This window comes from Heteronotia binoei, chromosome 1 (assembly GCF_032191835.1).
Source record: "Heteronotia binoei isolate CCM8104 ecotype False Entrance Well chromosome 1, APGP_CSIRO_Hbin_v1, whole genome shotgun sequence".
In the NCBI taxonomy this organism is placed as follows: Eukaryota; Metazoa; Chordata; class Lepidosauria; order Squamata; family Gekkonidae; genus Heteronotia; species Heteronotia binoei.
Window position 1 is genome coordinate 1,673,977 of NC_083223.1, and position 72,089 is coordinate 1,746,065.

The following is a 72,089-nucleotide window of genomic DNA, read 5'->3' on the forward strand; positions in this document are numbered from 1 at the left end:
GACCCGTGCTGAGCAAGAATCGTTTTGGAAGCTCGTGTCTAGAGACAAATTTCCCAACTTGAGAAGATGCAGTGAAGCTGTACGCTCCTGTTTCAGAGGTTAACGGTTTCATGATTTTTACTGATAGCAGCTGCAGTTTCCTTAATGTCCATATCTGCTTTGAATGGGTTTGACAAGTACCTCACCTTTCATTGCTCTTGCCCCATCAGTAGTGATGGAAATAAGTTTATGCAGTGGAAGATTACACTTTATCACAAAAGAATGGAAAGAGCTGAATATTTCCTGACCGGTAGTTCTCCCTTTTAAAGAAATCATTCCAAGTAGTTCTTCTTTAACACTGAAGTCTTCAAAAACCATCTGGATAAAGACTAGTAATTGGGCTATATCTCTTGTGTCTGTAGATTCATCCAGTTGCAGTGAGAAAGCAACAAAAACTGAAACATCCTCCAACCATTGTTCAGTTGTGTCTCCGCACATCTTTTCTATTCGTCGCACGACGGTGTTTCTTGACAATTGTACATCTTGAACAGCAGCTATGATCTCTTTCTTATTCTTAAATCATTCAAAAAGATTGTCTGCTGCTTCAAGAAAACAATCTTTTACAAATTCTCCTTCATTGAAAGGTTTGCATTTCTTTGTGATCAGGTTGCTGACCTTGAAGGATGCCATGGTTGCATTGACCGAATGTCACCTTGGCTTTGCCATCAACTGTTGCTGTGCAGCCAACTTAGATTTAAGTTCTTTGAGCTTCAGTTTACGAATTTCACTTTTGGGTGGAAAATCAGCATCAAACTTATTGCTATGCAGAGCCTTATAATGACGCTCCAGATTACCCTTTTCGGGCAAGGATAGAGCGGTGTTACAAAGCAGACAACAACACTTGTCTTTCACCATGATGAAGAAGTAGTCCATTTCCCATTCATCATGAAAGTGGTAGGTTTTGCTCTTCTTTGGAACACTCATCTTTGTTATACTGGGGTGGCTGGGGTGCTAGGTTAACACTGGCTGAATCTGGTCCAAAACTGTCACTGTCCCAAAGTATTAAACATCAACAGGAACTAAAGACCTCTAGATGATGCCAAAACCATACATGCAGTTCTAAAAGTAAAAATAAGAATTCATCATACTGGCACCAATAATCAAATACCACCACACCAAACAATTATATATATATAAAACCTGTTCAGCAAACCATGAGACCAAGTGGGGCTGGTAATCTACCTCTGACCCCTCTGCGATCTACTGGGAGATCACGATCTACCTGTTGGTAGAACATAAGAACATAGGAGAAGCCATGTTGGATCAGGCCAATGGCCCATCCAGTCCAACAATCTGTGTCATACAATGGCCAAAACCCAGGGGCCATCAGGTGGTCCACCAGTGGGGCCAGAACTCCAGAAGCCCTCCCTCCGTAGTCCCCCAAGAACCAAGAATACAGAGCATCACTGCCCCAGACATAAGAAAAGCCATGTTGGATCAGGCCAATGGTTCATCCAGTCCAACACCCTGTGTCACACGGTGGCAAAAAAACCTGGTGCCATCAGGAGGTCCACCAGTCGGGCTAGGACTGATAAGTCCCCTCACCCCTCTGTGGTTGCCAGGGTTACTTGGCAACTCTCAGTTCAGCAAAAGGAGAAGAAAAGGGGACCAACAGGGAAGGACAGGCTCCACACACACCGTTGTGCATGCACACAAACATATACACAATTTCATTGTAGATAATGAATGTAATTCTTGTGTCAATGTATTTCAGTGGTCTCCTAGAGCCAAGTTATTCTGAGCACTGTTCTTTGCAGCAAATATCGTGTTGCTGCTTTCTCTTCTGTTTCGGTGATGCAGCTGAAAAGGCAATTTCAGACCTGAATAAAAATAAATGTTTAACTCAGGAATACGTTTGAGTTAATCATCACTGAGCCCCAGCCAGCACGCAGAGTCTTCTCTCACACAGCTGAACTTGAACCAAGAAGGAACTTTTAAATAGGAGGGGAGAGAAAATCAAAAGTTTGTCGCCTCCGCCGGTGTTGTGCATGTCTGGGAGCTGAGTAGGGATAGAATTCTTCCGTGCTCGGAACTGAAAAGTGTGAAATTGAAACCCTTCCAATTCAGATGTGGAATATTACTGTGGATGAGAATGGATGGGTGCTACTAGGGTTCTCTTATGTTGAAAAGCAAAAAAAAATGACATATTTCCTGACTTGACTACTTCACACAACTGTTCATGGTGACAAATCTGAGTTGCCCTTTTTGGGCAAACTTATTGAGAGGGCAGTGGCGTTGCAGCTACAGAGTTTCCTGGAGGATGCTTCTATCCTCGACCCCTACCAGTCTGGCTTCCGCCCGGGCCATGGGACGGAGACGGTGCTGGTCGCCCTGGTGGATGACCTTCAGCGGCATCTGGATCAAGGCGGCTCGGCGGTGCTGATGTTGTTGGACCTATCGGCAGCGTTCGATACGGTCGACCATCGGCTTCTGGCGCGCCGCCTTGCCGACGCTGGGATTCAGGGGCTGGCCTTGCAATGGCTTTCCTCTTTCCTTGATGGTCGGGGACAAAGGGTGGCGATTGGGGAGGAACTGTCCCAGAGACACACGCTTGACTGCGGCGTGCCTCAAGGGGCGGTACTTTCCCCGATGTTATTCAACATCTATATGCGCCCCCTTGCCCAGATTGCCCGAAGGTATGGGCTGGGTTGTCATCAATATGCGGATGACACCCAGCTCTATCTGCTTATGGACGGCCGGCCCGCCTGCGTCCCAGAAAATCTGGACCGGGCGTTACAGGCAGTGGCTAGGTGGCTTAGGCTGAGCGGGTTGAAGCTGAACCCAGCGAAGACAGAGGTCCTTTGCTTGGGTCGCTGCGGCCCGGGAAGGGAAATCCCCCTGCCAGTTTTTGACGGCGCGCCGCTGACAGCGTCGGGCAGGGTCAAGAGCCTGGGGGTGCTATTGGAGCCTTCTCTGACGATGGAGGCTCAAATAGCAGCCACTGCCAAGTCCGCTTTTTTTCATCTTAGGCGGGCGAGACAGTTGGCCCCCTTCCTGGAGCGCGACGACCTAGCAACAGTGATTCATGCTACGGTCACCTCGAGGTTGGACTACTGTAATGCCCTCTACATGGGGCTACCCTTGTGCCGGACCCGGAAACTGCAGTTGGTGCAGAACGCTGCTGCCCGGCTGCTATTAGGGCTCCCAAGATGGGAGCACATTCGGCCGGGGCTCCGGGATCTGCACTGGCTGCCAGTAACATTCCGAGTCCAGTACAAGGTGTTGGTCATTACCTTTAAAGCCCTGTATGGCCTAGGACCTGCCTACCTTAGGGACCGTCTCTCCCCACACGTTCCCCAGAGAGTACTACGTTCCGGCTCACAAAATCTGCTGGTAGTCCCTGGGCCAAAGGAGGCCCGCCTAAAATCCACCAGGGATCAGGCCTTCTCAACAGCGGCACCTTACTGGTGGAACCAGCTGCCGGAGGAGGTGCGGGCCCTGTGGGACCTAGGGCAGTTCTGCAGGGCCTGCAAGACAGCCCTCTTCCGGCAGGCCTATAACACCTAACTGATACTTGGATGGAACATCTTTGGATGGAACAAAATGCTCTTATAGACCGCTGGCTTTATTTTATCTTGTTTTATTAACTATGCTTTTATTGTATCTGTAAATGTTTTAAATGGAACTGTATGAATCATTATGTTGTGAGCCGCCCTGAGACACTTCGGTGAGAAGGGCGGGATATAAGTCCATTAAATAAATAAATAAATAAATAAATAAATAAATAAATTAAATACCCCCTCCTCTTTAAGAACATAAGAATGTAAGTGACCGGGTTTTCGGGTCGGGGTTATGGGAGGGGCTGGGAGGTGACTCTAGGATGCTGCTGGGTTGAGAAGTCACACCTCAGGTCGAGTCAGTGGAGGGCGGGGGTGGAATTCTAGCAGGAGCTCCTCTGCATATTAGGCCACACACCCCCTGATGTAGCCAACCCTCCAAGAGTTTACAAGCTTCTTTTTTGTAAGCTCTTGGAGGATTGGCTACATCAGAGCAGTGTGGTCTAATACTCAAAGGAACTCCTGCTAGAATTCCACCCCCGGCTTTCATCTCTAAACAGTTTACCCTTCTCCCCTTTGTAATCCAAATAACTATGGGTCCACAATTAATAAGCACACCATGACAGAAAACATACATCAAAAAATTCGTTCCACTTTCCATTTTTATTGCATTTAGAATATTATTTTTTCCAGGGTGTGTTACGGGAGGAAAAAGCAAATTTTGACACATTGGTCCCCAAAAGGAAAATTTGCCGTGACAGTAAATACATTCACTAGAATCAAGTAAGTGCAGATACTGTTTGCAGGAAACAGTGCAGAAGAAAATTAATATAAGCTGCACTGGGGATACTTTTGTTGAAGCAATCACGTTCTGTGTTTGGTTCCAAAAAGGCAAATCTGTCATAGACACTTCCCTCAGGGAAAGAACGGGGTGAACAGTGTGCTTAGCTTCTCAGAAACAATTTCACAGAACCTCCAAAATCTCTGCTGAGGAACCTCACCCAAACCAGCCTCCCATCCAGAGAACCGGAAAACTCATCCAGAGAACATTTTTCGCCATCGGATCTGTGTTCTCTCTTGATGTACGTGGCAGATGTCATCGATGTTGAGAAGTGCTCCCTCCTCAGCAGGATGGTCACCACAAAGTGCCTGCAGAGCTTCCAGCTTTAATACCATCCAGCTTTTCACGGAAGACCTGTTCCATGGGCAACCTGTGGGGCTGAGACCTGCTGCTTTTAAGGGGGTAGACAGGAGCTCACCCCACCCATAGCAAGGAATTCTAGGCCACTGTAGTTATTTATTGCATCTGACTGGGTTCTTGTGGCCTGAGCTTGAGATAGGCACTCCTTGCAAATCAGGATCCTGAAGCCTGGAAGAACTGGCCAATCAGGATGCTAGCCATGTAACAACTTGTAACAAAGAGATGCAAAGAAGGATTCTGGAGTGAGCCAATAGGAGTAACTGTCGCTGACTAAAGGGGTTGTGTTTAACTCAGCCACAGTGTATATATTGAGTGAGTTGCCTGGGTTGTTTGTGACTGTTCTTGCAATAAGGTGTTCTTGGTTGATTCAGAACTGGCTGAATTCACTGTATTTCAACTGTGATGAGACTTGGGTATACAATCTGAGAAATTCTTCATCCATCTGTGACTCCAAAACCACTGATTTCAAGGAGTTTGAACTAGTGTGACTGCATGGGATTGCACCAATTTGGGCTGCCAAAACTCCAGGTGGTGCCCGGAGATCACTCAGAATTACATCACAACTGATCTCTAGTTCCCCTGAAGAAAATGGCTGCTCTGGAGAGTGGGCTTTATTGGCATTGTACCCTGCTGAGGCCCCTCCCCTCCCCAAACCCCGCCCTTCTCAGGCTCCGCCCCCAAATCTTTCTTAATTTTCCAATTCTGTGCACCATCAGATACAGTCTTTTCTCCTCCCGAGGCCGTTACTGCCTGATTATTTCCCTACCAGGGTAGTGTGATGTTAAGGGTGTTGGAGCAGGAGTGGTGTCCAATCCTCATTTTGCAGTGGAAGTTTGCTGGGTGACCTTGAACCAGACAGTCGCTCTAACCTACTTCGCAGGAGGAGAGGGGAAGGTAGTAGTCTATTTTGGGGGCCCCAAAATAAGTAAGTGGATGACTGTTTTCTGCATATTAAGAAGTTACCTAAGAGAATCTGAGAAAGAGAGAAAGAGAGAGAAAAACCGTCACAGTGCTACCCTAAACAGAGTTACCTCCTTCTAAACCTGTTGTTTAGAAGAGCGTTGTTTAGAAGAGTGTAACTTCCTTGGGAGTTTAGAAGAGTGTTCCTTGGGAGGACAGCTATGATGAACCTGGTCAGTATAGTAAAAAGTAGAGACATCACCCTGCCAACAAAAGTTCATATAGTCAAAGCGATGGTAATGTATGGCTGTAAGAGCTGGACCATAAGGAAGGCCGAGCGCAGAAGAATAGATGCTTTTGAGCTGTGGTGCTGGAGAAGAATCTTGAGAGTCGCTTGGACTGCAAGAAGACCAAATCAGTCAGTCCTAAGGGAAATCAACCCAGACTGTTCCCTGGAAGGACAGATGCTGAAGCTGAAACTCAAATACTTTGGCCACCCAATGAGAAGGGAGCACTCACTGGAGAAGACTCTTGAGAGCCCCTTGCACTGCATTGGGCCACTCATTTGGCCACCAAATGAGAAGGGAGCACTCCCTGGAGAAGACTCCTGAGAGCCCCTTGCACTGCAAGAAGATAAAATCAGTCAGTCCTAAGGGAAATCAACCCTGACTGTTCCCTGAAGGTCAGATGCTGAAGCTGAAGCTCAAATCCTTTGGCCACCCAATAAGAAGGGAGCACTCCCTGGAGAAGATCCTGATGCTGGGAAAGACAGAAGGCAAAAGAAGAAGGGGACGGCAAAGGATGAGATGGCTGGACAGTGTTACTGATGCAACAAACACGAATTTGAGCAGACTTCAGAGGATGGTGGAAGACAGGAGGGTCTGGCGTGACTTTGTCCATGGGGTCACAAAGAATCGGACTCGACTGTGCGACTGAACAACAAAAAACTTCCAACGTGATTTGATTTGATTTATATCCTGCCGTCCCCACCGAAGCAGGTTCAGGGCGGCTCACAATATAAAAATACAAAAACAACCAGTTAAAATCAATACATATTATAAATTACGCATTCAGTAGTTAAAACAATCAGAGTAATTTGGTGCTAATCTCTTTGATCTTATATGTTTTTAGTGGCGACAGTATTTCCTCAGTTTCCCTACGAGACAGGCTCAACATCAATTGAAAGCCAACTGGAAGAGAGCAGTCTTGCAGGCCTTGCAGAACTGAGCAAGATTCCGCAAGGTAGTTTCTCTGGTAGTTGGTTCCACCAGTAGGATGCCGCAATCGAGAAGGCCCTCTCCCTAGTGGTCTTTAATTTGGCCTCCCTCAGCCTGGGAATCACTAATAGATTTTGAGAACCAAATCGAAATACTCTCTGGGGAACATGTGGGGAGAGACAGTCCCTAAGGTAGGTAGGTCCTAGGCCATACAGGGCTTTAAAGGTAATAATCAGCACCATGTTCCGAATCCGGTATACTATTGGCAGCCAGTGCAGTTCCCACGCTCCCGGCTGTATGTGCTCCCACCTGGGAAGCCCCAATAGCAGCCTGGCCGCCACGTTCTGCACTAGCTGTAGTTTCTGGGTTCGACACAGGGGCAGCCCCAAGTAGAGGGCATTACAGTAGTCCAACCTCAAGGTGACCGTTGCATGGATCACCGTTGCCAGGTCGCTGCGCTCTAAGAAGGGGACCAGCTGCCTCACCTGCCTATGATGGGAAAACACGGATATAGCAGTGGCTGCTATCTGGACCTCCATTGTCAAGGCAGGCTCCAGCAGCACCCTCAAGCTTCTGACCTTGTGCGCCATTGTCAGTGGCGCACCGTCAACTGCTGGTAAGGGGATTTCCCTGCCCAGACAACCGTGACTCAGAAGCTAAGCAGGGCTGGCCATTATTAGTATTTGGATGGGAGGCCACCAAAAAAGTCCAGGGCCGCTGTGCAGAAGCAGCCAATTAGGACTGGGTATCAACTGCAAAAATGAAGGCCGTTTTCCCACTGATCTTACTCCGGAGCGACGTCCCTCTTCACCGCGCAGCGTCTGCGCGGATTTCCCACCAACTGCTGCGCACAACCAGGAAGTGCCGCGGCTTTTGCGTTGCAGATGTAAACTGCTAAAAACCAGTTTACATCTGCGACGCAAAAGCCGCGGCTCTTCCTGGTTGTGCGCAGCAGTTGGTGGGAAATCCGCGCAGATGCTGCGCGGTGAAGAGGGACGTCGCTCCAGAGTAAGGTCAGTGGGAAAACGGCCAACGTTTTTCGGTTTGTGGCCAAACCACAAACCGAATCATGAATTGAACTGGGGGGTTCGTTCTTGAACTGAACCAGCTCACGGTCCTGCAAACCATTGAAAGGGATCACAGAAAGCCTGATAAACAGCAGAGGAACAGGAGGCAGACTGCTCCCCTGCCTTTCAGCAGTTTTTGTAGTTTTCTGCTCTGTCCACGAACCACCACAAACAGCCACAAACTGCTTTTAAAAGACCTGTCACGAATTTCAGGTCTTGAACTGCAAAAAGCGCAACATTTGTGATGAATTTTGCTCTGTGGTTCGGTTTGTGCCCATCCTACAGACAATGGCACACCACCTCTGAACATCTCTCGCCTTGAAAATCCTATGGAGTGAGTCATCCTAATCCAGCCGCCACTTGATGTTGAACAAACAATTGCAAGACTGTTGCTAAAGTAATCAGAAGTTCCATAGTGCTTTTATTCCGGCTTAATCTTTCCTTAGGGAGCCCTGTGGCGCAGACTGGTAAAGCTGCAGTACTGCAGTCCAAGCTCTGCCCATGACCTGAGTTTGATCCCAGCAGAAGCTGGCTTTGGGTAGCTGGCTCAAGGTTGACTCAGCCTTCCAACCTTCTGAAGTCAGTAAAATGAGTACCCAGCTTGCTGAGGGGAAAGCTTGGATGACTGGGGAAGGCAATGGGAAACCACTCTGTACAAAGGGGTGGGGCACCACATTTTAAGAAGGATATAGACAAGCTAGAACGGGTCCAGAGGAGGGCAAAGAAGATGGTGAGGGGTCTGGAGACCGTCCTATGAGGAAAGGTTGAAGGAGCTGGGGATGTTTAGCCTGGAGAGGAGGTGGCTGAGAGGTGATAGGATCACCATCTTCAAGTACCTGAAAGGCTGTCATCTAGAGGAGGGTGTGGAATTGTTTTCTGTGGCCCCAGAAAGTAGGACCAGAACCAGTGGGTTGAAATTAAATCAAAAGAGTTTCTGGCTCAACATTAGAAAGAACCTCCTGACTGTTAGAGCAGTTCCTCAGTGGAACAGGCTTTCTTGGGAGGTGGTGGGCTCTCCTTCCTTGGAGGTTTTTAAACAGAGGCTAGATGGCCATTTGATAGCAATGAAGATCCTGTGAATTTAGGGGGAGGTATGTGAGTTTCCTGCACTGTGCAGGGGGTTGAACTAGATGACCCTGGAGGTCCCTTCCAACTCTAAGATTCTATAATTCTATGAAAGTCTGCCAAGAAAATATCAAAATGTAACATCACTCCATGGGTCAGTAATGACTTGGTGCTTGCACAGAGGACTACCTTTACTTTGTAAACCATTCCTTGATATTCCAAGTGTAATGTTCAAATCACGGTTGTTGGGATCGAATCAATAAGAATCAATGTTATTGTGGGGGGGGGGGAGGAGGGGTTGGTTGTTTTACTTTTAAACATAAGCAGCAAACATTTTTTGCAATTTTTTTGCTAATGAATGCCATCGCTGTGGAAATGAAAGCAAAGCTGCAAACAAGCTGTGACAAATGGGATTTTTATTGCTCGTGGCAAAGTCTAGGGAATAATTACCAGGCCCATGGAGATCTCGTGATTACGGCATCTGCATATGTAATGGATGGGCCCAACCCCCCCCCCCCCCCCAGGGAGAGCACCAGAACCTTCACTGCAGGGCAAATTTATGTTGTCAGCCCCACCCTTCGAACTGCGGCCGAACAGATGTGGGAAAATATTTTGTGAAATGTTAGACGTGTGAAACCTCCATTGCTTAATGCAGGGCTAGGGACGCGCTTGGCCTTCCTTGGTTTCATGGTGTCCAGTCGCCCAGACTTGCCAGTGTTACGTTCTGATATCACGTCGAGACTTGATTTTATGGAGACGCTTCTGTCCTGTGTGCATTTCCCAGTGCTGTGTCGATGGTGATGTCTATTGCAACGGAAAGAGAGAGAGAGAGGGAGGGAGGGAGGAAAACAAAAGCAGTTCACAAGCAAGTGAAAAGTCTTGCTGCATTCTTCACAAAGGTGTCTTGGAAAGTGGTGTCTGTCACTGCAACAATGACAACTGGGCAGCTTCTGCCAAGGGCTGCTTTTAGCACCTGCCTTTTGCATCACACACCAGAGGGCTGATGGCAACTGGTTGTTACTGTTTCTAGATCTCATTTCATATTTCCTTTTTGCCCATTTCTCTGCACATTCTCACATTTCAGTGCCACGAATGTGCCCAATGGAGACTATGCGAATTTACAACTTGGATCATATAAAATAGTTTCACGTGGACGAGACCACCTCTGCCCCAGATTTAGGCTTATCAAGAGCCCCCACCCAGCCCCGCCTCTGCTCTCACTTTCCACTGCCACCGAAGTTTGCAGCAGAAGAAAAAAAGGGAATGGCTTCAGACTTGGAAATGACATCACTTTGTGGTTACACTTATCAGATTACACTCTAGGAATCCCCCTAGTTTTTATGGTTTTTACCATAAATAGTTGGGGGTTTCCTAGAGTGTCGTCTGGAAGTGCCATCACTTTTGGGTTAGACATGATCTCCCATAAGCTCCACCCCAGAAACCTCCCAGCGTAGTGGGCAGAGACCTGGAAACCCTATGTGGGGCACACTTGCTGTTCTGCCAGCACATCTCTTGCTCAAAGATGGAAGCCCCAACCCAAAGACTCTCGAGTGGACCTGGAACTTGTTCATAGGATCCAACCGTATATCATGTTCCCCTGAAGCTGTCTTACACTGAATTAGACCTTTGGTCCATCAAGTTCAGAATTGTCTACTCTGGTAGTGGCTCTCCACAGTCTCAGGCTGAGGTCTTTCCTGTCACCTACTGCCTCGTCCTTAAAAAACAAACAAACCTGGAGATGCCAGGTGTTGAACCAGGGACTTTCTGCATGTCAGGCAGGGTCTCTACCGTGAGTGCCCCAAGACTTGACTGCTCTCTCTCTCTCTCTCTCTCACTCTCTCTTTCTCTCCTCACCCCCTCTGTCTTTTGCAGCACTGTACCAACAGAACTCCTCCTCTAGCACCCTAGCGAAATATAATCAGAACTCTATGTACCTCCCTGACACCATTTCTTCAGGAGACCATTTTGGCATCTGAATGACTCCACAGGAATGTCTGTCCAGTGGATTGTTTTTATCCTGTGTCTTCTCCAAGGAGCCCAAGGTGGCTTACATGGTTCTCCTGCCCACATTTTATCCCCTTTTAAAGCCATCCATACCTGTGGCTGTCACTACATCAACTCGCAGGCAATTTTACAGTTTTGTGTCTCATTGAATAAAGTCCTTGTGTGGCAAGGCCTAGGTCTCCAGTGAGCTGCCATGAGAGAGAAGGGGCTTAAATCCAGGTCCTCACAGCCCAGCTTGACACTAACCACATATTGAAAGGGCTACAACCACCACAGGCTGGACTCGAATTGCTTAGGGTTATTCATTCTGGGAAATGCCTGGAGATTTGGGGACTGAGTTTGGGGTGGAGCCAGGGAGCTGGGATCCCATAGAGCAGGGGTGGCCAACAGTTGCTCTCCAGATGTTTTTTTGCCTGCAACTCCCACCAACCCCAGCCAGCATGGCCAATGGCTGGGGCTGATGGGAGTTGTAGGCAAAAAACATCTGGAGAGCTACCGTTGGCCACCCCTGGTATAGGTGATGCAGTCAGCAGGCGAGCTGCAGCATTCTGCACCTGCTGCAGTTTCCGGACCAGTTTCAAGGGCAAGCCAGTGTAGAGCGAGTTAAAGTAATCTAGTCTGGAAGTGACCATTGCAAATGAGGTCCTACAAGTGATCATATACAGCAGGGGTGGCCAACGGTCACTCTCCAGATGTTTTTTGCCTACGACTCCCATCAGCCCCAGCCAGCATGGCCAATGGCTGGGGCTGATGGGAGTTGTAGGCAAAAAAAATCTGGAGAGCGACCGTTGGCCACCCCTGCCATAGAGTCCACCCTCCAAAGCTGCCATTTTCTTCCAAGGAACTGTGCTGAAGATTACTTGTAATTCCATGAGATCGCCAGTTCCCACCTGGGAGTTCAGGCTTGAAGCCTATGGTGGACTCATTTTTTGTTTATGTTCTTTATTTTGTTAGGGGATTTTGAAATTCAGTACAATTGAGCCCATGGCGTCCTTTTTAATTTCTCTCCATTTAGGGACAAAAAAAGCAACACGGAATGTTTCTTGTTCATAAGGAGACCAAGACGTTAAGAAAGTAATTTTTCTCTGCGTGTGCAGGAATTTGGCAAAATGAAAATTGTAGAACACCCCCCCCCCCAGACGTTTATAACCACGTTCCGTGGTGGCAAAAGAATTGAGGGGAAGTATGTGAGCCCTCTTCCTTCAGAAATATGATCTAAATTCCAACTAAATAAGGTACTTAAACATAACTGTGTTTGACTGTTCCCTTAATGAGCCTTGTTCACAGGCCCGGCAGGTTTAATTAGGTGCAAAGATCTTATCTGCTACATAACGCCGCCGAGAGAGCGGGCAAAAATTCGAGGCCGCTGAGACAAATCAAGGAACCTGAGCTGAGGGCTGAACTAGTTTGCGCAGCTTCGGATCATGGTATGCCTTTGAGCAATGGGGGACTTTAAAAGCCCTGGATTACAAGTCCATAAAAACACACACACGTGGTCATATGCAAGGTTCGAGTTGTCGAATAAGCCACAAAGGGAATGCTTACCATAACTTCCTGGGCACAAGTTGCCTTAATGATACAGCAGGCCCGGTGGAAACACAAGAAAAACATGTCAAACTCCATCTATTATTAGCTGTGCGAGCCTTACACTCCAGAACATGAGGACCGCCAGCCGTTAAGTCTACCATTCCCTTTTTCCCTCTACATCTTTTAATTGCCTCTTGTACTGGGGCCGTGTACACCCTGAAGTGGAAGTTTTGTGTCTCTCATACTAAAGCAAACAGATTAAGGCTGTAAAGGAACAGTGCCAAATGGGGGGATCTTTCTCCTCGGGCAAAAGTTCAAGCAGCGCGCGCGTGATGCTTTGGTCAGGGTAGAGGAGTGCCAAGTGCGCTCCATGAATATTCATCCCAACGATTTGAGCCGGGTCTCCATGGCGGCCTCTGGCAACACTAACTCTTCCCCCTCCCCAGCCATGAAGCCTCTAAACGGACTTGGGTTGGGGAGGCTGGCTTGTCATTGCTTGTGAACTTCCACTAGCCAAGCAAAGGAGACTGTTTGTTTCCCCAAATTATTTTCGTCCTGAGAATGGCGAATGCAGACTGGATGGCAGCATCCCAAACCCACCAAATGCTCTGCCCTCCTCTCCAGCAATAACAAGACAATGAGAGACATCACTCAGCAACATGCACTGGCCCCCTTTGAGCCCGTGGTGAGCATGTGCCGTCATGGAGATATCGTGCTGGAGACTTTGTGTCCCAATGAATTTTTGCCTTGAGAAATTGATATTCATTATCTTTTGAAACTGTGGAATATCCTTCGTTGATAAAGGCCACTGAAACAGGTGTGGCAGAAGTCGACAACCTGTCCAGGGTATTCTGTTTTTATGAAGGGAAATTTTGCACTGTGCATGAATTGATTAAGAGATTCTTCACTGAAACAACTGCATTACTGAAACATCGTTAAGAAGAGCTCCATTGTTAGTCCTTTAAGAACAGGATACAGATGGACTTCTACAAGGACTTTAATTAGGGACTGTGCATTGTAAGCAGCCCTGCGGCACAGAGTGGCAAAGCTGCACTACTGCAGTCGAAGCTCTCTGCTCACGACCTGAGTTCTATCCTGGCGGAAGCTGGGTTCAGGTAGCCGGCTCAAGGTTGACTCAGCTTTCCATCCTTCTGAGGCCGGTAAAATGAGTACCCAGCTTGCTGGGGGGGAAGGGTAGATGGCTGGAGAAGGGAATGGCAAACCACCCCATAAAAAGTCTGCCGTGAAAACATCGTGATACGACATCACCTCAGAGTCAGAAACGATTGCTGCTTGCACTACCTTAAAAAAAAATAAAAATAAAAAATCGTATGTTACTTATTGTAATAGACTCCTCTCCAGCAAGACAAATCCCTAACTGGGTTCAACTGCTCTGAGCGAATTTTCACTCTATTTCAGAATGCTCAGTCCATTGCAGCGAAAAGATAGAATCCTCCAGCACCTTGGGAGTGGAAAGGGCTGTCAAGCTGCAGTTGACTTCTGGTGACTCCTCATGGGGCTTTAAAGGCAAGAGATGTGGTTCAGAGGTGGTTTGCCATAGCCTGCCTCTGTGTAGCAACCTTGGACTTCCTCAGTGGTCTTCCATGCAAGTACTAACTAGGTCCAACCCTTCTTAGCTTTCATGAGAACATAAGAGAAGCCATGTTGGATCAGGCCAATGGCCCATCCACTCCAACACTCTGTGTCACACAGTGGCCAACAAACCCCAGGTGCCATCAGGAGGTCCATCAGTGGGGCCAGGACACTAGAAGCCCTCCCACTGTTGCCTCCCCAGGCACCAAGAATATAGAGCATCACTGCTCCAGACATAAGGGCATAAGAGAAGCCATGTTGGAGCAGGCCAATGGCCCATCCAGTCCAACACTCTGTGTCACACAGTGGCCAACAAACCCCAGGTGCCATCAGGAGGTCCATCAGTGGGGCCAGGACACTAGAAGCCCTCCCACTGTTGCCTCCCCAGGCACCAAGAATATAGAGCATCACTGCTCCAGACATAAGGGCATAAGAGAAGCCATGTTGGAGCAGGCCAATGGCCCATCCAGTCCAACACTCTGTGTCACACAGTGGCCAAAAAACCCCAGGTGCCATCAGGAGGTCCATCAGTGGGGCCAGGACACCAGAAGTCCTCCCACTGTGCCCCCCCCCCCCAGCACCAAGAATACAGAGCATCACCGCCTCAGGCAGAGAGTTCCAACAATACGCGGTGTGGCTAATAGCCACTGATGGGCCTCTGCTCCATATGCTTATCCAGTCCCCTCTGATGAGCTGATGAGATGGGGCTGGCACCTTAAAGGCTAACAAATGCCTTACAGAAGAGGCAAGAGATTCTGAAGGCATTGATGATTCTCTGAGCAGCTTTCATCACCACTGGGAATGCAGAGGCAATTGTCATGGCAACGGAGCACAGAAATTTCCCACACAATTTCCTCCCCTGAGCCCCCACAGCCACCACCCCCTCCCATGCCACGGGGGAGCTTATTTGGGATTTTAGAAAGCCCTGTAATTGACATACTGCTATATTCAGGTCGGTCACCATGTGGTCTGAAGCAGTGGGACAAAGTCTAAGACCAACGAAGTTCAGTTCTGAAGAAGTGCACATCCACACAAAAACTTATATACAGAATTAAACTTTGTTGGTCTTGAAAGCGCCACTGGATTCAAACTTTGTTATACTACTATATTGTTATGGTGTTACAGTTATCTATCTACTAGTTCTTCTGAATTCACAGCTGTAATCTTTTTAGAAAGTAAGTCTCTAGCCTTTTTCTTTGTGGAGTTATTAGAGGAAAGGCATATCTCCACAACAAAAAAGTTCAGCAGCACAACAATTTACTTATTTTTTTTAAAAAAATGCCTTTTAAATGTTGTGGTGTGGTGGGAAAAGACCTTCAAGAGGACCTCCACAGACAGGGTCAGTGGCCAATTATGTGGTAAATGAATTTTAACATTGGGAAGAAGAAGGAGGAGGAAGTTGGATTTATATCTCACACTATACTCTGAATCTCAGAGTCTCAGAGCAGTCACAATCTCCTTTACTTCCCCTCCCCCCACAGCAGACACCCTGTGAGGTGGGTGGGGCTGAGAGAGTTCTTACAGCAGATGCCCTTTCAAGGACAACTCCTGTGAGAGCTATGGCTGACCCAAGGCCATTCCAGCAGCTGCAAGTGGAGGAGTGGGGAATCAAACCCAGTTTTCTCAGATAAGAGTCCTTGCACTTAACCACTACACCAAATTGGCTCTCAAGGTGATGCACACTGGGAGAAAAAAAATATTCCAATTTTAACTATAGGCTACTGTGGTCTGAATTTATAGAGACTGAGAGGGAAAAAGGTCTTGGAGTGATAGTGGACAGCTCAATGAAAGTGTCAGCCCAGGGTACTGCAGCAGCGAAAAAGGCAAACTCTATGTTAAGGATTATTAGGAAAGGGATTGAGATTAAAATGGCCAATATTGTAATGCCCCTATATAGATCTACAGTGTGGCTTCATTTGGAATACTGTGGTCAGTTTTGCTCACCAGATCACAGAAAAGACATTGCAGAGCTGGAAAAACTACAGAGGAGGGCAACATAGACGACTGGAGCACCATCCCCAGGAGGAAAGGCTGAAGGGTCTGGGACTTTTAGAGAAGAGACAACTGGAGGGCGGGGACATGGTAGAGGTTTATAGAATTATGTCTGGGCTGGAGAGAGCAGACAAACAGAAAACTTCCTCCTTCTTCCAAAGTACTAGAACTTGAAAGCATTCAATGAAGCTGATGGGCAGGAGGTTCAGGACAGACCAAAGGAAATACTACTTCACACAGAGAGTGATTAAAATATGGAATTCGCTGCCAGAGGATGTTGTGATGGCCACAGGGATAAACAGCTTCCAAAGGAGATTAGATTCATGGAGAATAAGTCTATCAATGGCTATTCTTTACTAACGAGAACCAGGGCTTTCCTAAGGAGAACTAGGCGAGGTTGAATGAAAAAAATGGCTGGATTCTACCTGCTTTTTAGGGCTGACCTTTCCCCCCTTCCAAATTGTCCCATTGTAGAAATGTCCCTAGTTGCTCTTGAGAATTGTATCTTTTGGCCTTTCAGACTGCAGGGATGGTTTCTGGATTGTTTTTGGGACACATCCACAGCTGAGTGAAAGTCATTCTCAAAGCAAAATTAATGGCCACATTTAACTTTCAGTAGTTGCCCCGGAGAATTAACTTGAAAACATAAGAGAAGAGAAACAGAAATCCTCTGAGTCTTCAACATGCACTGATGTCTGGAATTCTTGATGGTGATGGCAACAGAGCTGGTTGGGGTTATAGTCTAATAATATAGTCTAATAGCTTAGAGTTAATCCATTCTTTCACATATATAGCTACTCCTCTTTTTCTCCTGAGATCGGAAGAATAGTAGAGGGTACCCAATTTCTTATTTTGTAGATATCTTTGATCTTCCTTTTTGATGTGTGTTTCTTGAATACATATTATGTCAGACTGGGTCTTCTCCCAGATAAGAGAGCTCTGGCTGACCCAAGGCCATTCCAGCAGCTGCAAGTGGAGGAGTGGGGAATCAAACCAGGTTCTCCCAGATAAGAGAGCTCTGGGTGACCCAAGACCATTCCAGCAGGTGCAAGTGGAGGAGTGGGGAATCAAACCCGGTTATCCCAGATAAGAGAGCTCTGGCTGACCCAAGGCCATTCCAGCAGCTGCAGGTGGAGGAGTGGGGAATCAAACCCGGTTCTCCCAGATAAGAGAGCTCTGGCTGACCCAAGGCCATTCCTGCAGCTGCAAGTGGAGGAGGGGGGAATCAAACCCGGTTCTCCCAGATAAGAGCTATGGCTGACCCAAGGCCATTCCAGCAGGTGCAAGTGGAGGAGTGGGGAATCAAACCCGGTTTTCCCAGATAAGAGAGCTCTGGCTGACTCAAGGCCATTCCAGCAGGTGCAAGTGGAGGAGTGGGGAATCAAACCCAGTTTTCCCAGATAAGAGAGCTCTGGCTGACCCAAGGCCATTCCAGCAGCTGCAAGTGGAGGAGTGGGGAATCAAACCCAGTTCTCTCAGATAAGAGAGCTCTGGCTGACCCAAGACCATTCCAGCAGGTGCAAGTGGAGGAGGGGGGAATCAAACCCGGTTTTCCCAGATAAGAGAGCTCTGGCTGACCCAAGGCCATTCCAGCAGGTGCAAGTAGAGGAGTGGGGAATCAAACCCGGTTCTCCCAGATAAGAGTCCGCACACTTAACCACTACACCAAACTGGCTCCCTTTGTACAACAGTGGATAAAAACATAGAAAATCATAAAAATAAAATACACTGACAGCACTAGCACAACAGGTTTAAAAGAATCTAGATGGTGAGCAACACATAACTTCCCATTCCGGACTGTCTGGGCAGGTGAGGAGGAGGAACAAAACAAATCTCGGGAGCAAGGGGAGGGTGCCAGCCAGAATGGAAACTGTTGCTGTCCTCAACCAAAAGCCAGAAGAAGAAGAATTGCAGATTTATACCCCACCCTTCTCTCTGAATCAGAGACTCAGAGTGGCTCACGATCTCCTTTATCTTCCTCCCCCACAACAGACACCCTGTGAGGTGGGTGGGGCTGAGAGGGTTTTCCCAGCAGCTGCCCTTTGAAAGACAACTCCTGTGAGAGCTATGGCTAACCCAAGGCCATTCCAGCAGCTGCAAGTGGAGGAGTGGGGAATCAAACCCAGTTCTCTCAGATAAGAGAGCTATGGCTGACCCAAGGCCATTCCAGCAGCTGCAAGTGGAGGAGTGGGGAATCAAACCCATTTCTCCCAATAAGAGAGCCATGGCTGATCCAAGGCCATTCCAGCAGCTGCAAGTGGAGGAGTGGGGGATCAAACCTGGTTCTCCCAATAAGAGAGCCATGGCTGACCCAAGGCCATTCCAGCAGCTGCAAGTGGAGGAGTGGGGAATCAAACCCAGTTCTCTCAGATAAGAGAGCTATGGCTGACCCAAGGCCATTCCAGCAGCTGCAAGTGGAGGAGTGGGGAATCAAACCCATTTCTCCCAATAAGAGAGCCATGGCTGATCCAAGGCCATTCCAGCAGCTGCAAGTGGAGGAGTGGGGGATCAAACCTGGTTCTCCCAATAAGAGAGCCATGGCTGACCCAAGGCCATTCCAGCAGCTGCAAGTGGAGGAGTGGGGAATCAAATCCGGTTCTCCCAATAAGAGAGCTATGGCTGACCCAAGGCCATGCCAGCAGCTGCAAGTGGAGGAGGGGGGAATCAAACCCGGTTCTCCCAGATAAGAGAGCTATGGCTGACCCAAGGCCATTCCAGCAGCTGCAAGTGGAGGAGGGGGGAATCAAACCCGGTTCTCCCAATAAGAGAGCCATGGCTGACCCAAGGCCATGCCAGCAGCTGCAAGTGGAGGAGTGGGGAATCAAACCCGGTTCTCCCAGATAAGAGAGCTATGGCTGACCCAAGGCCATGCCAGCAGCTGCAAGTGGAGGAGGGGGGAATCAAACCCGGTTCTCCCAGATAAGAGAGCTATGACTGACCCAAGGCCATGCCAGCAGCTGCAAGTGGAGGAGTGGGGAATCAAACCCAGTTCTCCCAATAAGAGAGCTATGGCTGACCCAAGGCCATTCCAGCAGCTGCAAGTGGAGGAGTGGGGAATCAAACCCACTTCTCCCAATAAGAGAGCCATGGCTGATCCAAGGCCTTTCCAGCAGCTGCAAGTGGAGGAGTGGGGAATCAAACCCGGTTCTCCCAATAAGAGAGCCACAGCTGACCCAAGGCCATTCCAGCAGCTGCAAGTGGATGAGTGGGGAATCAAACCCGGTTCTCCCAATAAGAGAGCCACGGCTGACCCAAGGCCATTCCAGCAGCTGCAAGTGGAGGAGTGGGGAATCAAACCCGGTTCTCCCAGATAAGAGAGCTCTGGCTGACCCAAGGCCATTCCAGCAGCTGCAAGTGGAGGAGTGGGGAATCAAACCCGGTTCTCCCAGATAAGAGAGCTCTGGCTGACCCAAGGCCATTCCAGCAGCTGCAAGTGGAGGAGTGGGGAATCAAACCCGGTTCTCCCAGATAAGAGAGCTCTGGCTGACCCAAGGCCATTCCAGCAGCTGCAAGTGGATGAGTGGGGAATCAAACCCGGTTCTCCCAATAAGAGAGCCACGGCTGATTCAAGGCCATTCCAGCAGCTGCAAGTGGAGGAGTGGGGAATCAAACCCGGTTCTCCCAGATAAGAGAGCTATGGCTGACCCAAGGCCATTCCAGCAGGGGCAAGTGGAGGAGTGGGGAATCAAACCCGGTTCTCCCAGATAAGAGAGCTCTGGCTGAACCAAGGCCATTCCAGCAGCTGCAAGTGGAGGAGTGGGGAATCAAACCCGGTTCTCCCAGATAAGAGAGCTCTGGCTGACCCAAGGCCATTCCAGCAGCTGCAAGTGGAGGAGTGGGGAATCAAACCCGGTTCTCCCTGATAAGAGAGCTCTGGCTGACCCAAGGCCATTCCAGCAGGTGAAGGGGAGGAGTGGGGAATCAAACCCGGTTCTCCCTGATAAGAGAGCTCTGGCTGACCCAAGGCCATTCCAGCAGGTGAAGGGGAGGAGTGGGGAATCAAACCCGGTTCTCCCTGATAAGAGAGCTCTGGCTGACCCAAGGCCATTCCAGCAGGTGAAGGGGAGGAGTGGGGAATCAAACCCGGTTCTCCCAGATAAGAGAGCTATGGCTGACCCAAGGCCATTCCAGCAGGGGCAAGTGGAGGAGTGGGGAATCAAACCCGGTTCTCCCAGATAAGAGAGCTCTGGCTGAACCAAGGCCATTCCAGCAGCTGCAAGTGGAGGAGTGGGGAATCAAACCCGGTTCTCCCAGATAAGAGAGCTCTGGCTGACCCAAGGCCATTCCAGCAGCTGCAAGTGGAGGAGTGGGGAATCAAACCCGGTTCTCCCTGATAAGAGAGCTCTGGCTGACCCAAGGCCATTCCAGCAGGTGAAGGGGAGGAGTGGGGAATCAAACCCGGTTCTCCCTGATAAGAGAGCTCTGGCTGACCCAAGGCCATTCCAGCAGGTGAAGGGGAGGAGTGGGGAATCAAACCCGGTTCTCCCAGATAAGAGAGCTCTGGCTGACCCAAGGCCATTCCAGCAGGTGAAGGAGAGGAGTGGGGAATCAAACCCGGTTCTCCCAGATAAGAGTCCATGCACTTTACCACGACACTGAACTGGCCTTGTGGAACATCTCTGCCTTATAGGTCTTGTGGAATTGCAGAAGATTCCGCAAGGTGCTGATGGTATTTGGCAGAGTCTCACCAGGTTGGGGCTGGGACACAAAAAGTGTGTGTGTTCTTCGTTGCTTCTGAGAATCACAAAGCCACCAGCCGGGGTTGAGGGGAGCTAGTATTGCTGGGTCTCAGCTGTGTTCCCCTTCCTTGTTTGCCAGCTTACCAACATTCTCTCTAGTGAACGTTGCATTTTTCCGCGCTCAAGTCAAACTTGTTGCCTACGCCGTTTTTACACTTTGAAATGCTTAACATTTTTTCCCACTCGGTTTTCAGGTATTATTTTTACTGGTGAGCTCAAGAAAAGAAACATTCCCATTGATTTAGAGACTAGCCATGGAATTAAAATAGAACGCCAAACATAAAGGAGTATTTTGGTCCTTCGGCATTGAGAAGACGTCTGTCTGTTTGAAGACTACTTTAGGTTTCACACAGCAAGTGGGAGTGCTTGGCATTCACATGGGAACCTTGTTCAGTTAATTCTCTGAGAGCTGGATTTTCTTTTTGATTTTAGTTTACTGGGGAAAGCTCCAGAATGACTTCTGAGTAGTGCTTAGAAAATGGTTTAGATCTGGATTGTTCCCTCTCAGTGCCCGGAAGGTTTGTTTAGAACCGTAAGGACATAAGAACGTAAGGGAAGCCATGTTGAATCAGGACAATGGCCCATCCAGTCCAACACTCTGTGTCACACAGTGGTTAAAAAAAGCAGGTGCCATCAGGAGGTCCACCAGTGGGGCCAGGACTCTAGAAGCCCTCCCACTGTGCCCCCCCCACCAAGCACCAAGAATACAGAGCATCACTGCCCCAAACATAAGAGAAGCCATGTTGGATCAGGCCAGTAGCCCCTCCAGTCCAACACTCTGTGTCACACAGTGGTCAAAGCAACCAGGCGCCATCAGGAGGTCCACCAGCGGGGCTCCCACTGTGCCTCCCCAAGCACCAAGAATACAGAGCATCACTGCTCCCAGACAGATAGTTCCATCTATACCCTGTGGCTAATAGCCACTGATGGACCTCTGCTCCAGATGTTTATCTAATCCCTTCTTGAAGCTGTCTGTGCTTGCAGCTACCACCACCTCCTGTGGCAGTGAATTCCACGTGAAGAAGGACTTCCTTTTATCCGTTCTAACCCAACTGCAAGGTGTAAGGTGAGGAGGAGCACTGGCTTGCTGCAGGGGAGAAACTGAGGCACCCCATCTTACACATACATCTTTGATCCTTGGTGGTGGAAAATGCTGTCAAGTTGAAGGTTAAAGAGGTTAGGGCTGTTTAGCTCAGAGAAACAATGAATGAGGGGTGACATGATAGACATTTACAAGACTATATATGGTGTCATGGGTGCTGGGGACCCTGCAGAGGAAGACGAATCTGCCAAGGAAACTGTACCCCTGCCACCTGCACCAGTACCCCTGCCTCCTGCTGAAGAAGATCCCAGCCCCCCTGCCTCGCCCTCTCGGGTGGCTCGTGTGCGTGACCGCCTCCGTCAGGACCTCAGGGATCGAAGGAGGGCGGCACGCTCACAAGCAAGACGCTCCCTGAGTCCTGAGTTTTGAGAGGATTCTGGCCCTCCTAAGAGCAAGGATGCTTGAGTTGTAACAGGATCCTGGCTGCCTCCCAGAGCCAGCAATTAGCCCAAATGGGCAACAGCCAGCAGAGGGCTATATAGCTGTGGGCTTTGGGAGGAGGCTTTGTGGAAGCAACTAGTCATCTCCCTGACGTTCTAGCATCCACTCCGGCTTGACTTTGGTTCCTGACTCCCTGACTTTGGCTTTTGACTTTTGGACTCCCTGACCTCGGCTTCTGGACCTCGGACCTGCGATACTTGCACAGCGATTTGGATTTGGCACCTCGGACACTCCTGCTTGCTGGCTACAGACCTCGGACTGCCTCTGGACTTTGCCTGACCCGGCCCCAGCCGTGACAGATGGGATGGAGAAGGTAGAGAAAGAAGGACTTTCCTCCCTTTCTCACAATAGGAGAACTTGTGGCCAGGCCATGAAGTTAAGGAGCTGTAGGCTTAGAACAGACAAAAAGGAAGTCCTTCTTCACTCAAAGAGCAATTAACACATAGAATTCACTGCTGCAGGAAGTGGTGGCAGCTACAAGCACAGACAGTTTCAAGAGAGTATTGATGAATATATGGCACAGAGGTTTATCAGTAGCTATTGGCCACTAAGATCTAGATGGAAGACTGTCTGGGGCAGTGATGCTCTGTCTTCTTGGTTCTTGAGGGACAACAGTGGAGGTTTTCTGGAGGTCTGGCCCTGCTGGTGGACCTCCTGATGGCACCTGGGTTTTGGCCACTGCATGACACAGAGTGTTGGACTGGATGGACCATTGGCCTGATCCAACATGGCTTCTCTTATCTTCAAGTCACAGCAGAGTTTAGCCACCCCTCACAGGGTTTTCAAGGCAAGAGACGTTCAGATGTGGTTTGCCATTCCCTGCAACTCTGGACTTCCCTTGACAGACAGTCATCCAAGGACTAACTGGGGCCAACCCTACGTAGCTTCTGAGATCTGATATGGCTGGACTACCCCAGGGCCTAGAATAGTCACACACACCCCCTTCCTTCTGCATAGATGCTGCAACTCCCATGGCTATTCATGCTGGCCATAGAGCTTCTGTGCAGGGGGTGGTTCTGTGTCCTTTCCTGCCATCCACCATTCGTGGCTGCTGTTATCCCTGCTGTGGTATTGCAGGGCTTCTGGTAAGCTCCCCCACCCCCTTTTTTAAAATAAATAAATAAATAAATCACTATACCACTACAGTGTTAGTAAGGTTAGCATGTAGAGGCTTCAAATCTGAGGATTAGATCCTTGCTTGGGTGGCTTCAGCAAGTCTCTGTCTCTGTACTGTAGTTGAAACAATTGTCATGCAGAAAAAAATAATAATGACAAGGGATCAGCATGAACCAAATTTTTGTGGTTGGAAAAAGAAGATGAGATTTGATTTATACCCCATGCTCTTCACTCAGAGTCTCAGAGTGGCCTACAACCTCCTTTTGCTCCTTCTCCCCAAAACAGACACTCTGTGAGGTAGGTGGGGCTGAGAGAGCTCTTAGAAAACTGCTCTTGAGAAAAGAGCTCTGAGAGAAATTGTTACTGACCCAAGCTGGCTGCATGTGGAGGAGGAGTGGAGAATCAAACCTGGTTCTCCAGATTAGAGTATTCTGTTCTTAACCACTGAACCATGAATCAAACCACAAACTGATATGGCAGTTCGCAAACAGAATTGGTTCATATTGGTTAATGGGCCATTTACTCTTCTGCTTTCTGCTCCCCACTTTTTTCCATGGGTTATTTATATATATATATATATATATATATATATATATATATATATATATATATACATGGAAGTTATATGTATATGTGAAGCTGACTTACATGAAATCAGAGTACTGGTACCTCTAGCCCAGTATTGCCCATTACTCCCTTTTTAAGAAATCAGAAATTGCTATAGGGCTATAGCGTTAGTAAGGTTAGCAGGTAAAGGCTTCAAATCTGGGGCTTAGATATTTGCTTGGGTGGCCTAATATTGCCCACTCTGACTGGCAAAAGCTCTCCGAAGTCTCAGGGCAGCAAGCAGTCTAGTTCAGTGCCTTCCCACTTGTGAAGGTCATAGTTGTGATGGTGGGGAGACATTTCTAATCTCAGAGATTCTTGCACGCATGGGGTTGGAGTCTGTGGGTCAGTTCTGCTGATGGTAGCATGTCGTTACATTCATAAACAGGCACACATGTAGTTGCCTAATGTTGAGCCAAGCCACTGGTTGAACATTATTATCTCGTGTGAGCGGCAGGGGCTCTCCAGGGGCTCAGACAGAGGTCTTCAGCGTCACCCACTACCTCATCCTTTTAGCTTAAGATGTGTGCCCAGCAGATGCTCTACCACCGAGCCACAGGCCAACTGGAGATTCCAGCGACTGAGCCATCTGCGTGCTCAACAGATGTTCTACCATTGAGCTCCAGTCTTTTGCTAGTGCAAGGAGTTTTCCACCTGTGGCTCAGCGGAAGGACTTCTTTCATGTCTGTACTGCTGCCAACAGAATAGAATTGTAGGTCCAACACAGTATATGTTCTATGTGTGTGGTGTATTTCTGTGTCTTGCTAGAATCTCCATGGACCCTGTGCACTGTGGGTCACAGGTGTGGAGATGTTGATGGCCACTGCATCACACAGCATTGTAGGGTTTGTAGTCTGGTGAATGAGGGGGCATGCACACAGCATTTTAAAGAGGCTAATTGGAGGTGTCCACATGTTCTCTGTGAAATATCATAAACCCTCTTTCCGGCCCGCTTTCTTCCCCCCAAACGACAGAACAGATCTGCCAAAACACTGGTTTTGAGAACAGAGACAGACACAAGATACTTTCAACAAAAAAACTGCCATTGTCATAAACCATCACAGTCAAACAAAATTACCAAAATCAAACATCAATAACCTTTATGGCCATAATGGTTATCATAGTTTAGAAGCACTGGGTATACTTTCCTGTCTACGCCCAACTCTTCAATCTTTGTACCTCTGGCCTAGTTCTCACAAAGGTGCTAAAATAATCTCTGTACTGTACTGATCCATGATATAGATAGAACTGATAAAGCTGAATGTTCCTTTCTCCATATATACGCAAGCCTCCATGTAGGAAACTCGATATTTAAGAGAAGGGTTCTAACTAAGGTTGAGAGAACATGGCGACTGGAGGGAGGGTTGAAATGTGGTGTGCGTGTGACATCAAGAGTGTTTCTACAACACTTCCAGGGAAGTGACATAGGGTAGCTCTAGGATTCATCAGAAACTCTGTGGTTTTACCATGGAGTTTCTGGTGTTTGCTAGAGCTACCTTACATCACTTCTGGGTTTTGCCTGGAAATGATGTAGCAATGCAGCTGATATCACCATTTAAATTTTTTTTAAATTTCTCTTACTGCCTCACTCACAGCAGGAGGCTGGGCAGCTATAGAATCATAGAGGTGGAAGGGACTTCCGTGGTCATCTAGTCTAACCGCCCACCCCTGCACAATGCAGGAAACTCACAAACACCTTTCCCTAAATTCCCAGGATCCTCATTGCTGTCATAGGGCCATCTAGCCTCTGTTTAAAAGCCTCCAAGGAAAGACAGCCCACCACCTCCTGAGTTGGAAGGGATCTCTAGGGTCATCTAGTCCAGCCCCCTGCACAGTGCAGGAAACTCACAAACACCTACCCCTAAATTCACAGGATCCTCATTGCTGTCAGATGGCTATCTAGCCGCTGTTTAAAAACCTCCAAGGAAGGAGAGCCCACCCCTTCCTGAGTTGGAAGGGACCTCCAGGGTCATCTAGTCCAACCCCCTGCACAATGCAGGAAACTCACAAACCCCTCCCCCTACATCCACAGGAGCTCTAGTTTTAACTTAGCGAGGTAGCAGGGGCTGTGAAAGACTTGGACCTGAGAGCCTAGATCGTTGCTGCCAGCCAGAGTAGACAAGACTGGCCTTGATAATCAAGCCAGTGGTCTGACCCAGAATCAGGCAGCTCCACATGTCCATGGGTCAAGCTCAGCCGCAGCCTGCCAGCCCCAGAGTTTGGCATCCCTGTACCCCTTCTGCTTCATAAAGAAACATTCTCTTGTAGATTTATTCCCTGGAATCCAAAGGAGTGTGAATCCAGCGGGGAATAGTTTGTTTCTTCTGGGAGATAAGCAAATATACTGCCAGGCTCTTTAAATAAAAGAGAGAGTCAAGTAGCGTAATTGCCATAAAAGGGCATTTGTTCAAGTAATGATTAAATTGCCCAGAGCTGAGAGATCAAAGCCCTGGCTCCCATCAGCCATTTTGTCTCAAAAGGTAAAATATTGACAATCCGGGAGCGTCGCAGATGGGCGGGTCCAACTGGATCCTTCCCCCCCCCCCGCCCCCTTCTTTAATGCTGTTTCCTGACCACACAGATACAGGATATGTCACTTCTATCCCAAGGCCTGACATTTCCTGCAATTGGTTTTGTTGCATTCTGCAAAGTCTAAAAACTCAAAGGCAGTTTCCAGACTGAGCACACAACTCTAACACCCAGGGTTGCAGCAAAGGACCCACGGTGACTGGAAGTCGTATGTGTCACATGACAGGAAGAAGGAGGAGTTGGACCCGTTGTAGGGACACTCACTGAGCCTTTGTAGGGACAGATCCAACAAGCGGTGGGATTTCACTGAGGCAGAGCTCAGACGTCTGCCAATAGAGATTTGCAAATTCCTAGAGTGTCATAATATCATTTCTGGGCACGGACTGATGATGCCACGTCATCACGTGTCATCAAATGGTGTCACTTCCAGCCCCTGGAGCAGGGAAGTTTGGTGATGCTTGAAGCTTGGGGGCAAGGGGGCGAACTTGACTGCCGCCCTCAAAAGCATAGCAGCTCTAAAGCTGCAAATGTCTCCAGGGTGCAGGGCAGCAATTTCCTTTTCCTTAAAAAGCACCGAACAGGGTTTTTTTTTAAGGGCTCTGTCCTGTTCCTTCCATTATAAGAGGGGTGACCAATGGTAACTCTCCAGATGTTTTTTGCCTACAACTCCCAGCAGCCCCAGCCAGCATGGCCAATGGCTGGGGCTGATGGGAGTTGTAGGCAAAAAACATCTGGAGAGCTACCGTTGGCCACCCCTGCATTGTAAGAAAAGTAGATGAAGGAGTTGGTTTTTATACCCTGTTTTTCTCTAGCAGAAGGAATCTCTAAGCAGCTGACATTCACCTTCCTTTCCTTTCCCCGTACCACACACCTTGCGAGCAATGTTCCTTCTAAGCCACACGTAGCCAAACTTGCTTAATGTAAGAGCCATGTAGAATAATTGTCAGATGTTTGAGAGCCACAAGACGTGAACATCAGATGTTGGGGAAGGAAGGAAGGAAGGAAGGAAGGAAGGAAGGAAGGAAGGAAGGAAGGAAGGAAGGAAGGAAGGAAGGAAGGAAGGAAGGAAGGAAGGAAGGAAGGAAGGAAGATGGTGGAGTGAGTAGGGAGAGAGAGGTGCAAAGAAATCAACTTTAAATGCATTCTCCAGGCCACTGGGACAAATGCCCTCTCCAAGCTGACCAATGGGACGGTGGGGGCTTCAGGAGTCACACAATGTGTGCAAAAGAGCCACACGTGGCTCCTGAGCCACAGTTTGGCCACCCCTTCTCTAAGGTGTGGAATCTTGTGAGCAAACATTCTACTTCATGAGCTCCTGGCATTAAAGTGGTGAGCTGTTGCACAAGTTAGTTTGCCGTGGGGCCGTTTTTCCCGAGTTAAGACCAAAATGTGTTAGCTGGAGGCTAAGAAACGGTGAGCGAGCTCACGCTAACTCAGCTCAGCGGGAAGACTGCTTGTGAGCAATGTTCCTTGAAGCTGTGGAGTTTTGTGGGAAGGGATACTACTGGTACTGGAGCCTGTATTTGAATATTGCGTGTGCTGGAATGGGGGCTTTGATGCTTCTGGGGCTGTGGGCTTCTTTTTCTGGGCCTGCTTGGGCTCCCAGCTGCCCTCACTGGCTGTGCTGACCTTTCGGGGGGGGGGGTGTATCTCTCTTGTGTCGCTGTTGTTGTTTCTTAAATCTGTACAGAGAAGATTGTTTGTGTGCAGGGGCCACCCGCACGGTATCTTTTCCATCATCTCAATCCACACTGACGATGATTTTTTGAGGAAATTCCAAGTTCTAAGTAGACACATCACAACAAAGAGACGTCACTGGCTGTAAAACAGGCAGCCGGGCCAAATATCCTGACCTGTAACAGTTGTGCTAGGTCAGACTCTGGAGGGCTCCAATCCAGCACTTCCAAGGCTCTTGAAAAAGCTCAGCGCACCACACCTCAATTCTCTGATATTTGCTTGTACGCCAAGTGGAAATAACTGCCTATCTGCTTGCTTACAGTCTATTGCCATTAAGCTGTGACCACTGCTCTGCCCTTCCTCTTTAGGCTCTGGAACTGGAAGCAAGAAGGGAAGGGGAGGGACAGTGGCTTGGTAGTAGAGCAACTGCTTGCTAAGCAGAAGAAAGTCCCAAGTTCAATCCCCAGCATCCCGGTGCCAGTCTGAGTGGACAAGACTGACTTTGATGGACTCGGGGGGGGGGGGGTCTGATTCAGTATAAGGCAGCTTCATATGTTCATATATTTGGGGAGGGACGGTGGCTCAGTGGTAGAGCATCTGGTAGAGCATCTGCTTGGAAAGCAGAAGAAGGTCCCAGGTTCAATTCCCAGCATCTCCAACTCAGAACAGTCCAGGCAAGTAGGCGTGAAAAACCTTGAGACCCTGGAGAGCCACCGCCAGTCTCAGTAGACGATACTGACTTTGATGGACCCGGGGGGGGTCTGATTCGGTAGAAGACAGCTTCATATGTTCATATATATAGGAGGGATGGTGGCTCTGTGGTAGAGCATCTGCTTCCTAAGCAGAAGGTCCCAGGTTTGATCTCCAGCATCTCCAAAAAAGGGTCTAGGCAAGCAGGCGTGAAAAACCTCAGCTGGAGACCCTGGAGAGCCATGAATGGGGCTGTGGCTCAGTGGCAGAGCATCTGCTTGGTGAGCAGAAATTTCCAGGTTCAATCCCCGGCATCTCCAACTCAAAAGGGTCCAGCTGGAGACCCTGGAGAGCCGCTGCCAGTCTGAGAAGCCAAGACTGACTTTGATGGACCCAGGGGGGTCTGATTCAGTAGAAGGCAGCTTCATAAGTGTTAGGGAGGGACGGTGGCTCAGTGGTAGAGCATCTGCTTGGTAAGCAGGAGGTCCCAGGTTCAATCCCCGGCATCTCCAACTAAAAAGGGTCCAGGCAAGTAGGTATGAAAAACCTTAGCTTGAGACCCTGGAGAACCACTACAAGTCTGAGTGGACAAGACTGACTTTGATGGACCCAAGAGGGTCTGATTCAGTAGAAGGCAGCTTCAGATGTTCCTTTTGGAAAGGAACAAGGACCTGGCGGAGGACAGACTGTTTGCTTCTTGCCCTGTCCTTCCCCAGCAGCTCCTGCCTCTGAAATGGAAGCTGCCTCGTGGAAAGGGGGTGTGCCAGAGGGCAGGCTGTTGCTGTCCTTGGCCAGTGATCCTGTGGATGGCAGAGAAATTGATCATTAAGTAAGCTGGGTTTAAAGGTTGCATTATTGATGATACAACAGCGGTTGTCAAATCAGCCTTTTTTCATCTTTGGCAACTTCGGCAACGAATCCCTTTCCTTTCCTTTTGTGACTTGGATACAGTGATCCATGCAATGGTCACCTCCAGATAGGGTTGCCAAGTCCAGCTTCAGAAATATCTAGGGACTTTGGGGGTGGAAGCAGTTGACTTGGGAGGTGGAGCCAGGAGCAAGGGTGTGGCAAGCACAATGGAACTCCGAAGGAAGTTCTAGTCATCACATTTAAAGGGACTGCACACCTTTTAAATGCCTTCCCTCCATTTGGAACAATGAAGGATAGGGGCACCTTCTTCTGTTGAGAAGGAGAGTGGAGCTCCAGGTGGCCTTTTCTGAGCTCTCATCAATGACATAAAGGCAAGCCAAGTGAGAGCCCTGCTGGACGAGGGAGGAGGGGTGTGGAGAGCTGCTGCAGGAGGAGCACCTCTTCCAGCTTGGCAAACAACTAGGCTTGCCAATCCCCAGGTCCTAGCAGGGGATCTCCTGGTTTTGCAAGCTCCTCCCCACCCCCAGTCAGCTGGCCAGAGGGGGGAGCCCCATCCCCACAGCCACCATGTGCCTTTCCACCTCATAAGGCTTAAGAAGACGCTTGGGAACAGCTTGCTTTTAAAAAGGTGTGTGTGTGTGTGTGCCTTTAAATCTCCAGAGCCAGGCTGAATGAGGGCGGGGTAAGCTTGCAGAACAACGTGGCTGTTGTGAAAAAGGGAAAGGAAGCAGCCCTGTTCCTCTGTTTGTTTTACAGTTCCTCCAGAACTTGTTTGCACAGAAAAAATAGAGAGTAAATAGTAAAGTAGAACCTTTGGTTTCCCTGTGTTAGTCTACAGAACTTGGTTGAGTATACAACATTCAACAACTTCCATTGTGAGTAAATTGCCCAGTGAGACCACAAAGTATGTGCTTCCAAACTGTTTATTTTGGTTGCTGTGTGTGTGAGAGAGAGAGAGAGAGAAAGAGAGAGAATGGAAGTGGAAGAGCAGCCAGCTGCTGGGGGATGAGGAAATGAAGACTATATTCAGAGGAACTGCACTGCTGTATTTTTTTTTTTAATTTATTGTAGTGAATGGGAAGGTCTCCTGGCTCCACTCCCAAAGTCCCCAGGAATTTTCTGAGTTAGACTTGGCAAGTCTACAAACAACACAATGGGGGGGGGGAAAGTGGTGCCTCCCAACAGCTGCCCCCCATAGCCACTTTTCATGGGGTTGGCCTCTGGGCACCTCTCCGGACATCACCCCACCCAGACAGAGGGACGGCAAGGCCAGGCAGCCTCCCCGACAGACAACCGGGATCCAGTACCCCATGGATGACCTCATGACTCTTGGACCTTGTGATTTTTGGTGAGAGGCCATGGCTTGGCATGCAGAAAGTCCCAGCATGCCCTCCCCTCCAAAAGCCCTGCAAAAACAGTGGCAGCTTGAACAGGGGCTTGCGATTCAACAGGTAGGGCTCTGCAACACAGCTGAGGGCTTCAGAAAGATCCTAATATTCTCCAGAAGTTCAGGATATTTTTTTGTATTGACATACTCAGATAAGGGATATTGGCTGTTTATCTCATTACATATACTAAACCCATCTTCCACTATATTTTAAATCCCCCCCCATGGCAAACTAGAACAATGTTTATATGTGTGTTACATGTTTAAATTAAACGAGAATAATGCCCCCATTTTAAACCCAGAGCTAACATTATAACAAACTCTTATTTATGGCACTTCACATCTAATGCCATAGACATCAATTTGCTGTTCTGACTTCTATTGCCCCCTTGTTGATGCAGCCCAGTTAATATAAACTAACAATCACCAGACCCCAAACTGTGATTCTTTTCATCTGCTAACAAACATTTCCACGAGGGTGGGATATAAGTCCAATAAATATATAAACGAGTTTGCATCCTAATTCACTGCCCACTTTCTCTATATTTAGGACTGTTTGCCATTCCATCCTATTGTCTGAGGAAGTGTGCTTCTAGCACATGAAAGCTGACATTCTGAATAAAACTTGGTTGGTCTTAAAGGTGCAACTTGCCTCCTACTTTGTTCTACTGCTTCAGACCAACACGGCTGCCCAGTTGGGTTTATCTAATATTCTCCAGTTACCGTTTCCTAAAATGGGGCTTCTTCTGATATTAAGCGGTTGGCTCTGGCCCTCCATTTTGTGGCTCGCTCTGCCTCCGGCAGCCGTTTTATGATTGCCCCCTCTACCCTCGGCCAGAATTCCAAAGCTGCCTGTTGGATCAAAACGATTCGGGGCCCGGCTGTAGGGAGAAGTGTAGAGAACTGCTCTCATGCAGACTCAGTTCTCTCTAGTTCTCTCATGCAGACTCAGTTCTCTCTGCAGGCTACAAGTTGAGCGCTTTCATAGGAAAACTTTTCCAAGAATGTTGCTGACCAGCTCCCGTGTTCTTAATTTGGCCTGTTGGTCCGTCCATTAATCTAGAGCCACGCGGACTGTTGCCAAGAAGCAAAGAGTCTTTGGAACCAGCCTTCAGGCCTTCTGCCTGCTTTGTGTTGGCAAGTGATACTCAATTATTTGGGACAGCGTCCAACGGACACTACCTTTCTTAGGGCTGGCTGATCTCTGGAATGGCCAAACATGTTCACTACCGGCTTCTTTCTAAACTGACGGGCTCGCATGCAAAAAAAAAAAAAGAAAAGGAAAAGAAAAAGCGACCTCTGTATTTTGTCAGCTGTGTTATTCCATTACCACTGGGAGCTTCGGCTCATAATTCACCAACCTGATACATACATTCCACCCCGGAGTCCCTGATAATGTAGCGTTTGGCACTGTCACTTTTAAAGGCTCTCATCACCTCTGAAAATATTTCCCAACCTTTTTACTTTTGCCTTTTCGGGTCTCCTATCAACCCCCACTTCCTCCTCCTCCTTTTATTATTCTAATTCAAACATCACTTGGGAGGTTAACGTGTTTGAACTCCTGAGCCGAAGCTTTTAACTTCCACCCTCTGGTCAATCCGAGGCAAAGCCTCTCTATAAACAGTGTCAGATCGCTTCTCGCACCTTGCACTTAAGAAACTTAACTCCCGCTACTTCCTTGACCCGGGTGGCCTTCCAGATTGGGGGTGTCTCAGTGACACAGAACAGGGTCCCTCCCTGGGAAGGTACGACGGGCTTGATCATGAAAGGCGAGCAAGGAAGAGGCAGGAAAAAGGAGATTGATGGCATACTGCAAAACTGTGATGTACAAGTGAAATGTTGCAAGCTGAATTTAATGGGTCTTAATGAAGACATGGGTGTAGGGCAGGGGTGGGGAACCTTCTTTCTGCCAAGGGCCATATGGATATTTATAACATCATTCATGGGCCATAAAAAAGTTATCAACTTAAAAAACAGTGCTCCGCTGAGGGAGAATGATTCAGGCCAGCAAAATTAATGCAAATAATTGTTTTTCTATTTGAAGTCATGTGGGGAGAGCCTAATCTGGCACACACACACACACACACACACACACACGGCCCGCTGCCCTAGGCAAATGCATAGGTCCAGAGCTTTTTTGTAGAAAAAGCCCAACAGGAACTCAGTAGCATATTAGACCACATCCCCTAATATTAGCATATTAGGCCACACCATCTGGGATAACCAAGTGCAAACTGAACTGTGACAGTAACTTTTCCAGGCCCTGCAGCAATTCTGGCAGGCCAGCCAGGCCCCAGGGAAGCTGCCGCACAGTGCATCTGGGCCCTGTGATCCCTGCCTGGCCCTGGGGAGGCTGCTGCACAGTGCGGCTGGGCCCCACGATCCTCGCTGGCCAGCCAGGCCCCGGGGAGGTTCGGTCCAGCAATCCCGAGGGCCATACCGTGACCTCGAGGGCTGTGTACAGCCCTCGGGATGGAGGTTCTGCACCCCTGGTGTAGAGGGAATGGCTTAAACTGGTGGTCCACCCAAAAACTTTCTGGAGCATTCAAGCATCACAGATGGTGCTGGGTTTTGGATAGAGTGTGGGAATAAGCACAGATACAGAAATACTAGAGTTAACATATCCCCCTTGGTTTCCAGCTTGATTTGGGAAATATATCAGTCTCTCTCTGGTCTCCCCAGGTAGTAGAAGAGAATAAGAGTCAATTTTATACCCCACACTCAGAGTGGCTTACCGTCTTCTTTTCCTCCCCACAACAGACAAAATCACCAGAATTTCCAGTGATTCTTAAGAAAATAAGATCAGTCCAACACCCTGTGTCACATAGTGGCCAAAACCAGGTGCCATCAGCAGGGCCAGAACTCCAGAAGCTCTCCTACTCTTCCCCCCAAAAACCAGGAATACAGAGCATCACTGCCCCAGACATAAGAGAAGCCATGTTGGATCAGGCCAGTGGCCCATCCAGTCCAGCACTCTGTGCCACTCTGTAGCCAACACTGAGGTGCCATCTGGAAGTTCTTCAGTAAAACTCCAGAAGTCCTCCCGCTGTGGTCCCCCAAGCACCAAGAACACACAGCATCACTGCCCCAAACATAAGAGAAGCCATCTTGGATAAGGCCAATGGCTCATCCTGTCCAACACAGTGGCCAAAACCCAAGAAGTTTCAGGAGGTCCACCAGCAGGGCCAGAACTCCAGAAGCCCTCCCACTGTGGCCTCCCAAGCACCAAGAAGATAGAGCATCACTGCCCCAGACAGAGTGTTCCCTCTATACCTTGTGGCTAATAGTCACCGATGGACCTCTGCTCCGTATATTTATTCAACAATATGACAACAAAATTTCAGATCATTCTTGAAGCCTAAACATTGCCCCTTTCTTAAATCATGATACAGAATTAATATTATAATTTTCCCAGTGTGCACACTTACTCAGCTGTAGTCTGGATGTCTTTGGTTTTCTGTGTGTGTGTGAGAGAAGAGGATGTGTTGTGGGGAGTTCTATGATCTAGCCAACAAACCACTTGAGCTATTTTAAGGTGCACTGACAAACGTATACTGAAAGTTCTGGCAGTGACTTGCAGGGGTGAAACAGATCCTGCACATCAAACGTTGCCGAGAGAGCTTTCATGTCACCTGAGAACACCTCCGACTCTGAGCTTGTCAACAGAAGCCGTTTATGTGGCCAACAGCATTCCAATGAATTAGCACCTGAGATACATGCCCCTGTACGCTGAACTCCGTGGTGCTTACCTTCATTAAACAATTTGTAGGTTGAATTTCAAAAAGAACACATTTTTAAAAATTATACCCCTATCTTGTTTCCTTTATAGGTCGAGTTACCTAAAGTATATAACAGCTTACCTGTAGATCAACTGAAGGAAACATGAAAGCTATTTGGATAAAATAGTTCTTCGGAAGTGTTTGGAGAAGCTTCCCGGTCATTCAATTACCGTGTAGCTTTCCTTAGCTCTAACAGAAACTTGGATTAGTGACCTCACGTAGCCACCAGTGCACCCCGGATTAGGGCACAAATCAAGAAGACTTGTCCAGGATCGGATCTACGTGTTTTTTGAGGAGGAGCAAAATTCAAAAATGACGTCCCCTTATGGGCCATTCTGTCTTATGGTCCCATAGCATACAATGGACTCCATACTCAATTTCCCACCCCCTCCATCGGCGCTCGGGGCAAGCACCCCCCTCTGCCCCCACTAGATCCGGTCCTGGACTTGTCTGGGATTTGAATGCTATCAGTAAGCAGCAATAGGATGCTCAAGCTGCCTCCAAATTTGTCATGGAGAGGTTCGTCGCGAACCGAATCACGCCTGTGTTGTGTATGTGGACTCGTGATATGTTCTTGTATGACCGTTCCTGCCTGGCTCATTGGAGCCTGTGGGACTCAGGAACAAGGGGCAGTAGGATCCAAAGCCCAGCGGTTCTGGCCCAATCAGAAGCCCCTTGCAGCTTCAAATGACCCAATGGTGTTCTAGCGCGGGAACCTTGAACTGTATATAGTTGGCCCCGTTAGTCCTAGTCTCCAGTCTTCTAGTTTACCCGATACCCTGCTGTAACTAATAAAGAGAGCTATGATCATTAGGGTTTGTAGAATCTTTCGGAATCAAGTGCCGTGTTCTACTGGAGAAAGTTTTTCTTCCAGACGTTTCGTTCTCGGCTGCGGAGAACATCCTCAGTGGCATTGCAGCCGGAGCAGGCGCTCAGACCTTCTTGGCTGCTGTGCATTGAGTGAGGCCAGGGCTGCTGGAGAGCTGCTATTTCTAGGCTGGAGGGGGTATGGTGAAAGGGCAATTGGTTTGTGGATGTGCCCATTGTTTGGTGGGGCTTCCTGGAAGGGTAGTGATAAGGAAACTGGCTGTTGAATGTGACCATTGTTCTGTGTTAATTGCTGGGAGGGTTGGAAGGGGTGTGAAGATAAGGAAGATGGTTGTTGACTGTGCTGATTGTTCTGTGGAATGTGCTGGTTGTTCTGTGACTTTCTGCAATTTATAGTCTGTAGGGTGTTTTGCAGAGCTGGGTACCAAGATTGGTGGATGGAAATGCCTTCTTCCTTTCTGTTAAAATTGTGCTGGTGTTTGTAAATCTCAATAGCTTCTCTGTTCAGGTGGGTATGATAATGTGAGACCATAGAAAGGACTTCAGTTCTTTCAAAGTGGATGACGTAGTCTCCTTCTTGAAGTGCATGTTCAGCTACAGCTGATTTTTCTGGCTGAAACAAGCTACAGTGTCTCTTGTGTTCGGTGAGACGGGTGTTGATACTGCGTTGGGTAATGCCAATGTACACTGCACCACAGGAGCAGGGTATTTTGTAGACTGCAGGGGTTGAAAGTGGATCTCTCATATCTTTGGCCGAGCGCAGCATGTGGCGGATCTGTTGTGTGGGCTTGAAGACTGTGTCAACATTGTGGCGTTTGAGAATTTTGCCAATGCGGTCGGTGACAGATTTTATGTAGGGCAGGAAGGCTGTACCTACATTTGTGTGTGGCTCGGGATTTGGTGTGGATGGTCTCCTGGGATGGAGGGCTCTTCTAATTTCTTGTTGGGAGTATCCATTGGCCTGCAGTGACTGGTTGAGGTGGTGTAGTTCCTGCTGGAGTTGGCTTGGTTCACAGATGCGTGATGCACGGTGGATGAGGGTTTTTACAACTGTACGTTTTTGGCGAGGATGATGATTGGAATTCTTATTTAGATAGCGGTCGGTGTGTGTGGGTTTCCTGAATACAGTGTGGCCGAGTTTTCCGTCATCTTTCCTGGTAATGAGGACGTCAAGAAAGGCAAGTTGACCATTGTTTTCTTTCTCCACGGTGAACTGGATACGAGGATGGACTGAATTCAGATGAAGGAGAAAGTTATTCAAAGCAGCCTCTCCATGACTCCAGATGGCAAAAACATCATCCACATATCGGAGCCAGCAACGTGGTTTTAGGAGGGCAGTTAGGAAATTCCTTGCATATGTACAAATCTCTTTTTTGTTAGGGCTGCCACTCACCCAACTGTGGTGGGGGGTGGAGTCCACCCCTTTAATAGAAATGTAGGAGGTGGAAATGGGCAGGTGAACATTTTCATGGCATGGAAAGTAAATAACAACACCTAGTAAATGACCCTGCATGGGAATTGCATCCACAGGGATGTGTGTGTAGAAAAAGCCCAACATGAACTCATTTGCATACTAGGTCACACACTCTGGCCCCAAGCCAGCCGGAACTGTGTTCCAATGTGTTCCTGCTAAAAAAAAAAGCTCTGGTCCTACCAATCAATGAAGCTTACTGAGTGGGTGCAAGAGACAGGGCCTTTTCAGTGGCAGCCCCATGTTTTTGGAATAGCCTTCCTAGGGAGATGCACCTGGTCCCCTCACTTTTTATTTTTAGGAAGCAGTTGAAGATGGTTTTATTTTCAACAGTTTTAGCAGTTAGCTGCATATCAGGGGTGGCCAACGGTAGCTCTCCAGATGTTTTTGCCTACAACTCCCAGCCATTGGCCATGCTGGCTGGGGCTGATGGGAGTTGTAGGTAAAAACATCTGGAGAGCTACTGTTGGCCACCCCTGCTGTATATAATCACTTGTAGGACCTCATTTGCAATGGTCACTTCCAGACTAGATTACTGTAACTCGCTCTACACTGGCTTGCCCTTGAAACTGATCCAGAAACTGCAGCAGGGGCAGAATGCTGCAGCTCGCCTGCTGACTGCATCATCTATACCAGGGGTGGCCAACGGTAGCTCTCCAGATGTTTTTTGCCTACAACTCCCATCAGCCCCAGCCGTTGGCCATGCTGGCTGGGGCTGAAGGGAGTTGTAGACAAAAGAACATCTGGAGAGCTATGGTTGGCCACCCCTGACCTATACGGGTGAGCATGCAGTCAGTGTTCCGTGGACCGCACTGACTGCCTATAGAGTACCGGATCCATTTCAAGGTGTTCGTTCTGACTTTTAAAACCTTATGTGGCCTGGGACCAACATGCCTGCGGGACCATCTCTTCCCGTACATGCCCCGGAGGTCCCTTCATTCGGCCTCCCAAGTTAGGCTGACTGTCCCCGGCCCAAGAGATGCCTGTCTTGCCTCTACCAGGGCCAGGTCCTTCTTGGGCCTGGCCCCAACTTGGTGGAATCAGCTCCTGATCGAGACCCAGGCCCTACCTGGCTTGCTAGCCTTTCATAGGGCCTGTAAAACGGAGCTGTTCCATCAGGTCTTCCAGTGAGGCGGTGGGCATCGGTCCATTGGATCGGTTGGCCTCCCCTACTGAATATCCTACTGCGCTGATTTGCTGCAGTGTCTTGCTACATCATCCTATCATATTGTTCTGCCGGACTATTCTGTTGCATTGAATATTGTAATTGGCTTTTTTATTACTATGCTGCTGCGATTTTATCGTGATTTATCGTGCAGGGCCTGCAAAACTGCCCTCTTCGAGCTCGCGTTAAGATGAAACCCGGAAAATGACATCTAGCCTTCTTATATACAACTGAATTGTAGCACTGAAACTTAGAATCCATAATGGTTTAACTGTTGATTTAATTTTAACTTAACTTATGAATGTAATTTATTTGTTTTAACTGTCTAATTGTTTGTAATAATATTGTATTTTACTGTAATCATGGTATATACCGTGTCGTGTTAGCCGCCCTGAGCCTGCCTTTGGCGGGGGAGGGCGGGATATAAAAATAAATTTATCATCATCATCATCATCATCATCATCATCATCATCATCATCATCATCATCATCATCATCATCATCATCATCATCATCATTTATGTTGTGCTCCACCCTGAGCCCCTATGGGGGAATGGGCAGAATATAAATAAAATAATAATAATAATAATAATAATAATAATAATAATAATAATAATAATAATAATAATAATAATAATAATAATAATAATAATAATAATTATTTGACTAATTGACGAGTGGTTCTAAATTTTGATTTCAATTTCTTTTTTAAAAGATGTGTTTATCTATATGGTAAGCCGCAGAGCTCCATAAAGAAGAGAGGGTTGTCAGCTCTGGGTGGGAAAACACCCGGAGACTTTGGGAGCTCAGCATGGGGTAGGTGAGCTTGGGGAAGGAGTGAGGCTTCAGCAAGGGCTGCCAGGTCCAACTCAAGCACAACCGAACTCTGAAAGGAGTTGTGGCCATCATGATTAAAGGGACCACTCTCCTTTTAAATGCCTTCCCTCCATTTGGAAATAATGATGGATAGGGGCACCTTCTTTTGGGGCTCATCGAATTGGACCCCCTGGTCCAGTTTTTTAAACTTGGGGGGGGGTGTTTTGAGGAGAGGCACCAGACACTATGCTGAAAATATGCTGCATCTACCTTAAAAAACAGGTCCCCAGAGCCTCAGATATCCACAGATCAATTCCCTATTATATACTATGGGAATCAGTCTCCATAGGGAATAATGGAGTGCCCAGCAGACATTTCCCTTTCTCCCCCCGCTTTCTTTTTTCTTTTTTTCTTTCAATTTTATTATAAAAAAAATGTTACAAACAAGAACTTAAATAAAGCTTATACAAAAGTTATATCAAAGTTTGGTTTTACAAAAAAGAACAAGCATAGATCAATCAATTACAGAACAATAAAGTTCATATTTCTTCTGCAATATTTCTTCTGCAGAGGCAATTGAGTTCACATATTCAAGATATGGAAACCATTTTTCAATAAAGTTATTCTTATAGTTCGGTGTTTCCATGATTAAAAGCTGTGTGGACAATTTATCTTGCACTATAAGCTCCCTGACTTTCGCAATCCATAGTAGGAAGACTAGTTTTTTTCCACTTCTGAGCTACTAAAATTTTACCTGCCAGTATCAAGTAAGCAATAAGCTCTTTGCGTTGAGGAGTGGAAAAACTATCTGTCCAGAGATTTAAAAGTACCGATTCTGGTGTTAAAGGTACCATACAGCCAACTATTTCAGATATTTTCGCTATCAACCGAGCCCAATACTTTTGAATTTCAGGGCATAGCCACCAACAATGAAGAAAGTTACCCTCCTTACCGCACCCTTTCCAACATTCCGCATTATTGTTAAGTTTACTTCAAAAATTTTTTAAAGGAGTCAAATATCAACAACCCTGAAGCAGGGGGAGGGCTTCCAAACTGGGGGATCTCCTGCCCCCAGCTGGGGATTGGCAACCCTCACTTCAGTAGGGCACAGTGCCATACAGTTCCCCTGCCAAGGCAGCTATTTTCTCCCGGGCAACTGATCTCTACTCTCTAGAGTAGGCGTGGCCAAACTTACTTAACTTAAGAGCCACATAAAATAAGCATCAGATGTTTGAGAGCCGGAAGACATGAACGTCAGATGTTTGAGAGTTGCAGGACAAAGGAAGGAAGGAAGGAAGGAAAGAAGGAAGGAGAGGTGGAAGAAAGCAACTTTAACATTAAATGCCAGCTGGCTTGGCTTGGAGAAGCAATTGGTCTCTTTACCAATGCCTTCTCCAAGCTGGCCAATTGGGTCGTGGCGGCTTTGTGAGCCACACAATTTGTGTGAAAGAGCCACATGTGACTCCCAAGCCAAGGTTTGGCAATCCTGCTCTAGAGATCAGTTTCAATAGCAGGGAATCTCCAGGCCTCACCTGGAAGTTGGCCACCCTTCTAATAAATGTTTTAAGTAATAAATACAATCCCATAATGCCTCCTTTAAAGGAGCACAGTGCTTCCCTCGGTTTCTTCTCATTGCGTTTGTGAGCAAAATAGGAGAGACAGGTACATTCCTGATGGATATCATGGTGAAGGGTAAATAAATTAGCTTTTTAAAAAAAAAAAAAAAAAAAAACTGTTCTATTTTGCCTGTAAGTTCTCTTTGGCATTTAAAGACTCCATCAAGGAGACATGATCCCTTTTGCGGTTGGGGCTTTAATTAAAATCACCCGGGAGATTATTTCATTAGCCGGATCTGGCTCAGGCAGGTAAACTATTTGTACAGCTGACGCTGGTTTCCAGCTTTTATCTTCCTTCTCGCCTAACATTGGCAGCTTGGGCTAACGCCGGGTATGTTGTTTCAGAGCTTCAAAGAAAAAACTAGGAAACGCGTGTTTTGCTTTTGCAGACGTTTGTATAAAGTTTGGACGGGTATTTCCAAAAGATACGGCCCTGGGATAACTCAGTGGCATGCGGACACCTACGAGAACACAAATTCTTAAGGAAATATTTGGAGAGCGCTTTAGTGAGCATGTTCACACACGGAGAGAGAGGCAGACTTAGTTATTTTATAACAAGTGGCAGCTTTGCGGAGGGATTCTCTTCCCGGGTGGCAATGTTTATTCCCTTGCTTTTAAATGGGAAATATAGACCAAACAATCTGATAGACATTCTGGGCTGTGTATATTCCCATGTCTCCTTATAAGTGCCTCGTTCAGGAATCACCAACTCGGTTGCCTCTGTGAAACTTCTAATATAAATATATGCTCTCATTATTACATTTGGAGACAACTAAGAGCCCGAGTTGTCTGCAGAGAACATGGGAAACTCCTGAACGGGAAGAAACAATGTGATTTATGAGCTATGAAATGCTTTGGACCCTGAATAGTGCTTTTTTTATCGCCTAGTCCCCTGTGCCTTTTAGGTAGAAAGAAGTCTTACCAAATTCCCCATTTAAAGGGCATAAAACTACGGCTTTAGGTAGAATTCATAACCTCCTCTCCATGTGATGGCATTGGGGTGTGGAATCCACTGCTTTCATTACCCCCGGTTGTGTATTCATTCACAATTGTGTATTCATTTATCCTTGAATTATACTTCACAGTAAGCTGCAACTGATCACGGTTCCCTGACAAAAATGTCATGTGTGGAACGAGGGGTGGAATTCTCGCAGGAGTGCCTTTGCATATTAGGCCACACACCCCTAATGTAGCTAATCCTCCAAGAGCTTGCAAAAAAGAGCCTTGTAAGCTCCAGGAGGATTGGCTACATCAGGGGTGTGTAGCCTAATATGCAAAGGAGCTCCTGCTAGAATTCCACCCCTGTAGCCAATCCTCCAAGAGCTTACAGGGCTCTTCTTACAGGGCCTACCGTAAACTCCAGGAGGATTGGCTACATCAGGGGTGTGTGGCCTTATATGCAAAGGAGCTCCTGCTAGAATTCCACCCCTGTGTGGATAACGTTTTGCTACATTTGCACTCACATGTTTTTAGTTTGAAACATTGCCCTAGATTGTAAAAATGTGAAATAATGCCATATGGGTCCCCAGGTGGGCAGGTCCCCAGGTGGGCAGCTTTCTAAGCAGCATGCTGCAGTGGTTAGAGAGTCAGATTAAGGGCTTGGAGAACCCCCACTCTATCATGGGAGCTTGCTGGGTGAACGTCAGCCGGTTTCTGTAACCCTGGCGTACCTCACAGGATGTTTTTTGGATAAAATGGAGGAGAGGGGACTGATGATGTCAGCTTCCTTGCAGAGAGAGACTGGATAGAAATATCTGAAGTTTGCAGGGGAGGGGAAGAGGGGGAGGACATTACAGTTGTATGCATTTGGACACTTACTCGCAAGGAAGCCGCCTTAGCTCAACAAGATTTACCCCTATGCAAAGAGTGCATTTAACCGCAGCCTTAATCAGCTTCCATTTATCTCCAAGAGGAAATGACAGAACTGTATTTGGGCCCTGCAATTCGATCCCCATAAATTCACCTGCAATCTGAAAGTCAGAACTGGCTCTTTGCCCAGCTGACCCTTGAACTCCGAGCTGAGTCATGAGTCTTGCAAGGACTCCTGCCTCTGATGACGTGTACAAGCCGCTGGGAGTTCCTGGTGTGATGCCCCTGCGACTCACACCTCCAGAAGCAAGCAACAGAGTGGGCATGGCAGACAGGCACACACCTAAGTCTCTCTATGAAATGCAAACGACCACTCCTAGGGAAAAGGAACTTCCTCCTCCCCTTCCGGCTTTTTCTTCTTTTTTTAACCTTTTTTAAAAACCTTGGCCATTTTCCCACTGACCTTACTCCGGAGCGACGTCCCTCTTCACCGCGCAGCATCTGCGCGGATTTCCCACCAACTGCTGCGCACAACCAGGAAGAGCTGCAGCTTTTGCGTCGCAGATGTAAACTGTTTTTTAGCAGTTTACATCTGCAACGCAAAAGCCGCAGCACTTCCTGGTTGTGCGCAGCAGTTGGTGGGAAATCCGTGCAGACACTGCACGGTGAAGAGGGACGTCGCTCCGGAGTAAGGTCAGTGGGAAAACGGCCCTTATTTAATGCTTACAATTACATCTGTCCCCATCTGCCAGGTAGATAGCATGGATCTGTCTCTTTCTCCTAATCTTGGGGTCGTGGTAGAGAACTCACTGAAAATGTTGAGACTGTGCGACTGCAATAAATAAGGCCAATGCCAAGCTGGGAATTATTAGGAAGGGAACTGAACACAAATCAGCCAGTATCATAATTCCCCTGTATAAATCGATGGTGCGGTCTCATTTAGAGTACTGTGTACAATTCTGGTCACCGCACCTCAAAAAGGATTTTATAGCATTGGAAAAAGTGCAGAAAAGGGCAACTAGAATGATTGAAGAAGAAGAAGAAGAAGACTACAGATTTATACCCCACCCTTCACTCTGAATCAGAGACTCAGAGCGGCTTACAATCTCCTTTATCTTCTTCCCCCACAACAGACACCCTGTGAGGTGGGTGGGGCTGAGGGAGCTCTGACAGCAGCTGCCCTTTCAAGGACAACTCCTGCCAGAACTATGGCTGACCCAAGGCCATTCCAGCAGATGCAAGTGGAGGAGTGGGGAATCAAACCTGGTTCTCCCAGATAAGAGTCTGCATACTTAACCACTACACCAAACTGGCTCACAGGGAACACTTTCCCTGTGAAGAAAGGTAAAAACACTTGAGGCTCTTTAACTTGGAGAAATGTCGCCTGAGGGGTGACATGATAGAGGTTTACAAGATTATGCCTGGGATAGAGAAGGTAGAGCAAGAAGTACTTTTCTCACTTTCTCACAATATGAGAACTCATGGACATTCTATGAAATTGTTGAGCAGTCGGGTTAGAACAGATAAAAGGAAGTCTTTCTTCACTCAAAGGGTGATTAACATGTGGAACTCACTGCTACAGGAGGTGGTGGCGTCCACAAGCATAGCCACCTTAAAGAGGGGTTTAGATAAAAATATGGAGCAGAGGTCCATCAGTGGCTATTAGCCACAGCGTATTGTTGGAACTCTCTGTCTGGGGCAGTGATGCTCTGTATTCTTGGTGCTTGCGGGGGGGGGCACAATGGGAGGGCTTCTAGTGTCCTGGCCCCACTTGTGGACCTCCTGATGGTTGCTGGGGGGGTTTTTTGGCCACTGTGTGACACAGAGTGTTGGACTGGATGGGCCATTGTCTGATCCAACATGGCTTCTCTTATGTTCTATCACAGGGGTGGCCAGCGGTAGCTCTCCAGATGTTTTTGCTTACAACTCCCATCAGCCCCAGCCAGCATGGCCAATGGCTGGGGCTGATGGGAGTTGTAGGCAAAAAACATCTGGAGAGCTACCGTTGGCCACCCCTGTTCTATCAGACATGAATTTCTCTAATAAAGTAGACATTGTTTAGTTTCAACTAGAAACAGTGGCTCTGTATAACTCTACAGTCACACAGTCTGCTCAGATTCAATATTAACAGGGGTGTCAAACTCATTTGTTAGGAGGGCCGGATGGGACACAAACGGGACTTTATGGGGTCGGCCCATGCGTGTCATCAAATATAATGCCGGGTAGTGGAGATATAAACTTTATTATGGACACAAACACAGCTAAAGATATACTTTGAAAACTTAAAATACAAATGTGCTTAAAACTCTTCCAATATTTTGTTTAAGTTGGAAAGGTGGGGAAATAGTGGGATTTGGCAGTGCAGTTTTTAAAATAAAACATCAAGAAAAAGCACAAAGGCTCTTACTTTGTGGAAACAATGAAATGGCACTGTAAGCTTCTCCCCCACCCCCAAGTCTACTCAGATTGGCAATGGCTTTCCAGTATAATATTCCCCTTTGGATGTGGGTTCCTACATTAGAGTACTCATTAGATTAGGGTCATTCAACAGAGATAAGATGGCTGAAAGAATCAACCTTTTTTTTTTTGTTGCAAGGACACAACTCCAGGAAGCCTAATTTTCAGCTGGCTATAAGAATGCTGAAAATGTAACCATCTCCACTCCACTTGAAACCATTGCAGAGCAAAGACAAAGCTGCAAGAAAAACATAGAATGGACCTTAAAATCCACCCCACATTTTCTTTGCAGTAGCCAGCAAAGAAAGGCAGGAAGAGCCTGGGAACTGAGACAGCCTCTGAGCTTCAGAGGGTGCTTCAAAGACTCAGCCTCAGAGCTTCAAAGAGTCTAGGAAGTGAAAGAGACACAGCCTGGGAGCTTCAAAGGGTAAGAACAGGAGGGGGAGGAGGGGGGAGAAAAGAGCCCCGAGCGCCTGATCAAAGCCCTGGGCAGGTCAGTTCTGGCTCGTGGGCCAGATGTTTGACACCCCTGCGATACAAGCAGCTACTGCATTAAAGCTTTGGGTACTCTGCTAACTAAAGAAGGATCTGGGCCTTCCAGAACCAGTACCCTTCCTAGCACAAGCCGCCATGCAGAGGTCCTGCACATATTCATGCCAAAGGATAGTTAAACATTCAAATGTGCTAAAATGGCCGCTTGCCTAACAGCGTTTTGTTTTGTGAGCATCAAGAAGACAGCGCATCACTGTCCCAGATATTTTAAAAAGCATCTCCAATTCTTTCCAAGTTTTCCACCAATGTCCTGAAGCCTTTAGAGAGAAACTTATAAAGACACTGAGGGAGAATTATTTGTAACTGTTGAAATGTGGCTGGAGATTAATGAAATTCCATTAAAACCCATATTTTAACTCAAATTGTAGAGTAGGATGAGTTAATGTGAAGAACCTGTGGGTAATTAGGTAGTCTTCTTGTCCTGATTTCTATTATTTGGGTAAAACATTATAAATAAAGCAAAATTCAAAATATGTACCTTTTGGGGGCTTTTTGAGGTGAAGCTGAAAATGGAATTTTATAAATGAAGAAGACTGCAGATTTATACCCCACCCTTCTCTCTGAATCAGAGATTCAGAGCTGCTTACAATCTCCTATATCTGTGAGGTGGGTGGGACTGAGAGGACTCTCACAGCAGCTGCCCTTTCAAGGACAACCTCTGCCAGAGCTATGGCTGACCCAAGGCCATGCTAGCAGGTGCAAGTGGAAGAGTGGGGAATCAAACCCTGTTCTCCCAGATAAGAGTCCGCGCACTTAACCACTACACCAAACTAAATCTAGTCCATTTCCATCGCACCCTTCCTCCATAGAGCCCAGAATGGCTTGCATCATTCTCCTCCCCACAGCATAATCCACATAACAACCCTCTGAGGTAGGCTCAGCTGAGAAAGAGTGACAGGCCCAAGGTTACCAAGCAAGCTTCCACGGCAGACTGAGGATTCATATCTGGGTTTCCCAGATCCTAGCATGAAATGTTAACCACTACACTGGCTCACTATGCTGGAGAGCCAGTTTGGTGTAGTGTTAAGGGCACAGACTCTTATCTGGGAGAACCAGCTTTTATTCCCCCTCCTCCACATGTACCTGCTAATCAGATTTTGAGTCACAAGTTCTCAGCAGAGCAGTTCCTATCGAGCAGTTTCTGTCAGAGCTCTCTCAGCTCCACCTACCTCATAAGGTGTCTGTTATGAAGAGGGGAAGGGAAAGGAGATTGTAAGCCACTCTGAGATGCCTCCTCCTCTTCTTCTTCTCTTTTTCTTTCTTCTTCTTCTTCTTCTTCTTCTTCTTCTTCTTCTTCTTCTTCTTCTTCTTCTTCTTCTTCTTCTTCTTCTTCTTCTTCATTTTCTTCTTCTTCTTCTTCTTCTCCTCCTCCTCCTCCTTCTCTTTTTTCTTCTTCTCATAGAAGAAGATATTTATTTGGGTGGACTTTGGATGAGGCCGTTTCCTACCTCCAGTGGAGTTTCTGTCCATCCAATGAAATCGGGGTGAGTCTGGGTCAAGGATATTACCTGATATTTAAGATTTTCCCTCTCATCTGCAGAGCTGGTATGTTCCCTGACCTATAAGCAGACTTGTGTGGGAGCTTCTGAATTTGGGTTATCTCTCCAAATTATTAATTGCTGAATTAACTATAGAATACCAGAGAGTAACAGTAGAAGGGCATACGGGGTTCTTGCCATATTCCTGCAAAATGTACCCACGCACTAATGGCTTAAAACTATGGATTTGGATTCCCTGCACATGGGAAGAAATATTTGACCAGAAGTTAAAACGGGGGGAGGGGGGATCTTTTGGGGGTCTGGCCCTGAGAGGCTTCGGTTTTGAACCATCGCAACACGGTCAGTAAAATGAGCGACACAAAAGGGAAGCAAAGTAATAGTTTCCAGCAGCTACTGGCAAGAGTTCCATGGGGACGTTTGACCTTTTTTTTTTCCTGATCAACACATGACTCAGTTTAAGAATGTAACATTTTCAACTCGGAGAGTATTTTCAAAAAACAACCCGCTGCTTTATCTTTCCCTTGAATACCAAAGTGAGTGGTTGAGTGCCGATCAGGAAGGGCACTGAGAAGAAGAATTGCAGATTTATACCTCGCCCTTCTCTCTGAATCAGAGACTCAGAGCGGCTTACAATCTCCTTTCCCTTCCTCCCCCACAACAGACACCCTGTGAGGTGGGTGGGGCTGAGAGGGCACTCCCAGCAGCTGCCCTTCCAAGGACAGAGTCTCAGAGCGGCCTACAATCTCCTTTCCCTTCCTCCCCCACATCAGGCACCCTGTGAGGTGGGTGGGGCTGGAGAGAGCTCTCCCAGCAGCTGCCCTTTCAAGGAAAGAGTCTCAGAGCAGTCTACAATCTCCTTTCCCTTCCTCCCCCACAACAGACACTCTGTGAGGTGGGTGGGGCTGAGAGGGCTCTCACAGCAGCTGCCCTTTCCAGGACAACCTCTGCCAGAGCTATGGCTGGCCGAAGGCCATTCCAGCAGGTGCAGGTGGAGGAGTGGGGAATCAAACCCGGTTCTTCCAGATAAGAGTCCGCACACTTCACCACTGCACCAAACTGGCTCTCTTAGATTAGAGGTTTACAAGCCGCAGGTCACTCAGAGGGGTCTTGTATTCTGTCAAAGGAAATATTGGCTAAAAGATGGTGGAACTATACGCAGTGGATGAGATGCCACAGATAATTCGTTTATTTCCTTATTTTATAGACCGTCATCCTCTCCTTTGCAAACCCAAAACGGCTTTCATCATTCCCTCTCCTCTATTTTATCCACATAACAGCCCTGTGAGGTAGGCCAGGCTGAGAGGGTGTGACTGGCCAAGGTCACCCAGTGAGCTTGCAGGGCAGAGTAGGGATTCGAACCTGGGTCTCCCACATCCTAGCCTGACCACCACATTAACTATTACACCACAACGTACCATTCCAGGAGCCACTTTGAAGAAGTGGTTAAGAGTGCGGATTCTTATCTGGGAGAACCGGGTTTGATTCCCCACTTTTCCACATGGAGCTGCTGGCATGGCCTTGGGTCAGTCACAGTTCTTGAAAGAGCTGCTCTCTCAACAGTTGTTCTCTCAGCACTCTCTCAGCCCCACCTCCCGCACAAGGTGTCCATCTTGGGGAGGGGAAGGGAAAGGAGGTTGTAAACTGCTCTGAGACTCCAGTCACTTTGGTGTAGTGGTTAAGTGTGTGGACTCCTATCTGGGAGAACTGGGTTCGATTCCCCACTGATCCACTTGCACCTGCCGGAATGGCCTTGGATCAGTCATAGTTCATGCAGAGTTGTCCTTGAAAGGGCAGCTTCTAGGAGAGCTCTCTCAGCCCCACCCACCTCACAGGGTGTCTGTTGTGGGAAGGGAAAGGAGACTGTAAGCCGCTCTGAGCCAGTTTGGTGTAGTGGTTAAGTGTGCGGACTCCTATCTGGGAGAACCGGGTTTGATTCCCCACTCCTCCACTTGCAGCTGCTGGAATGGCCTTGGGTCAGCCATAGCTCTCTTGTAGGAGTTGTCCTTGAAAGGGCAGCTGCTGTGAGAGCTCTCTCAGCCCCACCCACCTCACAGGGGGTGGTCTGTTGGGGTGGGGGAGAAGGTAAAGGAGATTGTGACCTGCTCCGAGACTCTGATTCAGAGAGAAGAGCGGGATATAAATCTATGGCCTTCTTCCAAGTGAAAGATGGAGTATAACTCCCATCTCCTCCTCCTCCTCCTCGTCCTCTTGTGGCACTCGGCTCTCCCCGATGATGAAAGGAGTGCTCCTTGAGTCAAGAAGTGCTTCCACCACTGGAAGAGCCTTTCCATCAGGGACATCTCTTTGCAGAGGAAGAAAACAGCCCCAGTAATAGAACAAAACTGCAGGACCCAAACGGTTGTTTCTGCCTTTTTAATCGATTGCTAAAAGGCTGCTTGCTGGGGAATACGGCCAACTGAGGAGGCTGATTTCTATCTGGAAAACTCCGCCATGAACTTCCCTCTCCCGACTTCACGGTCTTGTACTAAACGCCCTCCGGCCACTTCCAAAGATAATTACTGCTGTCTGGCCATCCAATGGAGATTATTTACTGTGTCTGGTCTCGTCCTTTGTAATTTATTGGTGCAACTTCCAGTCCTGAATAATGAAAGACTTAATGCTGAAAAACAATGAAAATGAAACCATAAAGAGAAAAGGCTGCTTCTTCTACCAAGCGGCCCAACATGGTGCGTGGGGGGAGAAGGAAGTGGGGGCCCATCAGAAGAGTCCTGCTGAATCAGACCAGTGAGGGTCCATCTAGTCCTGCCTCCTGTTTCACACAGGGGCCAGCCAGTTCCTCTAGAGGGCCAACAAAGGGGCAGAGAGGCTGAGGTATTCCCCTGAGAAAAACATCAGAAGAGCCCTGCTGGATCAGACCAGTGAGGGTGCATCTAGTCCAGCATCCTGCGTCACACAGTGGCCAGCCAGTTCCTCTGGAGGACCAGCAACAGGGCAGAGAGGCTGAGGCCTTCATAAGAACATCAGAAGAGCCCTACAGGATCAGACCAGTGAGGGTCCATCTAGTCCAGCATCCCGTCTCACACAGTGGCCAATCAGTTCCTCTGGAGGGACAGCTACAGGGCAGAGGCCAAGGCCTTCCCCTGAGAGGAACATCAGCTCTGCTGGATCAGACCACTGAGCGTCCATCTAGTCCAGCCTCCTGTTTCACACAGTGGCCAACCAGTTCCTCTGGAGGGCCAACAACAGGGCAGAGAGGCTGAGGCCTTCCCCTGAGAAGAACATCAAAAGAGCTCTGCAGGATCAAATCAGGGAGGGTTGATCTAGTCCAGCATCCTGTCCCACACCGCAGCCAACCAGTTCCTCTGGATAGCCAATGGCAAGGTGTAGAAGCCAAGCACCCCACCCCCACCCATGTTTCTTTCTGGCTCTGGGATTCTGAGATGTAGTGCCTCTGAATGTGAAGGTTCTCCTCAGCTGCCATGGTTGCCAGACATTGATGGACTTGTTCTCCATGAACCCATCTAACCTCCTTGTAAATCTATCTATTCCTGTTGCCATCACCACATCCTCTGGCAGCAAATTCTACATTTCCACAACTTTCTGTGAAAAGAAGTCTTCCCTTTTGTCTGTTCCAAAACGACTGCCCATCACCTTCAGTAAATGCTCTCAAGTTCTGGCATTTTGGAAGAGGGAAAAAGTTCTTTTTGCCAACCCTCTGCACCCCGTGCATAATGTCACCACGACAATATTAAAGAATCCAAACAAAATGACACTGATGATGACCAAAAGAAATGGCTGTGGACAGCGGTTGTTTTGTAGGGAGAAGGGGCAGGAGATCAGTAGCATAACTCATTGGCATAGGGCATGATATCGAAGGGTGTGGCAAATGCAAATGAGTTATGCTAATGAGAGAATGAAAGAAAAAGAAAGAAGATTATATGAGAAGGAAGGAAGGGAGGGAGAGAGAAAGAGAGAGAGAGAGAGAGAAAGAGAGAAAGAAAGAAAGAAAGAAAGAAAGAAAGAAAGAAAGAAAGAGAAAGAAAGAAAGAGAGAAAGAAAGAAAGAGAGAGAGAGAGAGGATGGGGATTGGGATGGTGGAAGAGAGAAGGAATGAAGACAGGGAGGGAGGGAGGGAGGAAGGAAGGAAGGAAGGAAGGAAGGAAGGAAGGAAGGAAGGAAGGAAGGAAGGAAGGAAGGAAGGAAGGAAGGAAGGAGGGAGGGAGAGAGAAAAAAGATGGGAACAGAGGACAAGAGAAGGATGGAATGAAGGAATGAAGGGAAGGAGGGGAAGAGAGTGAGAAGGGGGAGAGCGAGGGAAGGAATGCCCAGCCACCCAGTGCCAGCCAGTTTGGTGTAGTTGTTAAGTCCGCGGACTCTTATCTGGGAAAACCAGGTTTGATTCCCCACTCCTCCACTTGCAGCTGCTGGAATGGCCTTGGGTCAGCCATAGCTCTCTTATCTGGGAGAACTGGGTTTGATTCCCCACTCCTCCACTTGCAGCTGCTGGAATGGCCTTGGGTCAGCCAGAGCTCTCTTATCTGGGAGAACCGGGTTTGATTCCCCACTCCTCCACTTGCAGCTGCTGGAATGGCCTTGGGTCAGCCATAGCTCTCTTATCTGGGAGAACCGGGTTTGATTCCCCACTCCTCCACTTGCAGCTGCTGGAATGGCCTTGGGTCAGCCAGAGCTCTCTTATCTGGGAGAACCGGGTTTGATTCTCCACTCCTCCACTTGCAGCTGCTGGAATGGCCTTGGGCCAGTCATAGCTCTTGCAGAGATTGTCCTTGAAAAGGCAGCTTCCAGGAGAGCTCTCTCAGCGTCACCCACCTCACAGGGTGTCTGTTGTGGAGGGGGAATATATAGGAGATTGTGAGCTGCTCTGAGACTCTGATTCAGAGAGAACGGCAGGGTATAAATCTGCAGTCTTCTCCTTCTTCGTGTAGTGGTTAAGTGTGTGGACTCTTATCTGGAAGAACTGGGTTTGATTCCCCACTCCTCCACTTGCACCTGCTGGAATGGCCTTGGGTCAGCCAGAGCTCTCACAGAGTTGTCCTTAAAAGGGCAGCTGCTGTGAGAGCTCTCTCAGCCCCACCCACCTCACAGGGTGTCTGTTGTGGAGGGAGAATATATAGGAGATTGTGAGCCACTCTGAGACTCTGATTCAGAGAGAATGGCAGGGTATAAATCTGCAGTCGTCGTCTTCTTCTTCTCCTGGACAGCTCAGGAAGTGTCTGGGGGGGGGGGGGAGAAGATCTTCCTTGTGCTTCTGCAGCCATGGCCATTGAAGCTCTTTTAAGCCATCTGTGGCCTGTTTTTATGATCTATGTTTGCATGTTTGCATTGGGGAGGGACGGTGGCTCAGTGGTAGAGCATCTGCTTGGGAAGCAGAAGGTCCCAGGTTCAATCCCCGGCATCTCCAAAAAAGGGTCCAGGCAGAGAGGTGTGAAAACCTCAGCTTGAGACCCTGGAGAGCCGCTGCCAGTCTGAGTAGACAAGACTGACTTTGATGGACCCAGGGTCTGATTCAGTAGAAGGCAGCTTCACATGTTCATGTTTAGTTGCTTTAAAAAAAAAATTGATCTCTTTTAATGTTTCATTTTTACTAGCTTTATTTTGTAACCCACCTCAGGCAGTTTCCAGGAAAGGTGGCCTAAAAACGTTCTAAACAAATACATCGTCCACACAGCTTTGGCCGCTTTCCCACTTTCTCGCTCTACGTCTGTGGCCAGTGCTTGCTGAGAAGGCTGATCTGACCTCCGATAAACCCCGCGTTCGTATTTATCCAGGGCTAGTTTTGTGGCCTATTTGGCATGAGATGTGGGAGAACTCCCTCCCTTTTTATATTTATTGTTCGATTCTTTTGAGTGTCGCCGAGCCCCCAGGAGGTCATGGGTCAGGGACCGTCTTGTTGCCAGTGATCCAGAAAAAGCATACGTATTCCTTTGGCGCAACATGCGCTTAAGAACTCCTTCCCCTCCGCGGATATCGGGATTCCCTTGGATAATCAAGCTGGCCTTCTGTCCGAGATGCATCTGGTGGTGGGGAGAAGGTGGGGGTGGCGCTCGCCCGTTTTTATACACGAGTCACATGCCGCAGCAAGTCTTTCAAAAACTTTGGCCCGGCTTATCTCTATTGTGGACAGCCTCATTATCATTTCATGGTGCTGTGCAGCTCTCGGTTTGCCGCAATGAATGTGGCCCTCATGCTTGCTTTTCTAATTGAATTACAGGCCGTTTCCTTCCCGCACTCCTGCGGCCCCAGCAGAAGCATGGCAAACCACCTGAATGGGAGCTGAAAGGGAGCCGAGAGGATAAGGCGGGGGGGGGGGGGGACCTGTCACAAAGCCGCGACAATGATTTATTAAAACGGGAGAGCAGAAAGAGAGAGGTCTCTCGCTTCCCCCTAACACCAGCTGCCTTCTTTCGTCTTTTTAGGGCCCCCATTATGGTAAAAATGGGCAAAAAAAGGAGATTAGTTCATCAATGGACTCAAAACACAGAGGACCTTTTAGAGCTGCGCTCAATGTACACATGTTTAACATTGGAGGAAATCAACGAGGATAAGGAACGCCGGATTGCTAGCACCGAGCTCCGGTCAATATGTTTACACTGGGGGTATCAGTGAAATCCAGAAATAAACATATCCTGATGCTGGGTTTTAGACAGGCTTTCAAACTGTAGAGTTGGATCCAACTAGCTTTTCGGTTAGTCTTGCTCAGTTATCCCCCATCACTCAGAGGCTTATGGCTATCTTTGCCAATCCTCCAAGAGCTTACAGGGCTCTTCTTACAGGGCCTACGGGAAGCTCCAGGAGGATTGGCTACATCAGGGGTGTGTGGCCTAATATGCAAAGGAGCTCCTGCTAAAATTCCACCCCCGTAGCCAATCCTCCAAGAGCTTACAGGGCTCTTCTTACAGGGTCTACTGGAAGCTCCAGGAGGATTGGCTACATCAGGGGTGTGCAGCCTAATATGCAAAGGAACTCCTGCTAAAATTCCACCCCTGTAGCCAATCCTCCAAGAGCTTACAGGGCTCTTCGTACAGGGTCTACTGGAAGCTCCAGGAGGATTGGCTACATCAGGGGTGTGTGGCCTAATATGCAAAGGAGCTCCTGCTAAAATTCCACCCCTGTAGCCAATCCTCCAAGAGCTTACAGGGCTCTTCATACAGGGCCTACTGTAAACTCCAGGAGGATTGGCTACATCAGGGGTGTGTGGCCTGATATGCCAAGGAGCTCCTGCTAAAATTCCACCCCTGTAGCCAATTCCACCCCTGTAGCCAAGAACTTACAATGCTCTTCGTACAGGGCCTATGGGAAGCTCCAGGAGGATTGGCTACATCAGGGGTGTGTGGCCTGATATGCCAAGGATCTCCTGCTAGAATTCCACCCCTGTAGGCAATCCTCCCAGAGCTTACAGGGCTCTTCTTCCAGGGCCTACCACAAGCTCCAGGAGGACTGGCTACATCAGGGGTGTGTGGCCTAATATGCAAAGGAGGTCCTGCTACAAAAAAAAAAAAAAAGCCCTGCTGAGTAGGCACTATCATTTTTTAAAAATGTTGGTTAAAAAAAACCACTGGTGGCACCATGAGGTCACTCACGACAGTGACAAAACGGCACCCACAAAGGTGGGAGGTGAAGGAACCTTCTTGTCCACGCAGTATGCAAACGTGCTTGGTTGGACCACCATCTTTCACCATCTGACTGAACCAGTCCTGGGAAAGTCTGGAGGTAAAGTCAGGGGAACCCTGGAAAGGAGGGAAATGGAAGATCGCATCATGGTAACACTCCCCTTCATCCTTGTGATTGGAGAGCTAAGGCAGAGCAGAACATCTACGGGAGAGCAGCCATTGTCTGAATGTCACCCTGGGTGGCTGAGTCAGTACAGATCCTGTCTTCTGCAGAAGTAATAGATATCTGGGGGGAGTCCTAGGGGGGCAGGACCACTTCTGGTTTTTTTTTCATGTAATCCCAAACAAATTTATCCACTATCTGCATTATCGATGAACAAGCTTTCCCCTCTTAAAAACAACAAGAAGATAATTGTTGAATTCCAAGCTGAAAATGAAAAAAAATAAAATAAAATAAAGAACTTCGCTTAGATTGGCACAGTTTACAAGCCATGTCATCTGTGCATGGATATTGCATATGACAATGCGATTAACTAGGTATAACTGTAGAGAACACTCTAGCAGGGGTGACCAAACTGTGGCTCTTTCACACATATTGTGTGGCTCTAAAGCCTCATCCCCGTTCACCAGCGTGGAGAAGGCATTTGTCTCTTTAAATCACACCAAGTCAACCAGCAGCTTGTAGAATGCATTTGAAGTTAAAGTTGCTTTCTTTCAATCTCTCCTTCCCCTCATCTATTTACCTTCCTTCCTGTCTCAAACATCTGACATTCATGTCTTGCGGCTCTCAAACCACTAATGTTCATTCTATGTGGCTGTTACGTTAAGCAAGTTTGGCCACCCCTGTATGGAAAGATGATATACAGAGTCCAAACTGTAAATATGTAAAATAGTATGATATCATAACTAAAGTTATTGACAATTGAGCTAAAAATACCTTGCACAATCGCAAGCCCAACAGAAAGAAGTAAGCAAATAAAAAGAGAAAGAGAGGAGAGTTAAAGTGAGAGAAAGTGAAGATAAGTTGTATTCCGAGGTAGGAGGTCATGAGAAGTACTGTATTCAAGAAAATAAAACCATTTCTCTTCAAAAGATGTGGACTGATTTCCCACTCACCTTCGCCACTCTGACGTTCCTCTTTTCAGTGTGGTGTCCTTCTGATTTCCCACTATCTGCCCCGGGGCTTCAGCTTGCATTGGCATTTTTGCACGACAACAAGAAACTGGTTTTAGCGGTTTCTGGTGTTTACTGTGCAAAAACGCTGACACAAGCTGAAGCTCCCGGGGCAGATAGTGGGAGATCGGAAGGACGCTGCACTGCAAAGAAGAACATCAGAGCGGTATAGGGTGAGTGGGAAATCGGCCGTGGTCTTGGTATATATTTCAGACATAAGAAGTTGAGCAGTAATTTTTTCCATGACGAATTGATCCCATATTTTTTGTGAACCAGAACGTGAGTGATGGTAAAGTGTCAGATTTCCACGAGGATGCTACAGCCGTTTTAGCAGAAGTAGCTACCTTTTGACATCTGTTCGTGCGTCTTGCAGAGGGGTGCTATGCACAGAATGAAGCAAAGATTATGACACTGTGGAGATCAGCAACGGGGGGAATTTTGCCTGCTTAATGACTATGGCCTCAACCTGAATAACCCATTGAGTCTGATCTTGTCAGATCTTAGAAGTAAAGCAGAGGTGACCCTGGCCTGTTCTTGGATGGCAGACCACCACGGAAGTCCGGCATTGCTATGTGGAGGCAGGCAATGGGTCAACCACCTCTGAACACATCTCTTGCCTCCAAAACTCTAAAGCGTCACCATAAATAGACTGTAACTTGATGGCCCTTTCCACCACCATCACCAGGCTGGAGCCACAAACCAGATGCAGGATGAATAAGAAAGGCAGCAGTCTGAAGTCTGGCTCGAAGTGTATATATCAGGGGTCATCAAACCTGCCTTAACATAAGAGCCACATAGAATAAACATCAGATGTTTGAGAGCCGCAAGACATGGACATCAGATGTTTGAGAGAAGGAAGGAAGGAAGGAAGGAAGGAAGGCAGGCAGGCAGGAAGGAAGGAAGGAAGGAAGGAAGGAAGGAAGGAAGGAAGGAAGGAAGGAAGATGAGGAGAGGGGAGAGGAGAGGAGATGTGGAAAGAAAGCAAATTTAACTTTAAATGCATTCTCCAAGCCACTGGCTGGCTTGGCTTGGAGAAGTGATTTAAAGAGAGAAATGACTTCTCCAAGTTGGCCGATGGGACAGTGGGGGCTTCAAGAGCCTCACAATATGGGTGAAAGAGCCACATGTGGCTCCCGAGCCACAGTCTGGCCACCCCTGGTATATATCCTTTTATGGTGGAGTCACAGATTGCAAGACTAAATCAAGGGGCAAATAGCAGCACTCTGTGGCCATTTTGACTTGGGGGAAATGATGGAGAGAGCCTTAAGATGCCCTCTCCTTATGGGCCGCAGACCCGATTTAAAACTGTCCTCTCCCTCCTCCCCCATGATCCTGGAAATTAAGTTCTTGAACTCAAAGCTTCAGGAGGAGATTGGATCAACATCTGGAGCAGAGGTCCATCAGTGGCTATTAGCCACAGCATATTGTTGGAATTCTCTGTCTGGGGCAGTGATGTTCTGTATTCTTGGTGGGCACAGTGGGAGGACTTCTAGTGTCTTGGTCCCACTGATGGAGCTCCTGATGGCGTCTGGTTTTTTTGGCCACTGTGTGACACAGAGTGTTGGACTGGATGGGCCATTGGCCTGATCCAACATGGCTTCTCTTATGCTCTTGTGCTTAAGTGCATATCTGGTTGACTGGATCCTTGGTGGGCAGGAGGTCATTATGAATTGGCTTTCTGGCATCACACATCATGATGGGAGCCATGCATAAGGTGGGAGCCACAACCAAGAAGGCCATGTGCATGGGCTGTTGTTGACTTTGCCCATTTGCAGGTTGGCCGCTGTGGAAGAGCTGACTCTGATGAGCAAAGCTGTCATGGCAGGTGGAGCACAGGGGGAGAAACGGTCCCACAGATATGGGCAAGTCACTCACCCTAAGGAGTGCCTCTTTGACTGCAATCTGTTTTCCCAGCAGTACATGGATCATGGCACATGGCTGAGAGGGCTCAAGCACAAACTCAGCGTATAGATCCCACTCACCCCACCAAGAGCTGTTGCCTATTCATCCTTGTCATTTTGTAGAAAAAGAGGTGCCGCAGCTCATTAGTACAACTCATCTGCTATGTCCCTGGAAGGGCGTTACGCTCCACTGGTCAAAATCTGCTGGTCCGGCTGTCCTCGACAAGAACCAGGATTTTTTCAGTCCTGGCCCCAACTTGGTGGAACTCTCTGCCAGAAGACATCAGGGCCCTGCGGGATCTTTTACAGTTCCGCAGGGCCTGCAAAGCAGAGATGTTCCACCAAGCCTTTGCATGAGGACAGCGACGGTTGCCGTGCTGGCACCTTCTCCTCCCCGCCCCTCTTGGGGGGATCCCCCCACCCCTGAAGTGATCCAGTGACTGAATAAGAGCACTTTAAAGACACCATCAGGGTTTGTATTTTTTAGCGTAACTGATTTTATACATATGTATTTTTTTAATGTTGTACATCACCCTAAGCTGGGATAGGGCGATTCATCAAATGTAAATAATGATGATGATGATGATGATAATAATAATAATAATTTGCACAACTCATTTGCATATGTCACTCATCCCTGACATCACCAGCAGGTGGAATAAATTATATCAACTCAGCATCTACCTTAAAAGACTTCCTGAATTATAATGGTCGTAAAACCTCACTCCCATCATACTTTTTAAACTACTTTCTCCTCTGTGGCCACAGTGGCATGAGGAAGATTTCCATCTGTCTGCTTTATATCTTTTGGTTATTTTCCCTTTTTTTGTGTGGGGAAAAATATTTGAAGGTTTGTCAAATCTTAAGAGTTTGGTAAAGTTCTTCTCACAGGGGGTTTGAACCATGGAGCCCAGAAGCAAGTATCCTTTTTGGGGGGGGGGGGTAAGAAAGAAAGAGCACAATGAAATTGAGAGGTTCCGGAGCACTGCTCCTATGAGCTCCTGCCCAAAATGAGTCCGGATTCTAGGACATTCAGCTTTATCCAGTGTATATTCCTGTTCAGAGATCACTAGAATGATGCTAATGCCCATCCAAGATCCGACTGGGAAAAGGAAAAAGCATTAGAAAGCCAAGATGGAATCCGCTAAAGTATCTGTTTGCACTTTTAAGTGGAGTAAATCTGAGAGTAAATCCACCTGTCACACAATCCCTATCTGGGTCACTGCAATCCTTCAACTTGGTGTTTGCCAACAGCTTAACGGCTACTGGGGAGAGCGAGAGAGGGAGAGAAAGGAGTCATCAATAAGCTTAGAGTCAACCAAGATTAATGCCCAACTTGGGCTTAATCGTAAGGTAAGATCAGTGGCTGACGGAGCAGGTCTGGGCCAGCTGGGAAGGTTGTGCCGTGATTTATGAGGCTAACTGGAGCGCCACAAAAGATGTGAAGGGAAAGCAAAGAGAAGCGATGAAGGAAGAGCAAAGCTATAAAAATAGTACTTAAGACAGAACAAGCCGGAAGGAAGGCGAAGCAGAAGAAAGGAACAGGCATATTCTAAAATGGATTGCTAAACACAAACCACACATTTGGGGAACTGCTGAACACACATCCTAAATCAGAGATCTTGGAGAGCAGAAAGACCCTGTCAGCTGACTCTGCGTTCTGTCTCAGCGCTGAAAACAGTGCCTGTTTGGTACAAAGAGATGGTGGATTTCTGCTCATGGCACTTAGCTGGGCCTTTTCATCTGAGTGTATGAACGGTGATGGAAGATACCTGGCAACTATGGCCTAGAATCAGCCAGTGTGGTGTAATGACTTTAGAGTATTGGACTAGGACAGAGATGAGCAAGGTTTGAATCCCCACTGGCTATTAAATGTACCAAGAAACTTAAAGAAATTTATAGAGGTTGTCAAGATTATGCCTGGGTTAGAGAAGACAGAGAAAGAAGGACTTTTCTCCCTTTCTCACAATACAAGAACTTGCGGACATTCAAAGAAATTGCTGAGCAGTTGGGTTAGAACTGATAAAAGGAAGTCCTTCTTCACCCAAAGGGTGATTAACATGTGGAATTCACTGCCACAGGAGGTGGTGGCGGCTACAAGCATAGCCAGCTTCAAGAGGGGATTGGATAAAAATATGGAGCAGAGGTCCATCAGTGGCTATTATATATATATATATATATATATATATATATATATATATATATATATATATAAATTTTGGCCACTGTGTGACACAGAGTGCTGGACTGGATGGGCCATTGGCCTGATCCAACATGGCTTCTCTTATGTCCTTATGTCTGGGGTAGTGATGCTCTGTATTATTGGTGCTTGAGGGGGGCACAGTGGGAGGGCTTCTAGTATCCTGGCCCCACTGGTGGACCTCCTGATGGCACCTGGGTCTTTTTTGGCCACTGTGTGACACAGAGTGTTGGACCTGATGGGCCATTGGCCTGATCCAGCATGGCTTCTCTTATGTCCTTATGTCTGGGGCAGTGATGCTCTGTATTCTTGGTGCTTGAGGTAGGCACAGTGGGAGGGCTTCTAGTGTCCTGGCCCCACTGGTGGACCTCCTGATGGCACCTGGGTCTTTTTTGGCCACTGTGTGACACAGAGTGTTGGACCTGATGGGCCATTGGCCTGATCCAGCATGGCTTCTCTTATGTCCTTATGTCTGGGGCAGTGATGCTCTGTATTCTTGGTGCTTGAGGTAGGCACAGTGGGAGGGCTTCTAGTGTCCTGGCCCCACTGGTGGACCTCCTGATGGCACCTGGGTCTTTTTTGGCCACTGTGTGACACAGAGTGTTGGACCTGATGGGCCATTGGCCTGATCCAACATGGCTTCTCTTATGTTCTTATGTGACACAGAGTGTTGGACTGGATGGGCCTTTGGCCTGATCCAACATGGCTTCTGTTATGTTCTTATGTGACACAGAGTGTTGGACTGGATTGGCCATTGGCCTGATCCAACATGGCTTCTCTTATGTTCTTATGTGACACAGAGTGTTGGACTGGATGGGCCATTGGCCTGATCCAACATGGCTTCTCTTATGTTCTTATGTGACACAGAGTGTTGGACTGGACGGGCCATTGGCCTGATCCAACATGGCTTCTCTTATGTTCTTATGTGACACAGAGTGTTGGACTGGATGGGCAACTGGCCTGATCCAGCATGGCTTTTCTTATTTTCTTATGAGTGGCCATGGGCCAGGCACTCTTTCTCAGAGTAGCCTACCTCACAGGGTTGTTGTGAAAGCAAACTGAAGTGGTGAGAACCAGGCATGCTTCCCCATGCTCCTTGATAGAAGAGCAGGGTAAAAATGTACTCCATAAATAATAAAGCTGTGATCAATTTGAATATTTAATTTCTGCCAAGATAGAGTCAGCTGGGTCGCCATTTTGGACTGAAGCAGCAGAACGAAGGTTGAATCCAAGGGTGACATTAAGATCAACAGGATTTTATTCTAGGCAGACGTCTGCATGCACACAAAAGCTTCTACCCAGAATAAAACTTTGTTGGTCTTAAAGGTGCCCCTGGACTCAGACTTGGTATTGATTTCCACCAAGGGGAAGATGCATTCACAAAGCCAGGGAAAGAGGATGCACACAAAGTTTGCCGTGGAAGCTGCTTGCCTGTTAATGTGCATAATGTTAGGTAACTGTATTGAATATTTTGTACATTGCCCAGAGTGCTGTTATGGCAAGGACTGGGCGATCTACACATTTAAGAACATAAGAGAAGTCATGTTGGATCAGGTCAACAGCCCATCCAGTCCAACACTCTGTGTCACATAAGAACATAAGAGAAGCCCTGTTGGATCAGGCCAGTGGCCCATCCAGTCCAACACTCTGTGTCACATAAGAACATAAGAGAAGCCCTGTTGGATCAGGCCAATGGCCCATCCAGTCCAACACTCTGTGTCACATAAGAACATAAGAGAAGCCCTGTTGGATCAGGCCAGTGGCCCCTCCAGTCCAACACTCTGTGTCACAGAAGAACATAAGAGAAGCCCTGTTGGATCAGGCCAGTGGCCCCTCCAGTCCAACACTCTGTGTCACATTAGAACATAAGAGAAGCCCTGTTGGATCAGGCCAGTGGCCCCTCCAGTCCAACACTCTGTGTCACAGAAGAACATAAGAGAAGCCCTGTTGGATCAGGCCAGTGGCCCATCCAGTCCAACACTCTGTGTCACAGAAGAACATAAGAGAAGCCCTGTTGGATCAGGCCAGTGGCCCATCCAGTCCAACACTCTGTGTCACATAAGAACATAAGAGAAGCCCTGTTGGATCAGGCCAGTGGCCCCTCCAGTCCAACACTCTGTGTCACATTAGAACATAAGAGAAGCCATGCTGGATCAGGCCAGTGGCCCCTCCAGTCCAACACTCTGTGTCACATAAGAACATAAGAGAAGTCATGTTGGATCAGGTCAACAGCCCATCCAGTCCAACACTCTGTGTCACATAAGAATAGGGTTGCCAAGTCCAATTAAAAAAAAATCTGGGGACTTTGGGGGTGGAGCCAAGAACAAGGATGTGACAAGCATAATTCAACTCCAAGGGAGTTCTGGCCATCACATTTAAAGGGACAGCACACCTTTTAAAATTCCTTTCTTCCATAGGAAATAATGAAGTATAGGGGCACCATCTTTTGGGGCTCATAGAATTGGACCCTCTGGTCCAATCGTTTTGAAACTTGGGGGGTATTTTGGGGAGAGGCACTAGATGTTATACTAAAAATTTGGTGCCTCTACCTCAAAAAATAGCCCCCCCCCAGAGCCCCCAATACCAACGGATGAATTCCCTATTATTCCCTATGGGAATCGTTCTCCATAGGGAATAATAGAATGCCCAGTAGACATTTCCCTCCCCCCCCACGCTTTCTAAAAGGGGGGAGGGCCTCCAAACCAGGGAATCCCCTGCCCCCTCCCTCACACACACACACACACACACTTACCAGATCTTCTTCCGGAGAACTCTTGCTGTGAAAGTGAAAGCAAAAGAAAGGGCGGGGCTGTTCTCCCAAGCCCTTCCTGCTCCCTGCCCAGCCTTAAAGCAGCAGACATTTTACAAATGGCTCAGGAGCTCTATAATGAAGCCTACAGGTATGTTCTCCCCCCCCTCCACCCCCACCCCCCGCTTCTCACTTCTTGAAGACCGGGAGATGAGGCTGCAAACCCAGGGGACTCCCGCCAGAGCGGGAGGGTTGGGAAGGCTACATAAGAACATAAGAGAAGCCATGTTGGATCAGGCCAGTGGCCCCTCCAGTCCAACACTCTGTGTCACATAAGAACATAAGAGAAGTCATGTTGGATCAGGCCAGTGGCCCATCCAGTCCAGCACTCTGTGTCCCACAGTGGCCAGAAAAAAAAAAAAACCCAGGTACCATCAGGAGGTCCATCAGTAGGGCCAGGACACTAGAAGCCCTCTCACTGTTGTGCCCCACAAACACCAAGAATACAGAGCATCACTGCCCCAGACAGAGAGTTCCATCAATAACCTGTGGCTAAGAACCACCGATGGACTTCTGCTCCATATGTTTATCCAATCCCCTCTCGAAGCTGTCTATGCTTTAATCAATCAATCAACTCCACGTGAATGTGGACTCCTGAAGCTTCAGCTGTTTCACAAACTGCCACTTGCCCCTGTATGAGCAAGAGGCACCTGAGTCTGAAGATGGATCTCTCTGCCTTCTTCTTGCTTTGAAAAATGGTTACCCTACTTTACCCTTTGCTCTGGACGGTTTAGCCCCCCTAGGTTATCTTGTCATGAATCAAGATGGATTGTGCAGAGGGGTGAGTTAATCCTGACAGAATTGCTGCTGAACTTCCATGCAAGAGGGGTACCCTGCTGTCTATCACGACCATAATGCTTTTTGAGTTGCTAGTTAGTCCTAATGATAAATGACAAGGGCAGTCAGCCTTATGATCATTTCATCATCATTATCACAACAATCCTCCATGCACCACCATGACCCCTCATATGGGGGGCCCTTTTGGGAAAGCAATCGTCTGGACTGGACCCTCTTTTGTGCACCATCACAAAATGTGTCTGCAGGGGCATACTGAAAACATCATGTTTCATCCCAAAAGTACATCTTCATGGGTTGTGTTACCAAAGGGTAAGCACATACAGTGTTATCAGAAGAGCGGGAGAACTCAAGTGTGAGGGAGAACTCAAGCCCCATGGCACAGAGTGGTAAAGCTGCAGTACTGCAGTCGGAGCCCTCTGCTCATGACCTGAGTTTGATTCCAGCGGAAGCTGGTTCAGGTAGCTGGCTCCAGGTTGACTCAGCCTTCCATCCTTCTGAGGTCGGTCAAATGAGTACCCAGCTTGCTGGGGGGAAAGTGTAGATGACTGGGGAAGGCAATGGCAAACCACCCTGTAAAAAGTCTGCTGTGAAAATTTTGTCACCCCAGAGTCAAAAACGACTGGTGCTTGCACAGGGGACTACCTATACCTTTATACACACACACATATATATATACACATACACACATATTCCTCCTCTTTGTTTTTATTTTAAACATCTCTTTGGAGAACACAGCAAGCAAGCAGCCTGAATCAATAACATAAATAAATGATATGTATTGATCTATAGAATAATAATGAGTATGATTCCTACCAGGAATATAATTACTAATGTCTCTGCAGGATTCTGTACCAAGGGAAATCATAGCGCTATAAAATGAATACTGTGAACCAACATTCTAAATATTAAATTATAGCGGTAAATGAGTTTAAACTTTTCTTGTTTAAATGAGCACTTAAAGATGTTGTATATTGAATTGACCTGTTTTATTTATGTTATTTATGTTACATTATTTATAGCCACCTAACTCACTTGGGTTCAAGTTAGATTACACAGAGAGAATTAATACAATCGAGCAGAGGAGACATTCAATAAATTGTTCAGTCAAAGTGGGAATTGTCTACTCTGACTGGCCGTGGCTCTTAGACAAAGTCTTTCACATCTACTCACCACCTGGTCCTTTTAACTAGAGATGTTGGGTTTTGATCCTGAGAACTTTTGCATGCAAAACAGATGCTCTACCAGAGGGCCAAATACACACACCGAAGAGAGGGGTTGGGGAGAAGTGTTTTTCTATCTACGCATCCACGATAACTTTGATTCTTCCACAGAGCTGCTTCGTGCTCAACCACTTATTAAAGTCTAGACGCAACATTAAAAGCATGTAAATTGGTTCCAGACCTCGCGAGTCAGATCTTCAGCAGGAGCTGGGGTTGGATGGGCGATTCTCTTGCGTAATTAAAACGGACTGTTAGAGTTTCTTTGGCTTAATTGGTAACACTTTCTTTGCGAAGCCAGCGAGTTAAGAATTTTGCTGGATCATGGAAACGAGTTCCTGGGTATCGCATCAGGATTCGAATGCAGTTTTATGGGTTGCTTTGCAATTACTGTCTATCCCGGTGGTCTTGCCTTCTATATCTTTTCTTCAGATTTATGCTGTCGCTTCAGTCTAAATAAATTCTTATTTTTCCCAGCCAAAAAAGACCTTTTCTGACTTAAAGCTACTAATATTTTTAAGCTTCAGTAGCCATGAAATACTGTGGCATTCTAAGACCTTGTCTCTCTTGTAGATGTAGAGTGATACACATTCTGATCTTGCACTTTTGGTGGGCTGAAGCTTGTGACGTACACTTTTTGGCATGTGTCAGCTATTTCCCTCTTTCCTTATGCCTAAACTGAAGGAGACTGAGATGCCAGAGGTCCTTAGCAGGAAAATGAGGGTTTTGTTGATAGACCCAGGTGGGCAGCCGTGTTAGTCTGAAGCAACAGAACGAAGATTGGGCGTTTTCGCACTGACCTTACGCCGGAGCGACGTCCCTTTTCACCATGCAGCGTCTGCGCAGATTTCGCACTAATTGCTCCGCAGAACCTGGAAGAGCCGCAAAGTCCCGCCAAAAACCAGTTTACATTTGCGATGCAAAAGCCGCGGGACTTTGCGGCTCTTCCGGGTTCTGCGGAGCAATTAGTGCGAAATCCGCGCAGACGCTGCGTGGTGAAGAGGGACGTCGCTCCGGCGTAAGGTAAGTGCGAAAACGCCCATTGAGTCCAGTGGCACCTTTCAGACCAAACAAGTTTTATTCAAGATATAACCTTTCATGTGCATGCCACTTTAAAATGTAACACTGTTGTTGTTGTTTAGTTGCACAGTTGAGTCCGACTCTTTGCTACCTCATGGACAAAGTCACTCCAGGTCCTCCTGTCTTCCACCATCCTCCGAAGTCTGCTCAAATTCATCGGTAAAGCTGTCTAGCCATCTCATCTTTTGCCGTCCCCTTCGTCTTTTTCCTTCTGTCTTTCCTAGCATCAGGATCTTCTCCAGAGAGTGCTCCCTTCTCATTTGGTGGCCAAAGGATTTGAGCTTCAGCTTCAGCATCTGACCTTCCAGGGAACAGTCTGGGTTGATTTCCCTTAGGACTGACTGATTGGATCTTCTTGCAGTCCAAGGGACTCTCCAGAGTCTTCTCCAGCACCACATCTCAAAAGCATCTATTCTTCTGCGCTCAGCCTTCCTTATGGTCCAGCTCTCACAGCCATACATGACTACTGGGAATACCATCACCTTGACTATACGGGCTTTTGTTGGCAGGGTGATGTCTCTACTTTTTATTATACTGCCCAGGTTCACCATAGCTGTCCTCCCAAGGAGCAAACGTCTTTTAATTTCATGGCTACAGTCACCATCTGCAGTACGGCACTGCTAATTAGTTTGGTTCACATTCTGCTTTCAAGTGTACACTTGCCGCAATTCCACAGGGCCTGCAAAACAGAACTATTTAAATTAGCTTTTAACAACTAATGGGGAAGTGACCACTATACCACAGCACTGATATCTAAATCCATCCCAGTATAACTATAGAGCGCTAAACAATATTTAACAACATTATTGTATGCAGCGCCAAATACGAACTAATAATATTGACGCCATCTTGGATTTTAGGACAGAAATTGCAAATGTATTGTATGCAGGACTTTTTTTGTCGCAAAAGCTCAGCAGGAACTCATTTGCATTTTAGACCACACCCTCTGACACCTAGCTAGCCGGAACTGCATTCCTGCTCAAAAAAAGCCCTGATTGTATGCGTACAATGAATTTTAACGATTTTATTGTATTTTTTTTTAACATTATGTATTTACCCACCCTGAACCCAATAGGGGAGGGTGGGATATAAATATAATAAATAAATAAATGCAGTTGGAAGCAATGTTCCCTCTAAGCTGTGGAGTTTTGTGAGCAAAAATTCTACTTTGTGAGCTGCTGGCATTAAAGTTGTGAACTGCTGCATAAATTAGTTTTCTCTGGGGCCCTTTTCCCTTTTCTCTGGGGCCCTTTTTCCTAAGACAACTCCCTCCCCCGCCGCCCCCCGTGAGCTAGCTCACACCAACTCAGATTAGAGGGAACATTGGGAGCCAATGTTTCTTCCATCAGTTTGGCCATTCATGGGATGACACGAATCATGGTGGATAGGTCCATCAGTGGATGCTGGCCATAACGTTTGAAAGGAATCTCCATGCTCACAAGCAGTTCGCCTCTGGATACCAGCGTTGGGGGCTACATCAGGGGAAAGCCTGTTTATTGGGCAACTCCGCGCACTCATGTGTGAGCATGCACACACACTTCTGTGGGCCCCGAGAGTGCTGCTGGCCAGCCAGTCATGGCTTGGCTAGAACCTCAAAAGTTTCTCCTCTCTGCAGACAGGAGGGAGAGGATGAGACATATTGAACTCTTTGCAGGCTTTCTCAAGGGTTGGTCTCAAAATCCTGTGAGGGATATGCTAGCTGTAGCTGCAGAGGTGAGAAGTGATCCCGAAAGCTCCTTCCCCTGCCACAAATTTTGCTGGTCTTTCAAGCACTCCCGGATTCTGGCTCTTTTCTGCTGCTCCTGCCATGGACTAACAGACTAACCGATCTTGATCTCCCTGAAGAAGTGAGCCGTGACTCACAACACCTCCTCCCCTGCCACAGATTGTGCTCATCTTGAAGGGGCTCATGGACTCTGGCTCTTTTCTATTGTGAAGGCGCAAGAGAGAGAGAGAGAGTAGGCATGCAGTAACAACCTACAACCAACACTCCCTCTAAGCTGTGGAGTCTTGAGAGCGAAAATTTGACTTTGTGAACTACTGACATTAAAGCTGTGAGAAACTGCATAAATTAGTTAGTTCCAGGATCATCTTTCCCGAGCTATGAAGAAGAAGAAGAAGAAGAAGAAGAAGAAGAAGAAGAAGAAGAAGAAGAAGAAGAAGAAGAAGAAGAAGAAGAAGAAGAAGAAGAAGAAGAAGAAGAAGAAGAAGAAGAATTGCAGATTTATACCCCGCCCAGTGGTCATTTTGTAGAAAAATAGGTGGTGGAGCTCATCCAGGAATTGTTATGCAGCTGCACATACTATTCAATGGACAAGGAGGTGGAACTCTCAGAAGGAGGAGATGGAACTCTCAGGAGGAGATGGAACTCTCAGAAAGGTTCAGGAGCTGTGCTCCTGTGAGCTCCCACTGAATCCAAGGCCTGACCCCGCCCTTCTCTCTGAATCAGAGACTCAGAGTGGCTTACAATCTCCTTTCCCTTCCTCCCCCACAACAGACACCCTGTGAGGTAGATGAAGATATTGGATTTATATCCCGCCCTCCACTCTGAAGAGTCTCAGAGCGGCTCACAATCTCCTTTCCCTTCCTCCCCCACAACAGACACCCTGTGAGGTAGATGAAGATATTGGATTTATATCCCGCCCTCCACTCCGAAGAGTCTCAGAGCGGCTCACAATCTCCTTTCCCTTCCTCCCCCACAACAGACACCCTGTGAGGTAGATGAAGATATTGGATTTATATCCCGCCCTCCACTCCGAAGAGTCTCAGAGCGGCTCACAATCTCCTTTCCCTTCCTCCCCCACAACAGACACCCTGTGATGTAGATGAAGATATTGGATTTATAGCCCGCCCTCCACTCCAAAGAGTCTCAGAGCGGCTCACAATCTCCTTTCCCTTCCTCCCCCACAACAGACACCCTGTGAGGTAGATGAAGATATTGGATTTATATCCCGCCCTCCACTCCGAAGAGTCTCAGAGCGGCTCACAATCTCCTTTCCCTTCCTCCCCCACAACAGACACCCTGTGAGGTAGATGAAGATATTGGATTTATATCCCGCCCTCCACTCCGAAGAGTCTCAGAGCGGCTCACAATCTCCTTTCCCTTCCTCCCCCACAACAGACACCCTGTGAGGTAGATGAAGTTATTGGATTTATATCCCGCCCTCCACTCCGAAGAGTCTCAGAGCGGCTCACAATCTCCTTTCCCTTCCTCCCCCACAACAGACACCCTGTGAGGTAGATGAAGATATTGGATTTATATCCCGCCCTCCACTCCGAAGAGTCTCAGAAGATACTCCGAAGAGTATCTTCTTCTTCTTTGTCAAAAGATTTGACTTTTGAAAGCACTTACCTTCCAAATCATGTCAGGCTGTAAGGTGCTATTGGATTTTAATCCAACATGGCTTCCCTCTGGAACTACAGGCAAATGCTAGATCTTGGGGGTTGTGACTGAGAAGGGTGGAGTTAGGAGAGAATGAGATGTCGCTTCCAGGTGACACTCTAGGAAGTTTCCCTAAACTTTATGCTAAAGAGCATAGAGACTAGAGGAAATTCCTGCAGTGGCACTGTGGTGGCCATTTTTTCCTACTGCTCCTCAATTTCTGAAGGGTAGTGTTGGGGGAAGAGGCATTCTCTTCCAGGTGTGGGCAATTGGGAAGCATATATAACACAGGCAATTAAAGCATAATTACAAGAGTGGAAAACATTGCAGTAAAAGAATATATTACATACTATTAAAAAAGACCACAATCAAACTGGATTTCTAAATTAGAGAACGATGCAATAAAAAGAGCATGGGATATATCACGAAGACTGCCTTAAATTCTACAAACATTAACAGCCAGCTTGGGTAAGACGTGCCCCCCTGAACCACCTTTTCCCATTCTGCAGAATGAGAGGAGCGTGGGAGGTTTCCTGTCCTCTTCAGGCAGGCCTTTCCACCTGGCTGGATTCAAAGTGCCCCCTCCCACACAGCACAATTGAAAGAGAATTGTGCAAAGAGATACTTTGGACACTCTTCCAACAAGCCGTGGGTTTGGAAGTCATCCCAGGCTGATTCTGATTCTGGCTCACTCAGCATTGCAGGTTAAGAGCCAAAAGCCCTTTGACTCATGCCCTCCTGCTTGTCCTGAAGGTACCTTTGGACATGCCCAGTCTTCAAGTACCTGCCCAGTGCCAGATTTAACCCTGTGGAGGCCCCTAGGCAGTCAAAATCTTGGGGGGGCCCTCACAAATAATCTCAGAGTCTGAGCGCCCACCCTGCTGCAGCCTACAGGCACCTTCTTAAAAGCCCCTTTTACTAAGCTGTAGGGGAGAGGCAGAGAGAGGCAGACTTTGCGCCAACACCAGCAGCAGCCACACCAGACAAGTCGGGCAAAGAGCAGCTCAGTTGTTGACTCCACGTGCAGGGTGGGAGGGCTTGCAAGCAGAGGGAAAACTGGGGAGAAAGGGAAGCCGGCCTGGGGCCCCTAAAGGTGGCTACTTGGCCTAATTGTTAATCCGGCTCTGTACCTGCCCCCAAAGAGATGGGACAGACGTCCAGTGATTGGTCTTGTTCAGCTCTCTCGGATGCTCCTCCTTGCCTCCTCTCCCACTGCGGATGACGGCTCACGTGACTTCCTCCATTAAAAAAGCAACAACCCTCCATGCACATGGAAAACAGGTCCATCTGGGAGATGGGGAAATTAGAACCTGGCTTCTTGAGAAGGGGGGAAATGGGGGGAGACAGCCCGGGGCCCCTAAAGGCATGGGGGCCCATAGGCCAGTGCCTACTTTGCCTAATTGTTAATCCGGCCCTGTTCATGTGCATGTATCTGGTGAAGCATGCAAGGACACAAAATCTTATACCCAGAATGAAGAAGAGGAGGAGAAGACTGGTTATATACCCTGCCCTTCACTTGGAGTCTCAGAGCGGCTTAGAATCTCCTTTCCCCAAGCTGCTGTGAGACTCCTTTGGGCAGTGAAGGGCAGAGTATAACTCCAATCTCCTTCTCCTCCTGCTTCGCCTCCTCCTCCTCTTCTTCTCCAGTTTGATGTAGAGCCAGTTTGGTATAGTGTGAGCCAGTGTAGTGGTTAAGTGTGCAGATTCTTATCGGGGAGAACCGGGTTGGATTCCCCACTCCTCCACTTGCACCTGCTGGAATGGCCTTGGGTCCGCCATAGCTCTGGCAGAGGTTGTCCTTGAAAGGGCAGCTGCTGTGAGAGCCCTCTCCAGCCCCACCCACCTCACAGGGTGTCTGTTGTGGGGGAGGAAGGGAAAGGAGATTGTGAGCCGCTCTGAGACTCTTCAGAGTGGAGGGCGGGATATAAATCCAACATCTTCTTCTTCTTCTTCTTACAATTGTAAGGCGACAGTCTCTTTCTGTGTTTCAGAACTCTTGTCATTTATTAACTGGCATGTATATGATGTGCATCTGTTTTGAAATGCGCAGGGCGGGCAGGGCTCAAGCATCGCAGCCGCCCTGTGGAGCTTGAGAAGGAGAAACAAAGAGCGCCCACTTGCTTTGACAACAACCCTTTGGGGCGTTAGCCTGTGACTGAGAAACCCTCACCCCTTTGCAGTCTGCCCCAGCGTGTGAAAAGACCCGCTACTCAATTTTATTCATTGTGCAGCCCTTTGAGCCCCAGAAAGGCCTGCCGCTACGGGCAAGAATCATATGGGGAAGATATTTCTTTAAGCATGTTTGGTTTTCTATTGAGACGGGCGACGTGATCCAATTACTGCAAAGCAACGAGGGGCTCTTCCCATGTGCTGGGCCACAGGTTGGCCACTTCGCCTCCCATTCTTGGCCTTAAACCGGATTGTCAGCCGTGCTCACCCTTGACTAGCAGAGCAGCTGCCCAGATAGTTATAATCCCATTTAAAAGCCTCTCATTATGGCGCTAACATATTTATAAAGGAATGAGGCACCTGGGATTAAAGCGGGGGGGGGAGGTTAGCCCTCAAAATACACTTTGGAGCTCAAAGCATTCCCAAGTCTCTCTTCCACCCCCACCCCCCGCTAGTTAGCTACGGCCGGTGGCTTTTGTCCCTGAGCCAAACTGGCTGAAATGGATTAGCAATTAATGCCG